The sequence below is a fragment of the Varroa jacobsoni genome, unplaced genomic scaffold (assembly GCF_002532875.2).
Source record: "Varroa jacobsoni isolate VJ856 unplaced genomic scaffold, vjacob_1.0 scaffold_118, whole genome shotgun sequence".
Classification (NCBI taxonomy): domain Eukaryota; kingdom Metazoa; phylum Arthropoda; class Arachnida; order Mesostigmata; family Varroidae; genus Varroa; species Varroa jacobsoni.
In genome coordinates this window covers 13,173-84,350 of record NW_019213020.1, presented here as the reverse complement: position 1 = coordinate 84,350, position 71,178 = coordinate 13,173, and the positions used below count along the sequence as shown (strand labels likewise).

General features: G+C 39.0%; 5 protein-coding genes and 2 long non-coding RNA genes across 17 annotated transcripts in view; 4 read left to right on the top strand and 3 right to left on the bottom strand.

The window, feature by feature from the left end:
• Window positions 1-784, top strand: part of LOC111266498 (uncharacterized) — a 14,947-nt gene extending 14,163 nt beyond the window's left edge. Inside the window, exon 12 of the mRNA XM_022844033.2 lies at window positions 1-784. This exon is cut by the window's left edge and continues 1,162 nt beyond it. The gene's annotated coding sequence lies outside the window, so the exon portion shown is untranslated.
• LOC111266588 (uncharacterized) lies at window positions 7-6,062 on the bottom strand. The gene is made up of 3 exons (XR_002684165.2): window positions 5,939-6,062; window positions 4,845-4,938; window positions 7-703 (listed from the first exon to the last, which is right to left on the bottom strand). It is a non-coding gene; the product is annotated as an uncharacterized LOC111266588 (long non-coding RNA).
• LOC111266548 (mitochondrial thiamine pyrophosphate carrier) lies at window positions 1,133-9,851 on the top strand. Of its 2 annotated transcripts, none has more exons than XM_022844122.2 (8): window positions 1,133-1,280; window positions 2,695-2,768; window positions 3,941-4,162; window positions 4,864-4,951; window positions 5,403-5,541; window positions 7,002-7,182; window positions 7,453-7,614; window positions 7,797-9,851. In XM_022844122.2, the coding sequence occupies exons 2-8, from the start codon at window positions 2,745-2,747 to the stop codon at window positions 8,124-8,126; spliced, it is 1,146 nt and encodes a 381-aa protein (XP_022699857.1). In that variant the 5' UTR covers window positions 1,133-1,280; window positions 2,695-2,744; the 3' UTR covers window positions 8,127-9,851. The 2 variants fall into 2 exon arrangements, with proteins under 2 accessions (XP_022699857.1, XP_022699871.1); XM_022844136.2 differs by lacking the exon at window positions 1,133-1,280 and adding an exon at window positions 1,678-1,696.
• Window positions 9,852-16,349: 6,498 nt separating this feature from the next.
• LOC111266578 (uncharacterized) lies at window positions 16,350-27,325 on the bottom strand. The gene is made up of 2 exons (XR_002684164.2): window positions 26,793-27,325; window positions 16,350-16,838 (listed from the first exon to the last, which is right to left on the bottom strand). It is a non-coding gene; the product is annotated as an uncharacterized LOC111266578 (long non-coding RNA).
• On the top strand, window positions 20,850-38,732 carry LOC111266522 (uncharacterized). 7 transcript variants are annotated; one of them, XM_022844060.2, is made up of 7 exons: window positions 20,850-21,691; window positions 31,373-31,651; window positions 32,112-32,270; window positions 32,911-33,006; window positions 36,273-36,577; window positions 36,878-37,049; window positions 37,534-38,732. In XM_022844060.2, exons 2-7 carry the CDS (start codon window positions 31,376-31,378, stop codon window positions 37,807-37,809), a joined length of 1,284 nt encoding a protein of 427 aa, XP_022699795.1. In that variant the 5' UTR covers window positions 20,850-21,691; window positions 31,373-31,375; the 3' UTR covers window positions 37,810-38,732. The 7 variants fall into 7 exon arrangements, with proteins under 7 accessions (XP_022699795.1, XP_022699819.1, XP_022699839.1 ...); XM_022844084.2 differs by having other exon boundaries at window positions 20,852-21,691; window positions 32,112-32,225; XM_022844074.2 differs by having other exon boundaries at window positions 20,855-21,691; window positions 32,112-32,237.
• A 514-nt stretch (window positions 38,733-39,246) lies between these two features.
• LOC111266566 (annexin A5) lies at window positions 39,247-44,787 on the top strand. 3 transcript variants are annotated; one of them, XM_022844158.2, is made up of 5 exons: window positions 39,247-40,151; window positions 40,443-40,607; window positions 41,227-41,465; window positions 41,636-41,851; window positions 42,170-44,787. In XM_022844158.2, the coding sequence occupies exons 1-4, from the start codon at window positions 39,609-39,611 to the stop codon at window positions 41,811-41,813; spliced, it is 1,125 nt and encodes a 374-aa protein (XP_022699893.1). In that variant the 5' UTR covers window positions 39,247-39,608; the 3' UTR covers window positions 41,814-41,851; window positions 42,170-44,787. The 3 variants fall into 3 exon arrangements, with proteins under 3 accessions (XP_022699893.1, XP_086827069.1, XP_022699884.1); XM_086970943.1 differs by having other exon boundaries at window positions 42,157-44,787; XM_022844149.2 differs by lacking the exon at window positions 42,170-44,787 and having other exon boundaries at window positions 39,249-40,151; window positions 41,636-42,133.
• Window positions 44,788-44,844: 57 nt separating this feature from the next.
• Window positions 44,845-46,452, bottom strand: LOC111266473 (uncharacterized). Of its 2 annotated transcripts, none has more exons than XM_086970931.1 (3): window positions 46,329-46,452; window positions 45,789-45,996; window positions 44,845-45,416 (listed from the first exon to the last, which is right to left on the bottom strand). In XM_086970931.1, the coding sequence occupies exons 2-3, from the start codon at window positions 45,966-45,968 to the stop codon at window positions 45,156-45,158; spliced, it is 441 nt and encodes a 146-aa protein (XP_086827057.1). In that variant the 5' UTR covers window positions 45,969-45,996; window positions 46,329-46,452; the 3' UTR covers window positions 44,845-45,155. The 2 variants fall into 2 exon arrangements, with proteins under 2 accessions (XP_086827057.1, XP_086827058.1); XM_086970932.1 differs by having other exon boundaries at window positions 45,789-46,018; window positions 46,329-46,435.
• Window positions 46,453-71,178: the final 24,726 nt, after the last annotated feature.

Sequence of the window (71,178 nt, the reverse complement as noted above, 5' to 3'; positions counted from 1 at the left end):
CGTAACTCTGTTTTTAACGAAAAGTTTTATTTGTTCAAATACGAAAGTAGAATTTCACAAGCGTAATTTAGTTTGTTTTACACAGATTGTGCTAGTCGTAGTTGTTATAGAGAAAATGTGCTATTTACATGCATATATCAAGCTTTATAAATTGCATATTTTACTCTATTGGTCCATTAAAGTGGACAGTGAATGACTTTTATTGAGAAAATACAAAAATGAGGTTTCTACAACAAGAAATAACCAATAAAAAAGGTGTTGAACAACTACGATGTTATGTAGAGAAGACGATTCGAACTGCAAAAAGGAGACAACTTATTCACTCAGTGAAAAATACAAAGATATTCGATTTAACTGTTATTGATTACAGATGTTGTAGTTGGGTATACCTCCTTTTTTTTAGCACGTAATACATTTTTTATTACGCCTCACTGCCAGCATTCTAAGCTCATAAAATGAGTAGTGCAACAATGTGGTGCACCTGATTTTTTTTAATAAAAGAACTTCCGGATTCATACAAAAACATATTTTTATTCGTCGATGACGTTCGAGGCTCAAATACTGAGAATAATATGCATAGAAGGTGCAGTCGCTCCTTTAATTATCATCTTATGGCGGCTCTGTATTCACATAATCGTCGCTCTTTACGCTCCGACAGAAATCAGTGAAACTCACAATCTTATTCATCCAAAGTCCGTTATCTCTGTAAAATCGTAGAATATACATAATATCTATCTTGTTTCCTCTACGCTAACAAATAAAGAGTTATAAAAGTAAATTTTCATCTTTGAGTACTAAATTCCGTTTAGCATACTTTAACAGAACCGAGCATTTAGATTTACTGGTTCTATGTAGACTATGCGTTTGTTATGGACTAACGGTAATCTAAATTTAATATATTGGTTTAAAAAACATGAATACTCAGAATTCACAATTTTGCAAGTACACTATACAAGAGTATCTTTGTTTTCTTTTATCATCCATCGCCGAAAAAAATTACTCCTTCATAGTTTAGAGCCACATTTAAATGTTCGTAGCGGGTATTTGGTGGGCTAATGCATTGCGGACTATTTTTCATAGGCCTGGAAAGCAGTTTCTGCAGTTCATCCTACTCCATTCTCTACCACCAATACATTCTCTGTAGCAGACGACTTCCGTCACCTACTTGAGAGAGGGAAGTTCATTGCCGAATCATGTGGTGTTTTTCTTTTCTATCGGTGAGTGGGTAACTTTTGCAAAGTGATTCTCTATGCGAAGTCGAAGCCCCGCTCGACTCAGAGGTGAGTACAGAAGTGCTGGGCAATGTTCACTATTGCCATTTCAAACTTTTGCCAGTTTGTGCACATAATCAGACAGCTATTAAGTCGTGTTCAAGGCTAAACTCTAACGATTAACGTCCACCCATGTTGGCGCCCCCTAGAGAGTTCCCACGCGGACTCTTTTTCGTTTATTATTTTCTCATTTGAACATTCCATTTTTCCTATCGGTGTAGCATTGACAATTTTATAGCAAGCTTGCTTGCGTGCTTAAGTAGGAAAATTGTCTGAGAAAAAACTGTAATTATTTGTCGTGACGAAAATTGAGTGAGATCGTCGGGGTCTGTATCATGTGTGCGCGTTTAACGCAAGTACAAAGCAAGTATTACACAGTAAAAGTTCGCCTTCTTAGGAAATCTGAATTTGATTAACAGTCACAAGTATGTGGTTCAAACGCTATTTTCGTTTAGCCCATATATCTACCGGTAGCAAATTAGCACAGCTCACTGCTGGATATGAATAGTAAATTTCTGAATAACTACCGTTATATATGGTTATCATTTTCTTCAATTCTTCAAAGGCTTTTTTTGTGACCGATGCAACACAAACAAGCTACAAAACGCTTTAGGTAAACAAATAAACGAGGGTGTATACTTTCTATGCGGCTTCACGCATATAATTCTATAGAATTGTTAGTGCATGGCAGATCCGGGAAATGCGGGTAACACGTTGTTATGCAGTTTAAGGGTAGAGTAAGTTGAGAATGGCGTTAACGTTATTGAGACAAAAAATATAGTGGACCTAGGTTTGTAACAATAAAATAATAGTTACACTTTGTGAAAAAGGTTTGATGCGATTAAAAGTACGACTTTTAAACCTCAGGCTCAAAGGAGACCATCAAAACGTATAAAATGGTTTCATGAGACCTTGTCCGTTTGTGCTTCACTGTTAACAAATAGCTAATAATTTATTTACTCGACGAGGCTGGTTATAGGTTTATTTCGCTTAGACGGTGCGCCTCTTTCTTTCTCCTTAGGCAGATTTCGATGAAGGTTTATAACTCACGTGTTATTTGCATAAAGTAATAATATTGTGGAGTTATATATAACTCCACAATATATATATATATATATATATATAGAGATATATATATCTCAGAGGGTGTGAGCATTACCCTATACTTAACAATGGAGAACGAGCGTGTTTTGTATTTTATTCAATTCCTGGAGCCGATTGGCCTTAAAATTATTTTTCAATGGCAGATATATTCACAGAATATAAATGAACTGAAATTAAAATCAACCTTGCTTTCTCAGTAAGCCAGCACGTTACATATTTGTTATGATAGTTGTTTTGGTGACTCTCCAATGTAAATACAAATCGAACGCAATAACCTCGTGCACATAACTGTCTGGTTATCGATTTCATAACTTTTCAGAGAGTAGCAGTAATGAGTGAAGTGTGGAATCGAATGAAATTCAGCTTGAGATGAGTTCTTCAACTGCCCAAGAGGTATCTTTTAAAGATACATAAATATGAAAATATCAAACTATAATGCACGATGCCCCTTTGTAGTTGTCAGAAAGTTCGTTCAAAGAATTGCTTATTAAAAGGTTTTTACGATCATTATTGTAGTTATACTTTATCCATTTAGGTTTACGCTTTGTAAAACCTTAAAAAGAATCCAAAAGTCTTTATGATTCGATGAAGCCAATGATTTCACATGTTCAAACATCTATTTGTCCAAGTACAGTGTACTTTTACGCTGAAGGCACTTTCAGTTAAAATGACTGGAAGCCGTATTCGATGAATCTAGTTAATCTATCTATATTATATATAATTTAGTAGAAGTTCAGTTAAGTCCAATGATTTTGTATATCTGTGTGCAAACGTTAATATTTTAGTACTGATTTGTTAAACAGTTGAAACAGATAGAACAGAAACTGCTTGCTGTTTTGTTTGTGTTAAAAACTTCCTCGTAAACCTGACAGTCGTGCAACTCTATAAGAGTGCCAACGTACCATTTGTAGAATACGTTTTATAACAATGCAATAGATTAGCTAATTTGAAAATGCTAACAATTGCTCGCGACCTTTATAGTTAATATGGTATGTAATATTAATGTTTTGAAACAACTCCATCAAGGTTAACTCAAAAAATCTTCCTTAAGTCATATAAACTACATCAGAGGGCTGGCTAATCTAACACAAGCGTTGCGTCTAGTCCCGGTTTCTAGCACACACCTAGAAAGCGCTCTGCCTTAGGTTCGTAAGCAGACACGTACCGTCATGGAGACCTCTTTTTTATGGCAAGATCAAAAGGCGCTTCATCATCGTCGCCAGTCTGTATTTGTTTCTTTCGATTCAGAAGGGAAAGTTCTCCTAATAACCTAATAGCAAAGCGCTGGCGTAGCAGGTGACGTGAGGCGCATATAAAATTGAAATCTGTCGCTGGATTTGTACGGGACTTGTTTTTCACATATCTGCCGCAACTGTGGCTCTCTTCTCGTTATACATATAGTATCGTCTATATTAATATCGGTGGTACTAGTTACATTATTTTGGTGTTGCTTATATCACCAGTTGGGAAACGATTTAATCTTAACATGATACACCTGCAATTTCGACGTTTACTCACAATCTGAGCTGATTTATTGAAGCTGATATCGTGTTCAATTTCAACAGTACCCTCAGGAAGTCCATCCGAATCTATTAGCATCGTCCCCCAATTGCTCTAACTACGAAGACATGTCTAGCCATCTAAAGGTAGGTGGAACGTCGGCCACAAAATCGGGGCCCACCAAAGAGAAAGACACCTTAGCACTGCATTTCGTGGCTGGTTCCATATCGGGATTTCTTACTCGATGTGTTTGTCAACCGTTCGACGTTCTCAAAATTCGCTTTCAGGTTAGATTCGAAAGCAGCCATTTAAATTATTCCGTTACGCATAATATGAGGATGTTTGTCGAATTCAATGAGCATATAACATAAAAACATTAAAAATTATCGTTTTATTTTATGTGAACGGAAGCCGGATGTTAATATCGTTTTACTGTTTTGATGTTTACGTGAAGCGAGAATACCGAGTTGTTGAGAATCTGAGAATATTGAGAATACGCATCAAATCGGTTATTTTGTGTCAGGACGAACGCATTGCGTCATGTTTCAAGTTATTAGTTACCTTTGCCTTTAGCTGATTATCAGAGAGTTAAAACAAGCTTCTATGTTTGATCGTTCTTGGAGAAGTGTTATTCAAGTTATATTCAAGCCACAAGGTATATCAAAACCACTATATCATAGTACACGCTTAGTTGAATAGCAAGCACCGCAATGTATAAGAGTTTTCAAGGAAGTTAGAAATGAATCACTCTTTCACTATAGAGGCTTGACTACATAATTGTCTCCAAAAATATATATATGAGGTTTAAATGTTTTTTAATCGGGAACATGTTACGAACAGTATACAGTCGAGAAGGTGCACTCAGTTTAAGAAAAAAGTAATTCCAAAAAAAGAGCGTTATTGCCTTAAGTCAGCAACGCTCATCTGTATGAGAATATAAAAATTAGTTGCTTACTTAATTCTACTTACGTATTTTTCTAAATTCCAGCTACAACTAGATCCCATTACGAAGAACTGCGACTCGGCAAAGTACTCAGGGATAAAGCAGGCTTGTCGCCTTATCCTGAAAGAAGAAGGTAAAAAAAATTATGATTATTTGATTCAAATCAGTTATTCGATAGTGTTGACGAAACGCTATTTATTTCCGAAGTAATATCTAATAGCTTAAGCACCAGATGAAAACGACGGAAAATCGTTTTTTAGTTTTTTTTTTTTTGAAAAAATTATCCAGATCAGTTAGCTAGATAGTTTTTTTTGTATATCTTTATTTTTCTTAATTAGGGATTGACTCAGATAGATTCATCCCAATAATTTACAAATTTGAATCATACAATGTTTGCTGGATTGCGGTTTGGGGTGCGAAACCTTATCAATACTAACTGTATTGCAGTTACGCTGCCGCCAAACAGAAGCTGGCGCTATAAGAAATGGCACTTCCACGTTACATCCTAATGACGTATGTACATTGTGTAGGTAGAGCAGTTAACGGGTTTAACTTATATTATCTTTCTTTATGTGCCGCTTCAGGTATCACAGCCTTCTGGAAGGGTAACATACCAGCGCAGACGTTAAGTATCGTCTATGGAGGCATCCAGTTTTACGGGTTCGAGTACACGAAGAACACACTTTACCCCAACAGAAACGATCTCATGTCTAATTTTATTTGGTAAGCTACATATTTGTTTGGTTTTTAATTAATTTCTGCAGCAAACTTAATGAAAATCACAAAATGTAGCCTGCATCAGCTGTGCCTACCACATTGTTAACTCATTACACTGTGCGAAATAAATGGAAAATAAGCTATTCAAATAGTGTTAGGTTCGTATCATACACCTAAATGTAACGCCAAAGACACTGTGCTGTTAACTATGCGAATAAGGTAAATTTCCAAGGCAATTTGTTATCTTTTTTGTTGGAACTTTCCCCACTTCGCCCGATGGCGTTAGGGACCCATAGCGATTAACTAAAAGGTAGATGAATAAAAGTATTAAACCCACAGCGTAGACATGGCAAACAGAAATGTTCAATGCATCATAAACGTATCAAACTAAACAAAAGAGTACCTTGATGTTACTGCAATCCGGGAAGCGCTTACGTCATCGGGGCCGGTGGCCAAGGGACGAGGTCGTCAATATCAAACCCATCCTCCACGGAGGTCTGTCGGCTTTGAGGCACGAGATCAGCCATTCTAACAATGATGAACCGGCTCACAGTCTTACTGTTGGCAAAGCCTGAACACAAAGGTGCGCGTGTTTTGCTTTGAGGTTTTTATACCGACCGTTTTGCTAGTCGCTGTACAATCTCATCCTTCAATTTTAATGGTACAACGACACTGACAGCGGTTTGTATTGTTTAAACTTTGTAGATCTGTGGCGACCATATTGATAGGATGATCGTCGTAATAGCGAGGTTACGATACATTTCGGTGCAGAGTAGCGTGCCAAACCACCTCGTTTCAAACCTGTGAGCTTTTTACTGCTCTACGGAAACCATGTACTCGTAGATTTAGTTGTTTCCTAACTACTCAGTGCACGCATATTGTGTAAAGTCTTACCGCATTTTTGGGAAAGACATTATTTGCGAAGGTTCTCGATACGCGAACGCGTTTTCATCGTCTATTTGGACGCTAAACCTTGTTAAGCCTTTGTTGTAGGAAGCTGCATGGTAGCCAACAAAAGTGCTTTTGGTCTGAGAACTATTAAGCCGTTAAGGCGACTGGAGTCATTCAGCTCTGTTCCATGTTTAACCTATAAGGAGTGAGGAACCCAAGAATCCTTGATTCACGCGATTTTCTAAATAATTACGGAATTAATTAAAAAGAGGTATGGACCCAAGGATGGTTTTATTCGTCCTGTGTGCTTGAACTTAACTTTTCTTAGGTAAAAATTGTCGACAAAAAACACTGCAAAATCAAGCCGTAGTTACATCAAAATACGGCAATCGCAGCCAGGATACGCAACAGGTGCCACTTAAAGACGTGACAGGATGTGTCCAATTTTGAAAGTGGTTTTCTAAAGTAAATAGTATGCCTAAAGAGCACCAAATGGGTGCGTCGTACTTTGTGTTACTTTCCTCAAAATAAATGATCGTTTTTTCGTTTCTTCGATTACCATTGTTTGATTTTAGCGGGGCTGTTGGCGGAGGTATGGCCATGACTATAGCTCACCCGTTGGATGTTTTACGCACTAGATTGGTGGCTCAGGGTGAACCAAAGACGTACTCAGGCATGTTCAATGCCATCGTAACGATGCGACGTCGGGAGGGTCCTCTGGCCTTCTACAAGGGGTTTTTCTCCAATATTCTTCAGGTAAATGATTAGATAATGACATGACAAGTTTATAATTTTTTTTCTTTGATAATAAATCATAAGGTTAAAAATATATGTGCAGACTTAAGTTATCCTTATTTTCGTACGTATTTAATCGGATATCGTGTTTTCCCAAAGGAACCTACCGGTTTCAAATTGCTTGGGTGCATTATAAATTTTCAATAAAAATATTTCGTCAAATTATCGATTTCTAACCATTTAGAAGTGTTAATGTAACACCATTGCAATATAAAGATGTGTCTTTTACAGGTTACACCGTACAATGGGGCGTGTTTCAGTTTTTACTATCTTTTCCGTGCGATTTTTGACGATATACCATATGTACCCTCAAATATTGCCTCAGGTGCATTGGCTGGTTTTGCAGGGAAGACACTTGTTTATCCTTTTGATCTTATCAAAAAGCGCTTACAGGTATGTTCAAATAGTAAATAGCAATTCAAATCAGTTCTTTATTCAGCTGATAAGCAACACAATGGTAGATTGTAGAATCTCTTAATCGTAAAGTTTAGTATCTAGACAGAATATAATAAAAAAATTTTAATCTGGTGTATATCCAATGTGTTTCATCAGGCTATCACCGTTCCCTTTTGCAGGTGCAAGGATTTCAAGACCACACGCACAAATTTGGGAATTACGAAGGGCTAGTAAGCTGCGCACGTTCTGTCTTTGAAACGGAAGGTCCGTTAGGCTTCTTTAAGGGCTATGTACCATCCTGTATGAAGGCAATGGCCATGTCCGCATGTCAGTTCACGTTTTATGAAACAGCAATGTTCGTGCTAGTTTTAGCCCGTCAGAAAAGGGAAAGCTCGAAACAAAAAGAGCTCACCACGAAACTGAACCTAGCAGGACCTACGGCTAGTTCGACGACCCCAATCACTAGTGATAGGTCCACCGCTGAAAAACTAGACGAAAAACAGAAATGATTCACCAAGTTCAAGCATAACTTCTATGAGCTTATCTTGGTTCAAGGGATAGAAGATACACGTGTTGTATAAAATATATGATTGACGACAATGTTAACAATGAATTTCATAATCATGGCGGACGGAAAGGTTGTTATTAGATCGTTGTATTTTATATATAGAAAAGTTAGCAACAGAGTTACTACAAAGAATAGACGAGCACTGCTACTGATTAGCTATTCATAGTCTGATTGTTGTTAAAGCCGTTTGTAGATTGTAAGAGCTCGTTACAGCCATTGCCTGCGAATGTATAGTGATAGGTGTGATACTTCATAGGAAAAGTGGCGGTAGACGTTCGATCTTAGCCTTCACTGTTTATGCTGAATGCTGACTAAATGTATTGGTAATTTCAACATACGTGGCGCAATGAAATAATGAGTATATTCTCATCTCGTCTGATATTAGTTTAATGTCACGATTTAAACAGGCTAACAATAAATGCCGAAGCGAGCTTTGCCTTTTTATGACGATAAGAGGTGCCACATAAGCCAACCACATAATTAGATAAGTGAGATATTGAAATCGTTGACATTATTATGAATTGTCTATAGATGTAATGAGTAGAGCACTGCAAAGTATACGTTAATCTCGCGATACGTGTGCGGTGGGCATAAGTTTGATAGTGATACCCTAAGTTGTCAAAGTCATATAAAAACGAATTTCGTATTATCGTTGTTTTGTTGGTAATTGTTTTGTTATATGTCCATAAACTGTCATTATGGTTATTAGCTTTAAGCGCGCAGCCAGCCAATAGCTGTATGAAAAAATGAAAATAGAAAATGGATTGAGGTGGAAAAAAAAACGAAAAAGCAGCGTTGGTGCTTATTATTGCATTGATTGCTAAAACGAGCAGTAACAAGCACGACTACTGAATTTGCTACAGGAAAGAATCGCTTTATACTTCCTAATAAGAGGCGTACCTGGATATACGTGGAGATAATTTTATGTTCGTGAACGTGCCTGTGACCCTTATACGTCAGTATTAGCCACAATATGAGAAATAGAAAAGCTATTAATATGACCGGTCTACAAGACACTGCTTATGATGAAATATACATGTCCTTTTGAAGTCAGCCTGCAGGAAACGTAAATTTATGCTGTATTAAGGACTTCCTTAATACCCTTGCGTCGGTGAAATCATATTTCCAGAGCTAATAGTTGCTCATCGTCTAGATTGAATCGCGAGACAGCAGGGCAAAATTTCGGCAATACGTTTTTAAAGAGATAATACGTTTAGACGTATGTGTGTGTACAGATATGTGTGTGTGTAGCTATAGGGTAATGTTTTGCGCAGTAAATAAACAACAACTTTGATTAAAAGAAACAAAAGAACAAAAAGGATTATATTTGAATGTGACACGGAAAGGTCTACATAAAGAATGAAAGCCACGACTTGGCGGTGCATGGAAAGCACGACGAGAAAAGCAATATTTTCACAAACAGATGACTGAATTATACTCGTTTAGATGATACACTTATTTAATTATTGTGTTTATTTTACAAAGTAAATTATATTTAGTGAGACAAAAGAAAACAGGGGAATATATATATATATATATATATATACTGTTAATATTATAACATGAATGAAAACAGTACATGTGTTAATATTGAAATGATTTGTTTTTGTTTATAACAGGTGCATTAATTTGTGAATGAAAATAAACTATTTTTCATATATTACTATTACGAATGTTCGTTTCTGATGTCAGATATGGGCTCAGTAAGACAGAACTTTATCCTTCGGATGAATATATCATTACTAGCTTCTCCAATAAACAGATTCTCAGCCAAAAGCAATGTTTTTTGATATATATCTATGGCTTTAATACCAATGGTTTAGCCTTACGGCATATATAACTTGCAATCAAGGTGCATAGGAATCCAATTTATAATAATCAATAAAAGATATAGACTTCTTATTTTAAAATAATTAGCTTCGAAAATGCATAGCTCTATTTCAAGAACTATGCGTTTACGCCGCTACTTTCAGTGGGTAGTCTCCTATCTCTAAAAAAAATAACTAAATTGGAGTGCAAGGCGGCAGGCTTTACTCCTATGTTTGATTACTTAATGTACGTGGTTACCATAAGGAAAGGATTCGAAAGTGATAAAAATACAGCTTTCTTTAACATAGCAACACGAATTGGCAGCAAGCGGAGAAAATTCCATGAACATGATTTTACCACATTTTACCTTTGATGACCGTTTTACGTCGATTTATCATGTCGATTACGTCAGTACGCGTATAAATCAGCAAATATGGAGTATTCTATTCTGAACTTTTTAAAAAATTCTGGCTTCTACAATGTTGTTAAAAAAAACATAGTTTTCTCCATATGCAATTAATAAACGTATATCATTTCATAAGTGCATATTTCCACAAGTGTTTTTGATCTTAGATATGCTTCGACTCTTCTCAGAAGCCTAAAAATTTTATGTTTAATTGAATCGTTGTATCTACGTCCTTAATAGGGTTACAGGACTAAATAAGTTTTCTTTGCCTATTTAAGTATTACTTAACAAGCTATCGGTGTCAACGCTAAATACCGCAAAAAAATTAGTATTCGTGTCTTTAAATTCGTCAAGAAAGGTTTAAACCTCTTTTGCTTAAAGTAAAACACCTTTTGCTAAGGCAAAAAAAGATCCCTCAAAGCTGTAAATGTTTTAAACTTACACTGCCCAATCTTAGGTTGAACGTCCATGTATAGTTTTTCTTGGTTCCCTATTAGCCAATAACATAGAAGTCTTAATGTTTTTTTTTATGAGAGAAAATAAATGTACTCTCTATTCAGGATTTCGTGAAAGTTTTCATACCCAGATGATGAATCCAAAATACTGAATTCAGTGGCGAAGTAGAATAATGCAATATTATTGTCATCAATAAAAATGTTCCGTGATAAAACACCGATCCCTATTTTGGCAAGTTTTCAGTACCAAAAAGATGCCGTTTTTAGGTATGAAGTGCACCATATATGGGCAAAAATGTTTTCGCACTAAAACAAATAGATGTCCATTGGAGCCGAATGCGTACAATACAGAAGCAATAGTCCTGTTTACATAAAACGGAGTGTTTTACAAAAATTTGATTACTAAATAGAACGATTCAGACTCATTTCGCGTATCCAACATACAGGCTCATAGAGTACACATGCAAAATAAAGCCTATGCAAGAGATTCACTTCAATTCTGTTCTGATACACGGTATCGTCCGCATGGGACCTCTTGTATAACAGGATAAAAGGCAAAGCCATTTGCTCAAAGTGTTCTACAAGATGCTTCGAGAAAAATTATTGATGTAAATCAGGATACCATTCGTACCATGTCCGAGTTCAATGTGATGATTCTCAAAACTGGAAAGTCTATTAATAGTTTATTATATCATATTTCAGGAATTCTTATTTCCAGAGGATCGATCAAAATTATGTGGTAGCACAGGAGGGTGTTACTAAAGGCTAAAGATATAATCGGCAAACATACGTTTATAGTGAATGCTGAACCTATATAACAGAGAGAAGCTTAATAGGACATCGCGTTTTCCTCGTAGACATAGAATTTTAATTTTACATTTAAATACTGTTGAATATCGGCAATTTTTAAAAGGCACGTCGGTTCGAAATTTAGTGCAATTTGCGCTACTGAACTCGTTGACCAGATTTCAAAATGTGGAAGCGTATATTGTCGAACTTATCTTGAACATTAAGGAAACGAAATGCCCAGCCTATTTTTCTATCAAGGTATATCCAAAGTTTTATTTTTAAAGGCAAATGTTATAAATCGTTGCATAGAATTATATTGTATAAACTTCATATTGACAGACGAATCTTTGATCTGTCTAAATTGGAAATTAATGAATACAAAGTATCGTCTTTTCTAGCCAGCATCATAATCCTTTTATAGAGAAAAAAAATTCCACCTTTAACCTTGTTAGCTAATTTCATTGTACGAAATCATTAGCAGTTTTTTGTAGTCCTACCCCTCATCACCCTATTTAATGAAGACCATACTGAATATTTTTTCAAAAAAAAACTAGTGAGCTTATGCAAACTATATATGAAAATTTTATTTTAAAACGAAATATTAATGAAAATATTCTTTACTATCTTATTAAATTTACGTAATTTACAGACATCTTAATCTATTACAAGACTTCTGTGGATTGGTCCGTATTTCTCTCGATAATTGTGAATATATCGCAGCGTTTAGTGTGACGGGCAACGTTACAGTCAGTTGAAAGGACATATTTACTCGAAGGCGCTTCCTAAACAGTTTGCTCTTAAAATAGTCATGTGCATTTATTTTTATTTAATGTATAGGAATGGCCAAGAAGGGCGTTAAGTTAATGCGAAAAAAAAAATCAAGAATATCAAAAAACAAAAAAATATCGTCAGGCAATTAGTCAGACGCAAGCTTTTCTTTCTTTCAATGAGATTATTTGCACGGTCCAGGATAGGCTGCTGCAGCGCACGTGACAGGAATGTTGTCTCTTGAGATAGGTTACCAGCTTTGCGTACAGGCCTATTTTCGTCCTCCCTCCTCTCATTTTATTTCTCTCCAAAAAAAAAAGTGCATTACGCATCGTTACGGCTCCAACCGATGAATCCAAATGCTTACTTTGTCTTGTTGCAACTAGCCCGCTCATAATATATTTGTTTGTGTGTTCAATACAATATAAGATCAATATTATCAATATTAAACAAGTGTTAGGATCAAAGTAGCTTTCACAGACAAGTGAATCACAAGAACAGATCACAATACATACGCGTGGAAAATATGCAGATGACTTTTATTAGAATTTTAGAGGTAATTTTGTTTATCGTGTTAGTTGCAGCTTGAACAGATAATATATATTTGCTATCTAGTTCGCCGTCATACACAGGATGCAGTCCGATCCTATGCAATGTGTACAAAGATGCTGCTTAATTCCTCGCTAACCAATGCATTGTTTGGAAAGATGAAGCAAATTGCTCTGCGTATTCAGCTTCATATAGAAGATCCCATTATAGTCGGTTAACTAAGAAAAAATAGTTGTGCCAAGTTTTTACTGCTTTAACGAACTTGTATTGAATACTCGAAGAAGCAGGAAAGGATTCTTAAGAGGAAAATAGAGCTGTTGTGTAAAAGGAACTATGAATTTAATCAAGTTGACGATTATGAGTTTTAGCCTAAGAATTCACGATGTAGCTCAATTTAATTTATGTACTTCTGTTGTCATAACTTAACCACATAATTACATAATAACCACAAATACGATGGTACGAAAACAAGGTACCGGTGTACGATGAGGAATAGAAAAAAGCTTATATTTGGCAACTAAATAACTTAGAAGTTATTTAGTTGCCAATTATTTATATATAGTTTTTGCCAAATATTTATATATAGTTATATAGTTGCCAATTGCTGGCTAATTGCCACTGCAATTAGCCAGCCTTTTCTAGCTGAATACAGCGAGTAGAAGACGTTAGTTAAAATCCTACATGTGTGATCCAGGCCAAGTAACAGCTTTTCTTATAACGATACTTATTACGCAAAGCTAAGCACACAATAAGACCTAAGAGGGCAGAAGGATTTAATCTTTTGTCGTCCCTTTTAATGTAGCAAAGTTCGCTCTTTTCAATAAAACCGGATGAAGAGAGGCCGTAATAAATGATAATTTTCAACAAAGGTCACCTTTTCTTTGGACGTACAATATGCCCACTGCGTCCGGCGGCACGACGAGCCTAAGTCAAACATAAACAACAAGAATACACAAGCATCTGAAACTTCCCACACCCTGTAAATCAATAATAATAGCATAAAGGAGTACATTTTATCCATTCTAATTACATTCTTATTTGCTAAATACTTTGCAGTAGATCTACGAGTAAACCTTGTTTTGAAACCGCTTCTTCTAGGTGCTGCGTTACTGGCGTGGTTACGTTTGTTTTGAATACGAGTTTATTCCTGCAGCAAAATTATAAGAACGCTTGTCCAATCCACACTTTATGCCTAAATTTAGCTTAAGGTCTGCGCGCTTCAGTGCTTGGCTTAACAGCTAACATCCATTTTTGATAGTTCATTCAGCTTGAGCGATGACCACAGGGTGACCTTCATCAAGGCCATACACTCCATACTGGGAAATGATACCTATACCGTTCTGAAGAAAACGTACCGTCGGTGTCTCGAGATGCCACAAAGATACGAATCGCATCCTTCTTATTGATCTGATGAAGTTCCCCCAAGGTTACCAAAACGTAATAATTTTGTGGCTTTGGTTAATCTGGATTTGACTTAACCATTTTAGAGCTAAATTATTTGCCTAATATACTATACCATAAAATGTTGTTATAAAATATTGACAAGTATTTCCCTGTAAATATATCTATGTGGGTTGGAACTTGTAATACCTTAGCGTAATGAACATTTCATTTGACATACGTAACTAAGTGATACTAAGGACAAAATCAGTGTGTAAGGCTTATCGATATCCAACGCAATCATAAATTTCGCTCTTTGATCTAAAAGTAGGATACCATATATTTTTTAATTATATTTTCTCATTTTAGAATACTGGGCTTTCTTTGAAGGGCCGGTTTGTTCTTATTGCTAACGCTAATGTTGAATAAAATGAATTCTATTGACTTACTAGTTTATATTAATAATTAATATACGAGCCACTTATATAGGGGGACAGTGAGTTTCGATTAGGCATTAGTAGTTTGTTATTGTTACCGCTATTAGCACAGACACTGCACGTGGGACGGCACATATAGAAATACTCGGTACAATTGAATACTTTGTGTGGGAATATATGAGCGCTATTACGATATGATAATGGCTTATATGCAAAATATTCGTATTTCGATTATTGGCATAGTGCCGTATATTACCCCTGACTATTTGAGTCTTGCCAATTATTATGAAACTGCTATTTGAGTATCGGAAAGAAATCCAAACAAGAGCTTGGCTCATTTTTTTCAGAGTTTGAAGTTTTAAAGTCTGCTATTTGAAACCGACAAGTCCTGTATATGCCATACAGCATTTGTTAACGAACTTCCTTACATCGATACGCTCATCGCAGCTGCCTGTTTCTCCAGTTGCTAAGTAAGCATGACATAGTTCCTCAGCAACATAAGTACAGTAGAGAACTGCTTTGGTATCCATAGGGTGCTAGAGCAAATGTAGATATCCGGAAAAGATTATTTGCAATTGCAAGCTGACTTTATAATGAACAATCGTCTTGCGAATTTGATCGATTCGTATAATCGCTTATCGTTGTGCAAGCCGATCATCGATTTACTTTTCATAGTAAGAGCTCACTGCTGAGCCTCGAATATGAAGAGGTCACGATGGTGAGACTCAGCAATGCCGTTCTTTCACTCGATGTAGCCGCGGCAAGAAAAACAGCTGAGTAGAATTCTCGTGATGTCGCACGTGTTACACAATCTGATCACTCGGTGACGTGGTGATCGTCGACGTTGGACGATGCACAAGTGCTCGCATCTAGTAGATAGCAAAGTGGGCTTTGTTACAGCGCGCGTAAATAGCCCACCCCGATATCTGAATTAGTCTGAAGTGGTTCCAGACACTTGCAGAAGTAATCATCGTAAAGCCGGAAGGGTAAACCTCTGACAAAGCCGCACATTCTCTAAGAAACTTCACATAACTAGATACATCAAGCTTCGAGTGCACTGTCTGTAATTAACGCTTTTTCATGAGTCGGTCATTAGCTAGCATGCTAATACTAATATTTGATGATATGCTGAACAATGAACAGAGCTCTGCACACAATTTACCGTGAGTGAAATTTATTGTTTACGATATAAGTTACTTGACAGTAGGTGCAGGTTCGTAGAGCCTTATAACATAAGACAAATAGGAGTGGTATAACAAAAACAACTATTATATGTAGCTTATTCGCTAGCCAGCTAGCTATTGTCAGCCGAATAATCGTAAGCAAAAAAAAATTGTCGTTCGCGATTTGGAATAATTTCATAAAAGTCATGGCTATTATATGATCCCGTGATGTATCTAAGTGATAATGCCACTACCGATCGTGACTGTTTATCTAGTAACCAAGAGCGGTAAGATAAGAAGCGTTGGATAATAAATATGCCGTGTTTGCTTTATTTAGATCAGATAACGTACACGGCATCCGTTTTAGCAGAAAGTCGAATCGACCTATTGATAGAAACCCCGTTGTCAATAAGGTTCAACATAAAATACGTATTTTATTAGTCGAATTGAGGTTACATACGTAAATATGAGTACACCTTTGAAATGTAGTTGCTTAAATAATTGATTAGATGAAATGTAAATTGTTTTGTTGTAGGCAACACCCGTTATAGAGGCACTGGAGTTTTATCGGCTGTGTTTAGGTGGTTTCAGCTTTGGGTCTCACTTCATTACTTGAATGAAATGCTTGTTTAAGCTTTCACCCATAAACAGGATATACCTTAGGTCCTTAATAAAAGGAAGTTTCGTACTGTTTGTGTAGCAGTTCATCATGGTAGCAAGGTAGTCAGTGAGTAAAGAGCCAGGGACTGAGAGTACCGTTTGGCCTTTGTGATGCTTCATCGTAGGGTAGACTCCATTGATTATTTTTATAAGGTCAATCGCATGCTGGTAGAAGGTTTCTCGCGTGACGTTCTTGTATAGTATGTTTCGTTCGTCGCCCAATATTCCGAAAATTATCTGAGAAAAAAAAAGACAGAAGACAGCGATATTTTGTAGGTTGCATTCCTGCACGCCGCTGAGCTGTGATTTAGAAAAGCAGAACGATGGATTGGGAACTGAACTGTTAATAACATGCAGTAAAAGAAGCGGTCTTCGTCAAATAAATGCTAAATTTATTACCGCAGATGCGGCGCTTATCTGTTTGGTATCTGAGTCTGAAGATTTTCAGTAAACTGAAGCCTCTCGCCGACATTTTATAGTATAATAACAACGGAATATAGCGGGGAGGAGCAGGGGCTAAGTAGTATAGCAAAGCAAATTATCTCATCTAATGAAATAGTCAACATTCATAATCGTTTCGAGGACTCGTTACGATTTACAGAGATGATTAATTATCTTATCGCAATATTGTCAACTATTTGAGAGTTCGCTTTGTGAAGAGTAGTATTATTAGTTATTTTGTGATCGCTTCGGCATAACGTATGAATGGCGCTTATGCCGGATTCGAATCTGTAGTATGTTTTACCTGTTGTCCGAAGCAAAACAGTTTCGTAATTAACGGCGCGACGTCAATATATGTAAGACCGCAATCTTCGAAGGACGTACCTAGAAACTGCAGGACATAGGGAGCGCACTTTGTTGCTATTTTAAGCGTGTTCATTGTAGCTTTCTGACGCTCGCGAAGGTTTAAATCGCTCATGCCTTTGCATGGTTGAAATTTCTTCGAAGAAAACTCTTCGGCAAAGGCCGGCAAAGCTACTGAGCCTACAAATATCACCTCGACGATTCGTAGAGCTGAACGGAAAAACATCGCTGCGTTGAGAATATTGATTGTAGTTCTTTCGTCTAGTTGAAGGCTGATATAAGAGATTAGTTGATGGCTATTGACTTTAGATTAGAATGATCATTAACAAAACAGCTCCAGTAAACTTTGGGCGAAATTGAGAAAGAACAAAAATAATAGGTAGAGTTAATCATTGAGTACAACTTTGCAGATTTGTTGTCGTCTGATGTCACATATACACGGCACATATCAGTTCTAGTGCGGATGAGTTATGACTGCTCTGTTAGAATAGTCCGCTTAGTTCTACGGCTTGAGCGGTTAGAAAGGAAAGAAAAAAGTTTGTTAAGAAGTAAGCAGTGAAATTAGCTAAGGAGATGGGCCAGGCGCTCCTAAAAGCTGTGCTTCCATAGGACTAGGCCTTAGTATCGACACACCTGGCTGCTAGGCAATAACAAATATTGCACAGTTAGTGAAGCTGACCATACGGGTGTCCACGTGATAGTTATAAAGTTAGTCACCGCTTGCACTAATTGCCTAGCTCCAACTGTCGGTAAAAACTTAAGGCATATATCCAATTAGGAGTTATAGGCCATCCAATTTGAGTTAAATGTGACTGGGTCTTAATCATCAATTTTATCGGAAGTCGATTTTTTTTACATAGCTTACGCAAAACAATCTATCTGTTGCTTCGTGCGCCAGTGTATCATCATTACTGCAGACGAAGCTTTTCCTTTGCTATTATTAATCGGTAAGCTAACTAAAAGCCACGCATCCAATCCCTAGTAGGTGCTCACATAATTTCTCTGCGTCAGGTAACTTATATAACCAAATATCATCAGCTGTAATACAACAGCGACAGTAAACATAGTTTGCCAGAGTACTAATTAGAATAAACCTTTTGCCTTCAGGTTATCTAGGATGTCTAGTCAATCGATGCAAGCAGCTCACCGGTTATTTATTGCCTTATACAACTGCGTATGTCTAAGCGGTAGATCTGCGATAGAAGTCAGCCAGGGAGCAGACATGGGACAACGAACAATGTCAATTAAACTCAATAAAATAAAACACTCAATAAATGATAAACCACGGCGGAAGCAAACACTTAGCAACGCGCGTACAACATAATTTTTTCTGTTTCGGTAAAGCATGCAGACGCTTGAGTACATGTGTACATTGGTGCAGTCAACGAAAACGCTGATCAGAACAAACATACAATTTTATTCATGTCGTGAGATTTAATTTATCCAAGTTTTGACACTAAAATCAGATATCTATTGAGTCGCTATGTGTGATAAAGAGCAGCGTGATTGGCTAGAAAGTACAAGGGTTCAATTGCGCGCATACATGGTCTCTACATGATTTAAGTTTTTTCAGTTAAATAGTGAAGTCTGCAGCTATATGTGTCAATACATACATGAAAAAAATACGTTACGATAAATTCACATAGGAAGCCGAATACCTCCTTCTGTCTAAATGTATCTATCGACAGATATATGCGCATCCAGTTAAAAAGCATAGATAAATATACGCCTGGATAGACGCGACGAAAGGGTACGTCGAACACGAAATGTTACAAAATGAGTTATTAGGTTGTTAGTGGACGCTAGGTTTAACGTGGAGACGCAGTGGCCCATGGCGGCAGTTCGCCTCGTGCCATCTGTACCACTGAAGTCAGAAGTTTCTTCAGCCGGCTTCTTTGCACAGCCAGTTTCAATAACAATCAGCCAAGTCTGAAACAGCCCGAAACGCTAGAACACTTGGCGAAACTGAATCGGTAAGAGTTTTGTTTCGGGAATGGCTTGTTGCGTTATTATATATCACAAGAAAATTAGAGAAAGCATGTTGTCATCCAATACCAAAAGTTTCACCGTGCCTTCGAACATGCGTGTTGCCTTAGGCGACATGTCGATGCGGACCGCGCTAGCGGATTCGTCTGAACGTCACTACAGTTATTCAGATGAATTTGTTTTTGCGTACCACGAATAAGTTATACCACTTTTAAATGCAGGTTAGGCTTATAATCTTCGAGCGTACCTTCGAAAGAGAAGTAACTTCTTGTATTTAATCAAAATCTGCCTAAACGAGCGTCATACTCGTAGCTGGCCTGAGTTCAATGAGCTTTTCTATCCAAAAAGAACATGCGCAGACAAAGGTTCACCTTGAGCTTTAGTGCGTATAGGTTCTACCCAGCTAACTATAATATGGGCAATTCAATGCCGTGCTGTACTTTTCTAGCATTTACTTTAGTTAATATGGCAAAGATAAATCCAATGCAAAACAAAATCGTCTCTGAGCTGGGTGACAAATATATTTTTCACTCTAACCTTTGGAAGCGATCTTTTCTTGCGTTGCCGAAAGAAAAGGACGAGAATAAGCAGTCAGTACATTAGGTCACTAAAGAGGAATAGTTTCGCTTTTAAAAAAGGTTTACTCGAAGGCTTGGGATTATAAGAAGCCAAGAGGCGAGGATGAACCATTATAGTCCCGCAAGGTTGATGAGACGATTTATTTTCCGGATTTCGCTAGATACTACTATTCTATTCCTGTCGCAGTGGTACATGTGTGCCCTATTTATCTCGATTCTAATTTTGGAAGTGGAAAGTTGTATGTTGCTGCTTCGGTTAAACACTGCCCGGCTAGATAGAATAACGCTATTTTGCCGTTTCGTAAGCTGCCGTGCCAAAGCCGACTGATTTTCAGACTACGATAAACGTTCACCGTTGCTATTGAGCGAACCTCTCTGAATCGGCCTCACGATGTATTGTAGCGTAGCGTATAAACGCGGAATCAACTTTGCCAGGGTGGAGAGGGCCTCCCACAGTGTCAATCATTCGCTGCGTCGTCCACGCGTTCGTCGTCACCAGTTTCGTTTGTCTCTTCCGCAGCCGCTGTTGTTGTAATATCGTATCTCCTTGTCCTTTCATTGATTTTTGCGCTCGTTCTTTTCATCAGACAGCAACTGAAGCAGCGGCGGCGGCGGCGGCGGCGGCGACGGCGGCGTTGTCACTAACGTTAAGCCGGTGCCACAAACAACTACTACAGTACATACAACTATTAATCATATCTTTATTGTAGAGTTGGTGTTACTAAATAAAAGTTTTGTGTTTAGTACGGGCGTTGCTTCAGACCGCTCTGTCGACAGAAGAATTGCTAGCACTAGCATCAGCAGTAGCGTCCTACAACTGTAAACCTCTTTATCGACTTTGTTTCATTGTACGCCAGTTGGGATGTAATCGATAACAACATACGACGGAGATACTTGCGCGCGCAGCCGGCAAGTCACCAGACGCTTTTGGTGGTGTTATCGGGTTTGTGTACATCAAGCTGAAACAACGCCGGGCCCGATCGCAACCACGGTCGAGCGTTCGCTGTATCTGTTCAAGATTGTACAGCTGTAAATAGCCAACTTACGGGGTCGTTCTTATAATGCAGTTTCGTTCTTCGCTCATTTGGTCCGGATTGTTTATATTATTGTTATCGTTATTGACGCTGTGGCGTCGCCGCGCCGAGTTCATCCCTCTGCACCGTGTGTAGTTGTGCATTTCGTCGCACCAGCTACCGAGCGTGAGGCGCAGCAGCAGCCGCAGCAGCAGCAGAGGAAAAGGACGGTGCGAAAAGAGAGAGAGAGAGAGAGGTTATCATGTTTTCTGTTTTTCGCTCCAACTGCTCGCCAACTTTCTCGCTCTCCCTCCCTCTTCCTCTCTCTCTCTCGCTTGCTCTCCTTGCTCTTTCCAAGGCGAAGACACACGAGCCCACTAAATCGACGGCTGCTATAGTAGCTGTGGGGAACCATTTTTGGGAGTATACAACGACCAGCAGCGGGTGATCGTCCAGCTGTCGGACAGTGTATTTCGACGTTCTTCAACCCGTGTCGCTTATGGGTAGCCTACTTCTTAATGGTAGTTCATCGAAGGACACTGTTTCGAGCGCTCGTACAAGCTGGGCAAGCAAAGTAAGCTTGAAGTTTTGTTCTTATGCTGGAAACGGTCGATTTAATACCCTTCGCTTGTGCGCGTTTTGTAACCGAGTGAGCCGGTTAGTAATCCGCCTAAGATAACTGCAAGAGAGCGTTTTATCTTCGAAAAACGTGAGTTAAACAAATTTTTATCTATAAAACAATTATTGTCAACTGGTCTACCGAGTATCAAAGTGTTCCGTCACTAAACTTAAAGTAAGTTTGATCTAGCTACGAATTCTGTTGATTCCAGTTTTCGTTGGTATTTGAGGACATCGTTGTGCTGAAGTACCAACCGAAGACCACAGCACCTAGAGCAAGACAACCGATACCATAGTAGCGTGTGCAACACGTATCTTAGTAAACAGATGTGTCGGGAGCTTGGAGACTCAGAACGGTACTTAGCCTTCATGTGTTGAGGTCACACGAAATTCGCCCCTAGACTAGAAATTGTTATTTTGTGTACAAAATTACGTCAAGACAGACATGTACGTATTGCGATTATAATCTAAATGACCAACATTGCTCTGTTCGAGTAATTCGAAAAGTGCTCAGCGATAATTTATAGTTGACAGCGATACTTCGGGTCAGATTTAAGCAATGGTAAAGTCTTTCGAGTTATCAGTGAAGAAAACACTTGTTGCTCGTTTGTCTTCACACGTTTATTGTAGCTCTATAATGTCAGAAACTAACCATTTAGCCTATATAAACACGGCTTTTCCCTATATATTCTTAGGTAACAACAGCTGGTATCACAAACCGGAAGATTCGATGTTCAAAACGCGGAACTATTGAATAAAGTCATTTACACAACAATCGTAATTTTGTCACTACAATTCACTGCTACTGCTGTGCCCCTTGTTAACTAATTCCAGACACATGGGGCGTATTATATTGGTCGTACAGGTGATAACAATCAGTAGATATCAACATTACAAAAGAAGCGTAATTTCCATAACAACATTAGCGGATCATCAACAAATACGTAGCACATTTTCACATATCAATATCGATTTATCTCAATATATTGTTTAAGGCGTGTCGAATCGCGCAGTTGAAGTACCTGCAGCAGCAGCAGCCGTAGCGATTGTCCGGCTTGTCAACCTGCGTTATTTTCATTCTTCGATTTCATCCGCATCTGTTACGGCGGCAGATTTCTCTGTTAGCAGTTCAGCCTCTTGCCATCATCGTCCAGTCTATCAGTATAACAGTTTTAGCTCTTCGAGTGTTCTTTGTCAAATGAATTGTTTGGCGTGGGTGGCCTTCACGACTGAGGTGTTTTCCTCAACGATTATCCGCGTGACCTATAGCGCCTTCAAACGCACGATGGTAGCCGCAATTGTTTTCTGCCAGTTATAATGGATTCTGCTCTTCGCACAGAAATCTTATATGTCATTTAAAGTTCGGAAAAGTATTATCTACATCAAAAAGATGTATTTTTAAAAAATTTGTATCCGTAATGAATCTGCTTTTACCAGACGGCCTGTAAATGTTTGCAATTTGCTACATTTTCTGTTGCTCATGAGCAGCCGACGCACTGGGCCCCAAATTAAACTCCATATAAGCAAGATAATTACGAAGTCTTCCGTATTATTAGATTGAAAAGCTGTACCATTAGCTAGAGGTGACCTAGTTTTGAAGTATCGCCTTATGTAGTTCTCATTCATTGAATTCAGTAGATAATTTGAATCTGGTGAATACCATACATTTGTTTTTCATACCATGTACATTGGATAACTAACTGGTTTTACAAAACTTGATAAAAACAGTCCAGCTCAGATGAAGCATTCAAGGTAGCGAATTCCGCTAAACGACAAATTTTTATATCTTCAATGAGCTCATTTTAACCTTCTCAGCCACCGAGGGGTTTTAAATATTTATCTGGTTCTATTTATTGACGCACTTGCAGGTTAAACGTACCAAATCTAACGTCAGTTTTTTAGTTCGTGGTTAAATTATATCCTATTAATAATATTATTCATTCCTATTATCTCTAGTTATAATACCCTATTAATAATAAAAAAAGAAAAAGTAATATTACCTGTGACTCTCAAATTGCATCAGTGAGTAGCAGATTTAATCAAAATCGATTATAGAGCACAATTATCTTGGGTATTTACTTAGCTATAATATGACTTCGCATTTTGTGTATACAATCCTCTAGTATGGCTCATGTGTAGTTGGGTATATAATACGGTTGTTCAATAGCTCCATTCAAAAACGATTATGTTATCCTAATAGTTGAAAAAAGACACCCAAGGCTCCTAATCGGATGAGGAATGGTTCGGCCGTTTGATACGAACGAGTTTTCAAGCATATTTTGATTAACAGAACGCAAATTTGGTGTCCCATGTGAATCGAGCATCATAGAGGCACCACCTCGTTATTCGCTAAATACATAGGCGTATCTAGATACGTTGCTCGCGTATCTATTAAATGCGTCCCTTTTTTGTGGAACTGCTATTTTTACACGTTTTTAAGTTCGCCTTCTTACCGATTTATTATTGCTGTCGGATGCCAAACGGAAACAATGTGAACACGGTCACGAACGATTTGTACTTTAAAATCTGTTTATATATAGAACTGTGTCAGCACCGATTCTTCGTTAGTACTTTCTTCATTGTGTGTTAACCAGTGGTAAAATGACCTTGGATAGAAGTCGTATTCTATCAATCACAACGATGAGTAATCGCGTCGCGTTAGCTTTGCGTCTACAGGCATCGGGCTCTGCTTTGCACGCAGTTGCCTAATGCAAGGCACTGAAAAGATATTGACCGTACATCAGACTAACAATAGGGCGTGAGCTCGAGGGTTAGTGGTTACACGTACGCCTCATCCTAGGCTAAAATTTGAATTTGGATTCGACACTTTCTCCACCTACGGGTTCCCTTCATGCTGAGCGCCAGTAACTAGTCGGAGTTGGAGGCTTCTGACGTTTAACGATAAGAATGCGCATATAGTGCTTACATAAACGCAGATGTTATGTTCTTCACGCAGAACACGTTACTTAAACAGGACATTGTCAGCTAAAAGCAAGTAGGTGTGGTACCAGCTAGATAGAAGAACAAGAAATCGACAACGTGGTACATCAGACAAGAACACTTTTCGAAATTAGCGAGCACCTACATGTGCCAGGAACGTTCCTGATGTAGGCAGTTCCGTACGGCACTCTTGTTTGTTGTTTATTAGCGATGACGCTGCCAAATCGGTCGATGATAATGATCAGCGAAAATGCAGAAGAACATTTAATATTGTCAATGGCATCGAAAATAGGAAATATGTACTCTAGAAGTACATATAACATTCGGTCTACGGTAAAAACCGCGTACGCAGTTGTGGTCAGACGACCTGGCGCCAACCGTTGCATCTGTTCGAACAATCAGATATGGTTCAGTAACGGGTTTTCAGAGCGGGAGTCTGAAGGGTCAATGTTTACAAAGTACTCAGACAGCCACTCTGGGCGATTATTCGAGTGAACAGCGACTATGTATATTCTCTCATCCATATATCTGTTCCATATTCTTGTAGGCGGCAGCTGCCCGCAAAACCCGACCGACTACTTCATGGAATCAGTAATGCATACAGATTGTTCATTTATCAAAAGTAGGACTATAAAATTAAAGCTATACAAACTAGAACCTATTCGATGTGGCGCCGCTACATACGTAGCGGTGACACCTTTATCACGTGTCAACACAGAGATATATATGAAAAGCTAATATGAGTCTGTACGGTTTGATTTTAACTCGTTTTTGCCTTTCGTATAGGCTAGGCGAGACGAATTTCCTTATACGTATCAGTTTAGCGTTCTAACATTCAATAACACCATTGATAATAACAATCATTCAGTAGTAGTGGTAAAGTGACTCTGTGCCATAAGAAACATGATGCACTAGAACGATTTGAGGAGACATCACTCGTATACATTTTTAAAGGGCTCATATTGGTTTAGGAAAAAAGCAGACTGATCATATTGACTGACACGGTCTCTTCCTGGAAAGGCGGCTAGCTTTAAGAAAGGGAGAAAGGTTTCGTGTACGTGTACGTACGTCTAGCTATCTAAGCAGATGCAATTGACGGTATTGTTGTATCATCTAAAAACATTAAATTTGGACTTACTAAGAGCAAGCTCAAACCGTATTGACCGTATCAAAAGGTATCAATGTTCTACAGGTTAGACGACTGTATTAAGCTCGATTAAGACAACAACTTGCGCATTAAGTAACGTTTTAGTGCACACAAATACAAGCTTCACATACGTGCAGTCCAAGTTTTTATAGGTTTATACCAGGCATACAAAGAAATTAATTGTGATCCAAGATATTTTTTGAACATACGATGGTTATCGTTTGTATCATCGGACTAAAAATGATATGCCAAAGTAATCTATAAGAGCGCATTGATTGTAAGTGAGGTTCTCGAGCTGATGTGCCATATTATTATTTCCATAGATGATTTCCGTTCTACTAACGTAAACATGTTGAACTGGACTTCATTCATCATGAACTTCACGCATGTACACAGACATTGTAAAGACTAATCCGTTCGAGCGAGTGAAAGATGGTTTGTCTCTTTTTCTTTGCATCGTGGAACATTGTTACACGACTATTGCAAAACATATTTACGTCACACTACTCTGATAGAATGGATGTACACGAAACGAAAAGCAATTCAGCCTTATTTAGCATTGTTTTTCCTCATTTCATTGCTCTCTCTTGCTTTGCTTTTGTTTCTGGATTCCGTTTTTAATCGAAGCGTCTTAGAAAAAAAATTTTTCATTATGTAGTAAGTAGTCATTTGACTATGTTCAGGAAGTCCCATCGCGACCTATAGGTGGCCGCCATTGCAATCAGTAACGTCTAGAGCATAAGATAACGGTCTGCCGTTGGATGTGTGCACACTGTTCTAGGATAGCAGGACAAGAGCGGTCCAATTCATTTCGAAACGATATACCGTACGGTCGTTCGTTCGTTGAATTCTCCTGTCACTTGGCTTTGTTATAATTCGTGAATCGATTGTCGTCTAAAGCAAGAGCCGATTAATCGACTGCAGAAGTCTGGAGCAGTGCATCTTGGCTCCCTATTATTATTTCCTACACACTAGAGAAATTTGGTGGGTACACGATTAGAGTACATTGCTATAACAAACACAGATCTCACGTCATCGTAGGGCATATCGCAGATCTGGCCTGTTAATAACAGAATCAGATACACTATAGCCTGTTATATGTTACCTTTAAATGTGGAAATGAAGGGCAGATGTCGAAAAACCGTGGTGCCGCTATATCCTACATGCGATGTTTTGCCTATTCGGCCTAACTCAAAGGAAACCGTTGACTTTTGGGCGTCCAAGACACATCACCAACTGAATATCATAGTAAGCTAATTAATGTTCGCTATGCTTAGCGAACACAATGATGCAACTAAATCTAAATACGTAAACACCTCGTTGATGCGGGATGTAGAACCAGCCATTTTGCTGCCATAACGTGATGCAATGGTGATCAGCCGTCGCTAACGGCTTGTGTGGCTGAAAGTGTTTGAAGTAGCCGCCAAAACAATCGTTTGATTGCTGGTATGCTCCGAGCATTACGCTATGCTAGCCAGGTCTAGCGACCTTATATCGTAGAATGCGAGAAACGCCAGGAAGGACGGGATTCTGCCGGAGTGACACTACATTTAGTATTATAGTACCATTAGTACAATAATAGTGCTGCGGCCGAATCGACGCTGTACGATCGTAAAGAAGGTCAGCGGAAATGACTAAGGAGTGGGGCAAATGTTTTTTTCTCGCTTGCTAGGGGGATAGTTAGATTGCCATAAATGCTAACTTCGATACAACTAGAAAAGTCGCGACAGGTACGCTGCTGCGATTAAGCGCAATGGCGCCTGCACTTATACTACCGCAAACGAAGCTGATTCGGGCCGTAAAGCAGGGGCAATGTGGGGAATGAATAATTGCGAAATGCAATAGTTTGACGGCACAAACGACACTATATAGTTATAAAGGACCGCACAGACGCTTGCTTTGTGGTCATTAGCTAGTCAACAATAGGAAGACTGGCAGGGAACGTGATCAGACCGGACGTAAACGAAAAGATAAACAGCGAGCCATCGGCAGGGGAGAGGCCGCAAGCAGTCGAAAAATTTGAAGTAACCAATACCACAGCTGTTGCTAGTTGACCACAACGTTAGCTACGAGCCAACACCTCTTTACGACAATTCCTCTCCAATGGATAAAATATCGCTTATATCGATCGGACACGAGCAATGGACTAACTGGCCCATAGGGTGCAAAATCCCTTCCTTTTTACGAGAGCAGGACGTAGAGCAGATCGGCTAATTTGCTTTGCCTGGTTTGTCTACCGGAAATACTGGAGATGAAAAAGAATATTGTCATATATCTCTGTGGCCAGCAGCCAATTGGCTGCCGGCCATTATGGAGTATTGCCGAATCACCTATCGATTCAAGCTTGGGTGAAGATTTACAAAATACTTGTTAACAGCTTCCAACAAGCAGAGCAAGTAGTGGATGTAAGTCACTTAGTAAACCATAGGACAGGAAAATAGTCTATCTGTATCTCTAAGCACATGTGCAGGACCAGGTTAGGTTTGTGTCAAACGTAAATTTGACAGCTTTCAATCATGTAGCACTTACTTAAGGGATCTGGTGAAACTGAGCGAGCTGGTTTCAAGTTCTGCCAAGTGCGACCGCTGGCGGTAAATTAGTCGAGTGTCTAAAGGCCTATAAATACAAATAGCCTGTTTCTAACAATAGGCGATAGACATACACCAGACTCGCGCCTTCTTTAAGATCTATATTCTCTTAGCAACACAATTACCAGTTTGACTTTTTATGGCTCTGTATCTACACGTAATGCAATATATAATCCATAGCGCGTAGCTCACGCTAGTAGCAATAAAATTATGAGTCTTAAAAGCGTATTTGGACATGTTGGAGGGCTATCTGCTGATCTATGTGGGCTAGCTTGTTATGTAGCAACACAATTTAATTAAAGAAGACATCGTCGTATAGAATGCCCTATTATTTAACGTAGCAGTAAACTCGGTTCTAGCAAAAGTCGATTTCTCTCAATAGCTATTGTGTAATGGAACCTGTGTGATCTGTGTAAACGGTGATGTGGTACAAGCCATATAACGAGTGACCTTATATAAATACATCAGAAGCTCTAGTATGCGTGATTTATTTCTGCAACACACGCAACGCACATGTGCGATGAAAGGCGTTGTTATATATGAAAAAGCCGAGGAGCTTTGGTGCACTTTTGAAACCTGTACAATATTGGCAGGCATTCTGAAACGACACAGCAGAACTATGCCCCTTTTCAAATGATCGAGGTTTTGTCGACCAAAATTACTGAAATCAACGGCGGCCGACGTCAGTGTACGCGTTGAACGTGGAGCTAGCTGTTGCTTAACGGGTCAATGGTTACTATGAATGTAGCATTAGACGAAATGAACGTGAACTTATGTTAGAACAGTCATGATAACTTTAAATACAAAGGCGTCGGATTGAATTAAGTTTTTATAAATGAGGCAGCTTCACGACAGTGATTCGAAGTAATTTGGAAAAATTCTACATACGAATGCTGTACTCAGTTAGATTCATTATTCTCTTGGGTTGTCTGGCCCACATTGAGTTTGTTGGCAAAACCGTCGAGTGTCGATTCGTGCTATCATTCTAGGCTACCGTGCCTGGATTATATGCATACCCATAAAGGGCAAAAATGATTGCAACGCAGCTTCTTATGTTGAAAGGAAGCTTGAGACATCGGCATTAAGGTATATCGACCGCGGCTAGTACTGTTGCTTTGGCAATTACTGAGGAACATTTTTCTCGCATGGAGGACGAAAATTATTCACTACGTATCTTGGCGTCTATTCGTCGTACAAGCAAATCAATACGCCAATATCACTGGAACTAGGGCGACTTTGCCCACGCTATGTTACGACATGCATTACTTGACTACGGTCATTTTATTATTATTATTATTTTACCACGCATGATTATTTTAAGAATTTCGAGTCAACGCGTTTACTCATGTCAAGTATGCTAATTTGGCATGTACAAACAGAACCGGGTTATTGGCCGTACCGAAAAGGTTCGTTATTTTAAACGATAGTTCGCGTCCGTTAGCCTTATGACCATGATAACAGTGGTCCGGGAACCGCAGACTCGCCGGCCTTAAAAACTCTGATAATGAGAGCTGCAGAGAGGACAGTTAGGCAGTCCTGTTCGCTCTGGTGGGCCAGTTACAAGGAGGCCGTTTGGTCCCATATGATCACGATTCCAGCTAGTTGGTTCTGCTCAGCTACTCAACGAGTCGACGACAAAAATCTCAGTCATATCTCTCATATGCAAACGTCTTTCTATTAAGTGCTCTATCATACTGGCTTGTTTCCATTAATCCTTACGCCGACCGGCATTTACGCTAGAATTACATGCAGCAGTGTTTCAGATATAGAAAAAGATATAGATATATCTTCTAGGATATATATATATATATATATCCTAGAAGAAGACTTATTTAGGCAAAATACGGCGAATTTTCTTGGCAGACTTAAAACACACTTCATTAAATATTGATAGAGGTTTTTCCGGCAGTAGCTTACGTCGTAACGTTCTACGGGTAATTTATCTTAATTTTTATCTCTGGACGAGTATACGTAACAGCCCGTCGACACCTGATTTTTATATGGATGTCTGTATAGAATTCATGATTCGGGAATTGTAAAGTTTTTTAGCCTTACTTTTCCTCTTTTTTTGCTTCCTGAACGAAAGGGCTACTGTTTACTTTCACAAACTCAATTTACTAACGCTACTAGCGCCTGTGTTAATGCGATTTATTGGGAAGATTGTCCTCATTACTTATTAGGAATCTGTGTGATGAAGTCGCAGAAGCTAGATTGAGCTATTTGTTAGTGGGTTTAGTTGTCCTAACCGAATGATATTCTTTTTTTCACGCGAAGGTGTATGTAGGACGGTCCTGATACCATTGAAGCGTTGAGCTGAATCGATATGCTCTACGTGTGCCTGTATGTAAATTTGATGCTTAGAAATGGGGCCGAAAGCGATGGCTGTAACGCTTCCTTGGCATTGATGATAGAGTTTAAAAACACCGTTATTAAACAGCATTATAACGACAGCCACGAGTGTTGTCGCATCTAAGTCAAAAAATTTTACAATTTACTGCTGATATTTTCCTCACTAATCAGCGTACAGCAATAATCAAACGGTGCCCCGGGTAACACCCATCAAGTATGTACCTAACATCTGCAAGTGTAACTATAGTATCATTGTAAGACAGGCGGTGCGCGTTACCGCACGTTATTAATAGACTTTTCAAATTGTAGGTGATTAAATGGACTAGTTTTTTGGAAAAACTATTGATATTCATGAGTATAGCTGTCGTTGAAGCTATATAAATGGCTCGAATTTTTAAGCAATCACGCGGCACATTTTACTTAGCTGGCCGAGATCATTTAACTTACGATATTTAGTCAATAAACAACTGAAAGGCTTTGTAATATTCTGCTAATGAGCGGCCAGCGGTTGGTCCTTGATTGGCCTAAAACTGGAGATTTATTTTCATCAGACCCGGTTCTCGTATAAGTGGTGAGAAGTCGCATTGCGTCCTATCGTAGTTTAGTCGCCTGCCAGTTATATGAAACTGCTATCTACATACTGTATGCAGGTTCCAGTATAAACAAAACCTTCGTCCGTGACTGGCAGTCTTTAGGCTTTGTTATAGAAATGCTTTATATACGCGAAATATACGAATACCATTTTCAGGCTATGAGTCGCCGTGCTGGAGGCATAATTCCTCGCCCGTCGGCAACGCTTACAGCGACCAAGGGATCCTCGTCGCCCTGTCCTCCACGCCCGGCACCTTCCACTCGAGCCACAACGACTACAGGAATTGTCATCACTCGCACGGAATACAGTACTAGATCTGAAGAGACACTTCCTCAAGTGCGATCATCAACGACAACTAAACCGTTGTCCAGTAAATCCACTTTAAATAATGTAGCTAGCTCACACAGCACAAGGCCATCGAAGGATGCTGCGGCAGTAAGTATAACATTATCTACCTATCGTTTCGCATGATTCTAATCTCATTAGCTTATAGAGATCTTTTTTTTTTTTTGTTAACTGTTGCTGTTCCTGCATTCAGTCGGTAGTGGCAGTATGTCTAACAAGCTTCTAATTATCATCGTCTAAAGAAATATTAAATATCGTAGTTCCTGCATGCTTTGTTAAAACGGCGTCAGCATAGGCCTGCTTATATACATAATCGTGTCAAAGCCAGTTACACCCGTCCTATACACGTAAACGATGGCGTCAATACAATCTATTTAACAGTGAATTGACTTAGTCATAGTAAAATTAGATATTACACAAGATTTAAGCAGGAATTTATCTAAAGACAAATTTACTTATTGGAAACTTTTGCCTTCGTACATTTTTCCTTCGGATGCGGTTGTGGATGATATATTTATACGCTGACTAATGCACGCGCTGTTGACGATAGAAAAACGGTGGAAAGCCAATATTTTCGTCGACACGCACCTCCACGCTTCCCGGAACGAATGGGAACACTTCGATTTCTAAAACGTCCGCTTCTCGGCCGACGCCTACGCGAACTGTTCGTACAACGGTAACGACTCTTATGACTAAACCTCGAACTAAGGTACACAAGCCCGATAGCAGAGTTACCCAGCTCGATAGCGTCAACTAAATTAAGTCTATATATATGAGTATAGCAAATATGAACGAAAAAGCAGTCGACGATTTGGTGAGGGAGCAGGTCATATGTTGTATGGCAACGTGATGAATGGTCAAAAAAAGAGAGATTAATTAAGCGGGATGTGCGTAAACGGGGTTAGTTTTGCTAAATGCAAAGATGTAGCTAAATGGGAAAAATACTTTATTATATAGAGATTTCTCCCAGCACTACTTGTCAGTCATATAAGAAAATATAAAGATGTAACTGTCAACAATTTAACTCTTCCATTCCAACTAAGAGAATCTTCGTGGTGACGTACAATGAAATCCTCACTTTTTTTTTATTTTTATTATTATTTACCTGTATTATCGCACCGATACAAGGTACCTTACAATTGATCACAGCTGGCTAAATGTTTATCTAATGTAAAACATGTAGAATCGCAAAATAGAAATGTCGAACTATTTTATTAGTGTGCAACTCATATTCTAGGTTAAACGATAATTCTAATGTCTTACGTATTATATATTACTGCTGAAGCATTTTTTTTCTCTAGTACTATAGTAAGCGGATATCTAATAAATAACCCATCCCTGTTGGGCAGGCTCAAAAAAAAACTCCGCCGCTCTTTAACGTCATCAATCTCACCCCACCGTCAAATACTCAAAAATCCGGCTACCGAACCGTCGCCACGCCCAAGGTACTACCAACCATTTGCACTAGGCACCTACGCTTAGTTACGTATTCCGTCAGATGATCTGAGGCGCGCTCCGTGATGCCCAAATTGCAGCTTTTCTTAGATTTACCCATAGCAGACCTTGCTCTGAGAAATCAGCGGATGTTCCGACCAGATGCGATTTCGAAGTAAGAGTGTCTATAATTATCGTTAACTTCTAACGATAATTTCCTAAACTTGATAATAACGTTAAGGCATGCGGACGCATGCATGTGAAAACAAAGAAACAAATAGGCGGGGGTCACGTGGCAGTTTAACACATTAAAGACAGAATTAACGTGTGCTTTCTCCAAGATGAAACTTCAAACACGAGTGCCCCCGCGTTTGTGAGGTATTCGATTTTCATATTCGTCAACTGCTTAGTTCTATGAGTAATGTTTTTTTTTTTTTTTTTATGCTGATCTTGAACTGGCACAACTTTTAAAAGAATAAGCATGTTTTAATAAAGAGTGGCACTCGTGTTGATCAGTTTCACTTCGCGTTCGTGTAACATACGAATCCTAATAATAGTATCCTTCATTTTTAGAGATGACCTAATCGTCAACCGGTTCTCCTGATTCCTGCTTTCGTTTTGTATCGCCTTTTTGCCAAAATATGCTTCATGAACTAAAACGATTCGTAATTCGAAAAGCCGATGTTTGGCGAGTGAGTCGGGTGTTGGGAAACTTTCCTTTAGGCTCCAAGTTACCTTTGCCGCGTAAAATCATCAACTATTATGTTGCAATATCGCTTTATGTCGCCGGATTTCTCTACTTGGATTGATGAGTTGAGGCAAGCAGGAAGTTCCATTGAAAGTCTGGCCGGCTTTGAGCAGTTTATAGTAAGGGACCCACATCAAATTCTGGCAATGCATAGCACTACTTTCTTTCCCCATGAATGCTCTTCCTTAGCAGACAGCTAAACGTCAACGTTATAAGGAGTTTTTTTTTGCGTTCGAAATTATCGTGCAATATCTGTTCTTTTAGCGCCGATGATAATTTTTTATCGAAGTGTCTTCCTGTCCTGTCGAGTAGGCTGCAGCAAACAACAGACAGGTAATCGGTTCCCAATGATACTTTTACTGAGTTTATACGGAAGGCACATTCCTTGTTTCTGTATCTTTTTTTTTTCTAACTCTTGGATGGCTAGCTCTCGTTTGTGCATCGAACTTTCTGAGTTAGCTGATAACATTCTCGCTCCAGAAAACGGGCAATTTGTCATTCTTGCCGCCTATTCTGAGTTTCTTAGTAATTAGACGTAAATATGTGCTTCTAATCTTCTCAAATCCCTCGAAATTCGGATTCCCCTCCAACTTTCTGCATAATCCCTGTCAATTGAGTTGCAGTTATTTGACGGCAGCAACAGCGAAGGTGACAGAGTCTTGTATGCGCCTCTTTGATCTCAACCCCGCAAAAAAGCAGCGTTAACGCCTAAGTCGCATGTAAAGAGTACAGTCGACACAGCCTGCCCACTATGCAATCTTTGCTGGAACTTAAACATTTTTAAAAATGAATGATGTTGCTAATGAATCAGCTTAAGAAGCCAACAGCCGAAAGTCGTTTGGTGCGTTCGTATTTAAACGCTAACTGTGATCTTAATAATTCTGAATTGATGTTACTTTAAAGCTGGAGGTTCAACCTTGAAATAAAACCAGTAGTTAAGGGTTAAAAATTTATTGACTTTATTTTTAGGAACGGAAAGAAACTTTCAAATTAGCTGATCGACCCTGTTTTCTAATAACGTATATCTATACATGACGTTATTACTTGAGTCCTACAAGATGTTAGTATTTGTTCGTACCACAAACGGTACTTTGAACCAAGTCAGTCTATATACATTAGTGAGACGTAAATATAACGAAGTTTGTCGAGACCATTCTTTTTTTTTGTTTTCGAATTACATCTAGGTTTGACCATTTCCAGCACATTTACATTTGTATAGGTGTTTGTCCTGCTTTAGATCTGCTTTCCCGGATTGTTTGATCTCGGAAGTGGACAGCGGTCACCCGAACGAAGCCAGGGTGTGGCCGTTACAGATAAAGGCAAATCTAAGACGAACGTTTTTTCTTGTTATTGTCAAATCTGCATGGGTTCTTTGATCTGCATTAACAGCATTTTATGGGATTATGTTAATTACTCTTAATTATCTTGAAATACATTCAGTTGAAAGGGCGCAAGCCATAGCTATGACTCGGGTACTTGTTTCTAGTAGTTTTTCCAACGGAGTCGGGTAAACAATGATCTGCACATCAATTCTACTTAGCTCTATTAGCGCTTCTTTGAAGGTTTTTGCGCGAGAAATAGCCGGAGATTAAAGTAAATAAAGGTAATCGAACATCTTGAGAATACAAGTAGCATAGTACATTAGTTATTATGATCGTGTGGGGCGTTTTGGTGTCTATTACGGATATACTTCTTGTATGAATATTTCGCCAAACAGTATAATTTCATCAGTGTAGTAGATGTCTATGTACGGTCGTCGCTATGCTCTAGCTACTATACTTCCTTTGGGCTTTCCATGTCGAATGTCCAGCCTTTACAAGTCACCGATATAGAGGACCAATATCCTCTATCTGACAACGATATTCAGCTGCATTTGCAAGTCCTATCATCTTTTGAATCTTACAATAGTCATGAATCTGTCATAACTACAACAATAATAAGTCAAACGCTATTCAAAGGGCTATTTACCGCACTTTTTTTGCTGGGGCGGCGTGTACTCCCGAAGGTCTCAATCGTGATTGCTTTCAGAGCACTTTTGCCAATAAACATCCCGATCGCAGCTTTTCCCTCCCGGAACTTGACCCCTCTCTTTTGAAGTAGTTTGTCGGGAAAGCTATTGCTTAGTTATGTACTTTCGTGTACACATCGGACATGAGATAACACCTAAACAGCTTTCACAGGCGCATGCTCCCCCGTCCCCCACGTATTTTTGCGCGGAATAACATTCGCTAGTAAAAAAGATATGCTGTCTATTACAACGCAAGATAGCATCCCTTTGTGGAAACCAATCGATGGAAATAAGATGAGGTCGATTGTACACTTTGTTGACTCTAGTTTGCATTATTCTAATACAATCCTTTAAAGAAATTCTATCGATAGAACTCGCAATTAAGAATATAAAAACAAGTTTAATTAGAATATCTCTTATACATCTCCTCTCACATTCTTGCCATTCGAATCACACGGAAAGTTGAGTGATTTACCACCACCACCGCTATGCTTTCATCTTCATGATCCATTTGCTTCCAGGCCAACGGACCCTCAGTGCCTATACGTCCTTCACGTGCAATGGACTCGTCAACAACATTTTCCGTACAACCGTCTAGAGATTCACCAAGCAGAACCCCAGTCCGAGGAGGCACAGCGATATCCTCCTCTTCCTCGTATCACAACGGGCCAGCATTGAGAACTAAGGCTTCCAAATCTAATAGCGGTTCGGCAACGTCGAAGTCTCGAGCAACTTTGCCCAATCCGCTTTCAAAAAAATCGAACAATATGCCTTTAAATGAGGTACTACCCCCTGAAGAAAGACCTATACCCCCGGAATGCGTTCGGTACATATTAGTTTTCATTTCACCTTTGAAAAGCGTTCAGCGTGTGTTAAGTAGGCAAATTTTCTTAAATGTTTTATGAAAACATCCATACCAAACTAAGAAAAAATATATTAAGGTGATGCATTATTATTATTATTACTGATTTTTGCCTCGTACTCTAAATTATAAGAACGCTGTAATATTTTAGGGCCTATACCATTAGTTGCACTGAATTTGAGTCTGACTCAAATGATTTATGCACACCGGCATAGAACAATCATCACTTAATTTTTCGTGAGTGACACTTTCTGTTCTATGCAGGTGTGATATTTGTAAGCGAGGCTTTTTACCGGAGCGCCTAGATAAACACCGCGAAGTGTGTAGAAAAATCGAGAACAGGCCTAGAAAGGTGTTCAATGCCATTAAGATGAGGACAGCAGGAACCGAACAGGAGTCGTATATTCGCACAGGAGCTCACAAGAAAGACGTACCGGTTAGTACATGAAAAGACATTTTCATGTTTTCATTTTTAAAGCTTGTCTGGGATGGTTTAAAGGGCGAAACAGAAGCATCGTCGGGATCAATACAGGCTTATTTCGGCACCAGCTATCGAAGGATGCAACTGGCAGATCAACGCTTTAGCACTAGTGCTAGCCTAAGAGCTACTGTTTTCATTGGTAAAGTTTGTTTCGTATATGTGATTCAGACCACAGAAACGCAGCTTTCTCAAGTTTGCAATTTTGCCTTTCAAAAAGCTGTCCGTCCTCGGTTCTTTTTCTATCAATTTTCCTTGCCTCATATCTAACCTTTGGCAGTCATACAGCTTTGTAAATCGTTAGCAGTTGTTTTAGCATTGGCATCATTGAGCTGCAGCTCCGGATTGCCCCCGTAGGCCTTACCAAGATTAGATATTTATTTCATTTCCGATACTATTCCTTTTCTAATCCTTTCATCCGATACGTTCGGCCTGATTCCAGGTGAAAAAGTCAAACTGGCGCGCAAAGCATGAAGAGTTCCTCCGTAATATCCGAGAAGCGAAGAAAATTCAGTATTATTTAGCTAACGGCGGAAAGTTAAGTGATTTACCACCACCACCGCCGTCCGAGAACCCGGACTACGTCCAGTGTCCCCACTGCGGCCGAAAATTCAACGAGGGAGCGGCTGAGCGTCATATTCCGAAGTGTGCGAACATACTCTCGAATAAAAAGAAATCCCCGGTAAATGCGTCCGCGGTCGCTGGAAAAAAACGATAAAAGCCTAGTTAGTCGCTTGATGAGTAATCGCGGCATAGGTCCATATTATATGACGTCTAGGATAGCTATTAGAGTTATGGGAAAAAGAAAAGGGAGAGAACGCGCGGAATTCAGACAGACTACTCTTCACTTTTAGTTAATTCGTATTTTATTAACTCCAGATGTGCCATAGCACTTAAACCACAGTGCAGAATTGTTACAAGCACCAACGGCTGCGGAGTTTTTTAGGGTTGGACTGTCTGCTACCGCTAGAACAACATACAAAAAACTACACATACGGCTTATATGTAGTATTTAGCCGGTTAGTCCTAAAATGGTAACGCATTACATTTCTAGGTCATAGAGTCTTTTATTTGACCAGAAAATGTGTAGTGAAATGTGTCCGCAGCGGTTAATAAAACCTTTTAAGGTTTGTATGGACAAATTATATTGAATCATTTACCAGTACGTATTTTCGCGCCTACTGATGTTTAGAATCAAAATAGCCGGGACCAGCTTTACCCCAATTGACCCACCAGTATGGGTCTGTGAAAGCTTTTGATGGCTCTTCGACATTTTAGTAACTACAGTGTTTCTCGGAAAGAACATGGTATTGAGATGATTGAGGTGTCGCTTTTTTGCCCTAACTGAAGATAGCTTTCTTTCATAATATGCCATTAAAATAACATATGAACATCATAAAAAGTTTGAACAGGTGTACTTCCGTTGTAAAATGGTGCAGTAGTTAATTGCATTATTCTACAATTGCAGCATTTCTAGATTATTTGATGATTATTAGGAACTTTGTCCTGCAATGTACTAGGCAAGCTTTTCTATTAGTCGCGAATCAATCACTATTATATGCGATACAAATCTCTGCGTTTATATTACGTTGGAAATAAAAGAAAAAAGACTGATACGAAAAAAAAGTCGCTGAGATAGCACATGCTTGTTCTACGTTTCCTAGTTATTTTCAGCGTTCTCCAAATTGATATAGTGTGAGTAAAGGTCGTAATCAAGCAACCGATAATCAAGGGACAACACATAAAGTACTCATTTAGAAAGATTTCTAGGCGCTGATTTATGAATCTCCACGGTGGATAAGGAGTGCTACTGTAATGGTAAATTACAGGCGTCTAGAGCATCGGCATAAATGTCACTATGCAAAATCTTAAACGATCATTGAACATATACCAGGTGATATGAAGATTCATAGGTTATTGGGTAAAAGATATCTAAATAAAGAAAGACCAATACTGTTGCATTTCAACAATCATACGATTATATAGTAAAAGCTTCCCTTAACGCTTTCAATCAAATTAGGCATGCGTTCCGCACGTATCTATAATACCAAGAAAATGCATTTAGTTGGTCTATCGATAGGGATCAGGTCTTACTTGTCGTTTGGTTTATAAACCGCAAAATTTCTTATTTTAAAACATAAACTAAGCGAATAATTGAATTAGTTTGCATTTATGATATTCTGCCTACGTAATTAAATGCTTCTTGGAGCTGCTTGGTATAGGGTTGCGATATATATATGGCTTCCATGTGGGTGCCTTGGTAGCTGATTATTTGAAAATTATGGGCATAGTTACGGCCGATTGGAACGAAATTATGTGTGGCTCGATGCAGTTGGGCATACCTAATTTTTCTGGTAAACGAAGTTCACTCTACAGAAGTCTGAAGCGTATTATTTTACGAATATACCAAGGACAGTGCCTGTCTTCGTCGGGAGTTGGGTAGACGTTGAAGTATATGACTATTCTAAGTTCTAATAAGTTTAGGAGAACCTAGATCCTCGTCTACCAGCAAGTAGAATGGCTTCGGGAGACGTTAGCATGCAAAAAGGAAAATCTAAGGACCCTAATAATGAAGAACCATGTCGATCGACAAGGTTTCCAGGGATCTCGCAGTTGCTGCGATCACCCATGGATCACTATTCCGATCATAGCCGAGCATCTGTCGTAGATTTCCCTTCGAAGAAAATCCAGGATGCCAGTCAGGTCCAGCGCCTACTTAGCGTACCTGATACCGATGGGGATGAACTCCTGCAATTGCTGTGCCGCCGCAGCACTGAGCAACGGATGGAAATTAACTGCGAGTTCAAGAAGCTTTTCGAGAGCGATATCTCTGCCGAAATTAAACGTGCTATACCGAAAGACTCGGAGCTTCGACGCCTACTGCTATTCCTCGTTACGCCAAACGACGAGTATCTTGCCCAAGAGCTGTGGGATGCACTCTGCGATGCTAAAAACGTGGATCTGCGTACCATTATTGGAATTATGGGTACCCACAAATGGCAAGATCTACAAAAGATCCGTTGTGCGTACTTCCGACGCTTCCAGCGATCTCTTGAGAAGGTGGGAAATCTAGTAAACGTACAGCAGGAGCGTTCTTATCGAATAAGATGTATTATAAATGGTAGTGTCATTGAAACAGGTCGTTGTGAGCTAAGACCATTGCCATCTTGTGCTCTTGACGAAGCGGTAACTAAGATTAGTAGAGCAAAAGTGATTTTTTTAGTAGTAGTAGTAGTAGTTGTTGTGAATTTACCCAGTTCACGTTAATAGAATCTACATTATACATGTCGAGGCTTCCGCATGCAGTTTTAAATTTATCCCGTCGAATAACTGAGCCATCTTTTTCCTTAGGATCTGGTCCGCGTCAAAAATCCTTTGCGCTGCGGACTTCTTCACATACTAAGAAATGAAGTTGATAATAGGCCTGTGGACATGAATAAGACGAAAAAACACTCAGCTTTTTTGGGCAGAAGCACAATTGAACGAGGTGAAGAAACCACGAAAGTTTTCATGCAGGTATGTCTGCATCAGTTGAAGACGATCCCTTTTTTTAGGGCAGTTAACTTACGCAAGAGAGAAACTGTCGAAGAACCCAGTTACCGGCGTAAGCTGTAGTCATTAATACTGCGAAAGTTTGTATTTGCAGCCATGATATATGCAATACTGAGAGCTTTTTAGCGTTAAAAAATCAGTAACGTGTTGGTTGGATGTGTAACTGTAATTAATGTAAGTATTGTTATTGATGTACGTAATTATTCTCGATTTTTTCATGTTTTTACCAGTATGCTCACTTATGTTCAAAATGTGAAGACCCGCTTTTTGCTAACACTTAGCAGCTCCTTATTGCTATCGTGACTATCTACTATTACTAAGGTCAACGTACACACAAGAGAAAATGATACGTTTCCCAGCGTAAGGCTAGAAAATCAAGATACCGAATTTACGCCACAATATTACTCGTGTATCCGCTGTTGTAACGGAGATGTGCTACAGAGAGATGCGAAAGTGGTGCCAATTTGTAGAACTTGTCAATAACATATATTTAGTTGTGTTAAGATCATAGCAACATCGTTGGTAAAGGCGTTTTCCTTTGGACATAGCGTTTATCTGCCCTAGACAACTTATCGTTTTCTAGGCTGCATGTAAGTACGGATTCGCCCACATGCGTGTTGTAGACTTAGCGCGGCAAAAGATGAACTTCGAGCCAATAGCGGACGCGGCCCAACGATTGCTAGGGGGTAATGAAGGCGCTTTGGTCGCAACGCGATTCCGGATAGCGTTGGATGAGCCTGCTTATTATGCGGAAACGCTACGGAACTCTTGTCAGGGTATGAGTACAGATCATGCGACGGTTATACGCATCGTAGCCGGGAGGTAAGGGTTTGGATGTATCTCTATTTTATATCAAATTGTCATTATAAGGGCTAGTCGGTGATGTTTGTGTAGTTTGTATCTTGTAATGGCAGCAATGAAAGAATGTTTGTCCCGGTGCACTTCCGTGCAACCATTAACTTGGGTATCATCATATGTATATTGAATTGCAGGTCTTCTATTGACATGCAAGACATCAAAGTAGCGTTTAGGAACAAGTATCACCAAACTCTGGAGCAATGGCTTCGTGGAGGCACTGTAGGATTTTACCAAGACGGCCTTGTTCGGCTCACTCATGGCAATCGAGCTGAAGTAGACAAACTTACGCTTGTGCAAAAGCCAGATTCATAGGTGTAATCCGTAAACCGTTGGATACTTGAATTTGCTGTGTGTGTATTTATCTATACAGGTTTCGGTTTTTGGTTTCTGTTTTCAAATGCTCCATATGCCCGTTTTCCTATTTCTATTGAAGATCATTTGCTCCAGGCACTACAGGAACCGGCAGTGACTATAATGAAAAGCCAGTTAGTGAAATAAAACGAAAAGCAGAATTTGTACCGTAAACATATGTAAAATAGCGTGAACCATTGTTGTGGGCAGAGGAAATATGATAAGTATAGTCGTTCTTCAAATGCGTGTAAATATATATAGTAAAAAATAAGTAATATGCTAACGTTTCCATTATTCCCACAAGGATATCAAAACAGGATCAACCTTCATCATAATTCCTGTTAGGAAAAATTTTCGAACTCACAATGAAAAAATGGCGGGAGTATGAAAAATGGAGGGAGTAAGCACCTCTGTACGATCGAGGCCAGTCTATTGGCCTTAATTTACTCACATGGCAAAGCTGCTGTTGATGTTAGATCACTGATCCAATCCCTGTAGGGGATCATTCGACGAAAATACTGTTCGTACACGACATAAATCGGTGTTTCAATATTTACACCGTTGAGCCATATGGACGACTGGCCACAGCTGCTTTCAGCGCAATGCTCTACGCTTGCTCCGATTTACACCCCAATAACACGGCTCCCGTGGCTCTCGAACTCTTTGGGGGCGCTCCAGACGAAATCGCGTGACATGCGCCGATAACTTCCGCATGCTTGCTCTCCGTCACAGTCAACTATTTACCAGCAGAGACAAGCTGCGAGTTCAATCGACAGCTTGCCCTCGCACTGGGGAATAGTGTTCAGGCAAGCTGCCGCCGCCGCCGCCTCTTCCGTCCCAGCGGTGCCGTAACTATGTCCCGCAGTCGTGTAAATTATATTGTATATGCAAAAATCACTGTGCCACTGATGTAGCCATCGGTTATAGAAACAACTGCGGAAAATCTCTAAATCATACCAGTAGAATAATAAAGCATGGTATCAGCGTCACTGAGTGATTTGGAGACGTAACCATTCGTTAACACAACCATGCACTTAATAATGCGATGTACATCTTTACAGATTTTGGAATCGACTTAGCATGATTTATTAATTTCATGTTACTTCACATTTATGAAGTGCTTGTTTTCTCCTGGTGGATGCCATTCATTTCAGTATATCGATTTGCTTTAGACTTTCTACGCCTCTTGTGAGATTGTTCTGAAAAGAAAGGTAGAAATGGCGAGAACATCTGGAAAAGGGCTACATGACGGGGTCGTTTCCTGCGTCCTTTCTATAGAACTATCTATTTCTAGATTCCGTTCGTCACGCCGAGAATTCTCACCGTTTTCCGTTTAGGTACACCCGTGCTCGTTGCTACTTTAATTCAGCTCCCCGACGAGTCAAATAGTTGACCGAACTGCCTAGTCCTCCGTTGTATGCCCCTTGATGGCATATTTGCCCCCACTCCCGCGTTGTCCATAAGTCATCGGCGTTTAACCATTACGAGCCATCCTACTATTCTATATATATATATTCTATATACAAAGAACAGCGAACCAAACTAGTCTAGTCACACAGAAGCCTCCGAGGTGAGAGTGGCGTGCTCGGGAAAACCCCCCTTCATCATCCTTCTCCAGCCTGATGAAAACCTAAATGAGCTGTCGAATACGGCACATACATCACATTCCTGATACGTAGCATGCCTCACAAGTCTCCTAAATGCAGATGACCCTAACAGACGGCTGGAGCGGTAGTCCTTCAAACAGCTTGTTGTCAAGCTGCTATCCGACAAGCCAATCGCCAACGTGCAGGGCACGGCTCTTAGAATGGAGTCTTCTGATGACGTTGAGATATAAATTGAACACGTAACTTTTAGTTGCTGAGTTGAGTATGTATATGAAGCAGATAAAGCGTGATTAACTTTAGCTCTGTTATTAGGCGTTACCTTTGCTGAACACCCTTGAATCCAGTATACTACCAATCATAAAGCGAGTATAGAACTAATAACCAGGGGTAGTAATTTAAAAAAAAGCTACTCCATTATACCTTATTATATATATAAACTTAGTACCAAAATACGGTGGGCCTCTATGTACACGGTGGGTTAGCTTATTTAAATCTTACTCTATCTATCTTCCTGTCCAAAGAGTTTCCAGGTGCGCGCGAAGGCAGCCAGCATTTCTTTCATTTATTGACTCACACTTTAATTATTATTGGTAACAGGCACACATTAAATCATTATTCGAGAAAATGCACGGTTTCACTCAAGTGTCGAACGATAAGAAAGCTGTATACAAGTGAAAAATAGTAAATTGAAGTTTCCATGAAGTAAAATTTCGGTGTCGGATTCTGATTATTCTTGTCAAATAGTACTCAGATGTTAGGATATTATGACAGCAGTAACGAGAATGGAACTGCGGTTGTAAGAACTTGCATGTCGCCCTTGTATGTGTTAAGGAAGATACACCCTATAATGACTAGCATGTAGCACAGGTTAAACTTCAGGTGAATAAATCAGAAGTTTTCGTCACGTGAGACTTCATGCTGGAATGGAATGCTGCTTAAAATCCGATGTCAAATCTGTATGTAATGGGACCGTTGTTAATTTGTGTTCGAAAGTGACGAATACGAGTGTTCGAAAATAGACATCAACGCTCTATGAGCTTCACCGACAACGTAATGGCAGCTTCTCAGATATTGAACAATCAAAATGCATTAGCACTTATCTACCGGACAACTTCGCCGTTATTTACGGCGTCTGACCCAAGTGTGATCGGGCTTTTGTTCCATTAAATGTTTGATGATCATTGAGTAACGCCGCCCATAGACATCACACACATTATAATGTTTGTTTCCTCTTTGCAGTTCTGGAGCTCACTGAAAGCCCTGTAGCCGAGCGCAAATTGCCTCTGCACATACATTAAAATAAAAAATTCTGCACATACGCATCAACACTGAAGCGAAAATCTGCCTCTTCAGTTAAATCTGCCTCTTCAGTTAAGACCATGAAGTGATTTTTAGTTTTTATAGTAATTTACTTTTTATTTAGGCTTTCGTGTTTTTTGTGCGTTACTTGAACTCATTTTTATTTTTACAATGTTTGCTTACGTTGGTTATGTAGTTTGTTACATTTTGTTGCTTTCCTTAATCCAGAACTCTATTGAAATAGTTTCTGTACGCTAAGTACTGTGGATTCAAAATAGGTATCCACACATGTTTGTTATGTCACCGTCACTCATGCGGCGGTCCAGTGATTAATGTAACGTATTATAATGGTGGTTGCAGGAAGGTCAGCTAGCCAATTCCTCGACTCAGCGCAGGTTTACTCTTTCGTTTTCTTGGTGCCATGCTGCGTTCTTCTATTGCTTGAATGAGTTTTCGTTACCGACGCCTTTGACTTTGGTGTACTCCCCTTATCGACGGTACTGTACACCTTATCTTTCATAGCGACGTACATTTTCTGCGGGCTTAGATTTTCGTTTATCTCCTTAATTTTTTCACAGGCCTGTACTCGGCTGACGACTCCAAGCATGAGGAATGGGTGTAGAAAGTAGAAGATAACATTCAGCAAGAACATAGCCAGCTTGATGGCACGACGAGTTGGGCCAGTTTCGATGGATCATTTTGCGGCAAGGGAATTTGTAGAACGGAACAAACATGGCTTGTTAGCGATGGGAATGACACTACGCTAAGCTTGTGTAAAATAAATGTACCGTCGTCCATCTCGGAAGAGATCTATCCAGCAATATTTGATACAAACGTATTGAAAAGCTGTTGACTCGGCCTTTCTAGTAGACATTCATTTGGAAACAACTGTTCATACAGGTTCTTACCCGGCGTACCACCCTAGGGCTTTTAACATTAGCATAAACTGTTTTCAATGGCTAATATGGGACACCAAAATGAGACAAAAACGAGCGAAATTCCTCTGCACCGACAATTGGCTATCATTTACCTTTTCCGAAAATCCACCACTAGGATGAATGGGCTCTACTTCGCAGAAACCTTCGAATGCAATTCGGTCGTCTTTTAGCCCAACAATCGCCTTAATAAGTCCAGAGATTAGAAGTGGCAGTAACGGCGCCAGCCAGTAGAATGGTGCTACGCAAGAGCATGTTGGGGCGCACTCCGTCATCGTTTGGGCTTCTTTATTTTCTATGTTCCTATACAACAGCAAAAGTAACCCTTAAATAATAAAGCGCATTTGCGGGGCGAAAACATCACCTTAATATCCAGCCGATTATATTCGTGAACGTTTAGAGAGACTGACCGTTTTTGCTTGCACATATGTTCGGAAAGGGTAAACGGCATTGACCACCGTTGAAGAATTGATAACGAGTGAGGAGATTTCGTCAAGTTCCTATTGGGAAATAGATATTGATGATAGATCTTTTTGACAAAGACAAATTTTTGCTAAAGCAACTTTCCGGCTCTGAATTGTTGACGTGCAAATGAGCGTCACCTTCGTTGAGACAATGAGATAAACAATGCATACCTTTTCTTTCCTGTTTATGTTTCTTAGTCAATTGGAAAATGTATCTGATAGCTTCGTTGTTGCATCTAACTAACTAGTATAGCCATGAAAGTGGTGCTGCCACAGGCGAAAAAAATTACTATCCAGTTTTATTTTGCAAGTGACGTTACATTTTTGTTTAAAATTTTATTAAAATTAAAAAAATTGTTTGGCCTAAATCGGTTGGCGCTTGGCAAGGTTACCACATGACAATGATTTTGGTTGTACTTAACGCATTAATGTCAGTACCTGTATTAATAAAGAAGCAGATGAATGTCATTAGCTGCTAGAGGGGATCAACATAAATATGTCGTTCGAAAATGGCCAATGCATGTACTCGTCGTGAGAGGTATAGGGAAATTTCGACGAGAAAATAGACGCGTGGCATTGTGGTTCTATTTTAGGGGCAATATCCTCGTTAAACTATGCAGTTCAAACACACTTCTGATGACTGTCTTATTTTTATTTTAGTGTACATTTAGCACTTGTCCTATTCGTTTTCAATAGGACGAGTTGTGAACGCCAACGTACTGCCTATACCGCTATAGCAGATACGGTACTTTGACTGCGGCTGTTTCCCTAAGGAATACTTAAATAAACATCGATACTTAAACGAAAGTTCTTATTCCTGATGGCTCAGCTTTATCCAAACTATTCTTCACAACGATTACGGCGGGGCTAAATAATTCGGGATCTAAACGCGCCGTCAGAACTGTGCGTGCTGGTGTGTTGACCGTTAGGGAACGTACATGCCCTGCATGCAGGATGCCCGTGATCGCGAGCTGCGCGGTTTGTTCACGTGTCTCGGATGCGGATCACCCCTGGTGACCTCGCAAAAGGAGCCCCTTGAGTCCGGTTCTGACGTCACTGTACCTGAAGATACGGACATGGATAACGAGTAAATTTGGTAGAATATTCGGAAAAGTTCATATGTGACAAGCAATTATAGCTAGTTGTCCTGTTTTACCGTTCGACTATCAGGTGTCATCGATTCCGTTTGGTCAGAGGCAATCACTATGTCTGAATATGCCCAGTTAAAAGTAATAGTATTGCGGATACAACAATGGCTGTTATTCTGTTTTGTGGAACAAAAGTGGCACGAATACAGATGTTATTATCCAACTATTCGCGCGGAATAGTGCGCGACAGTTGGCCAAGAAAGATTAGCTGAATGGCATGCCGAGAAATCTCTGCTTAGAGCACGCGTTGCTCATATATGAGACGCGGACTTCAAAACACCTCAACCATTACTTGGCTCAACATGGCATCTAAAGTAGCGTAAATTCATTTGAAATAAAAATGAGCACGACTTCACCGACAGGTTCTGGGCGTTACCAATAACGAATGTTTAGAAGGATGTCATAATGCCCAATATCTGAATATAACAGCGTTTTACTGAATCATTAGTTGCCTAAATGCTAGATATATCCTCAAATGCGAAGTTTAAATTTTATATAAAGTTTTAAAATACGTTTCTTAGATGAGTAGTCGCTCATAACGCGCATATCTACAAATCAGCCAACATGTAATTCAGAAACACTCTAACAGTTAATAGGGCTACCTGTTGAATTCGCTTATCTAGAGACAACTTACCCTGTACAAGCTGGTGTCCCGTGGACTCACTGCAGAGTTTTACCACGACCCGTTAGTCACTTTCGAAATATTTTTTAGTCGCTAACTTGCGGTTAATTTTTTCGTAGTAACTGTGTGTCAAACAGTATAGGTAGGTGTAAACTCGTCATATATGCGAAATACAAAAAATCAAAATTTTAATTATTAATTAAATTAAAATTTAAGATGATAACAGGTCATAGTACCAAAAACGCAAGAGCTCAAAAAGCCCAAATAATGCAAAAAAGCCTAAGAAGCTTTAAAAAAAACCATACTTTAGAGCTCATCTGGGCGACTGAATTGACAGTGGACATTTTCCTCCCTAAGATAACTGTTAACTTCTGTATCTGAAATCCAAGTGTATCACGAATGGCCTTTCCAGCCACTTTGATGACTTTTCAAGCCTCTTCGATCTGAAACCCATTAAGGATCTCACGGTTTGTCTCACGGAAATCTCTTTTAAATTTTTGGAAGCTGCGTGGAAATTAGCAATGACGTAGGCCATCGATCCAGACACAGAAGAGGATTTTTGATCCTGATTAAGGGTTCATCCAGCGCGAAGAAATAACTACGGCGTTTTAATAATATTTTAATATTATGGACTTACATTATGTTATCCTCGCATTGTAGCAATATATCTTTCACTAACCAAACTTCCTTTTGTACGCTCAGTTGAAACGGTTTTTATTCTTTGAACAACAGAGCTAAAGGAGTTAATCTAAGACTGATGAAAAACTTATAATATAAGGAAAAACGACTTCTTCACTATATCTACAAAAACCACTATCGTATTAGAGACTATTTTGACAACGTTTCATATTATTTCCACTGATTCGCGGCCTAAGAGAAATACGTGGTCTAAATTACCTAGTTAAACGTCCAGGTGGAACTTGGTTTTATTTGATTCAGTTATTCCATGGAATATCACCTTTTAGTAATCTGTCGTAAAACTAATTTAGCTTGTAATTTTCACTTACATCCCTGTGTTTAATTCAGCTGCTGTCAGTTTCCAGAATTCCGTATTATTACATAAGAACATGATGGGACAAATACGCGAGCTTAGTAGAACAGCCCTGATTCTCCTGTACGTGCAGATAACTAATAAAATTAATAAAAAAAAAAAAGTCGAAGTTCATATTATTCAATGCAAATCTCAATCGTCATGAAAATGTGCACGTACGGTTGATCCGAAAATAAAATTCATCGTGCTGCGGGCATGAAACATAAAAACAATAGACATGTTAGAATTCAAACGTTTTTGTGAGTGGCACAATATGGATGCATTAGAAATCAATGGAGTACCTCATTAAATCGTCCTCTGAAATGTATAGCCGTAACGTACTTCGGTATTAAGCTTAAAGACACGCACGTCTTTGATCGACACCTAACGTAGACACACTTTATTTCGTACTGGGAGCTATCCGCTAAACGGTGCTTAACGAAAATACAAGACGACAAAATGTGAAGATTCAATTGATCAAAACTCCGTGCGCTTATGCATATGCTTTGCTAATGTTAATAACTTACGAGGTAGTTCGTTTCTAGTTTACGTTCGTTCCGCCCGAAGACGTACAAGTTCCAGTGGTGACCACACTACGATTATTAGACGCTTGAGGGAACCTGTCTATTCTGTCAGAAGTCCGTTAAGGACTTTTGAGAAAGCGGACGACATTTAGAATATTCTAAACGTCCTACGGTTAAAAACTTTAGAACATCTAAAGTGACACTGTGTTTTTCATTAGCTCAAAAGAGTACTATCGAAGACCATAGGTACCATAAAGGAGACTAAAATGTAACGACTTCAAAGCATACAACAAACGGCGAGGTCGCTCCACTTAACGTATCGCGTAATCGAGAAGGAGAACTGAAGCTTTGTAAGATCGTACCATGCATTTTAATGTAATCAATGCATTTCCATTAAACATGATGCCGAGTACTCGGAATACCGTTGTTAAAGAAAAATGGAATACTGACAAAGCTCCGGGAACTCCGCAATCAGAACCTTTGATAGCGGCATTTTACGTGAAGGGAATGTCGCATAAGTTAAAACATCAGACGATATTGAATGCGTGGCTTTTACTCAGTCCTATTTCGGCAGATCAATTCCTGGAATTTTTTTATGCCTTGTCCTTTTTCTTAACCATCCAGAGCTATAGGAATACGGTACGCACTGCGTGCATCGTAACAACAATGTGACAATTATGTTTAACTCGTATAAAAGCAGTTAGCCAAGTGTCAAGAAAACATGGTAATAACTTAGCAAAATTACGGAACTATGAACACAAAATGGAAGCAGACAATGAAATACTTTGTCACGATAGAGTATTTTTGTAGTAAGGAAGAAATCAGAAGAGGCTTAGAAGATACATATGGAGGTTGTGTGGCTCCGAGACAGAGTGTGCACAACGGGCCACCGCCAGAGTAATACCTATAGAAACTCCAGGATCTAAAGTTGTAACAACCCAGAAAAAAATCCGAACTACGTTGAAAATAAGTTCATTTCGACGCAACTGGTGATTATTGTATATTCCGAATTTGGACTTCGTGCTGTATGTTTACAAATTCATGGTTTCCATGGCAACTTGACGGAACAAATGTTCCAAAATACTCTACGCTTATCTGTAAATTTCCGCACAATTTTTGTAACGCACCAGGTGCCATGGCGAAAAGCACTCCGATTATCGTTACGGTGTACAGCCGGAATATTGTTGTGGGATTTGATTCAATCCCAATAAGTCGAATACACTGATGTATCATTTCGTAACTGAGTCTAATAACAGCGAACCTAAAAAGGCTTCCGTGCCTTACGTGATATTATTTTGAATATTTTATAATGCATTAAATTAATCTAAGGCTTTACCTCTCGACCAATTTGTAAAGGTGGCAGAATTTGTCAAGGTGTAAAATTGTTTAGCGATGCCGAAATTATGCAGGTAGATATTCTTCATACGAATAAGCCCACAGGCGTTTGCGGCACAATGTTTTATACGCAGATGCCCGAAGACAAGCAATCTCCGACAGAAATTCGCGATACTGGTTAGTCATTAGCCAATATGATACAGGATATCTTGAAATCTGACTTATTTAGCTAGCTTAAATGTCCTGGCCCACTCGAGGGCTGCAGTATTATTTCAGCTTAAGTTTGCCCAAGCGCTTAAGGGACTCCTTGGGACTAGCTGCTGCCTTTAAAAATTGGTACTCATGCAAAAACTGTCATTGTACAACCGGATATGACGGAGTCGGCGCCTTAAACTTTGATCAGCGGCAGCCGAATGGAGATCATGATTGCATCTTGTAATGTCTGCTATTTGGTACCCACAAAGCGACAGATCAGAAGGCGTATTAACGAATGTAGATGGGTATATTTTTTTCGATTCTTCTCATCCTTACGCTATTAATATATTAGTTTGGATAATAATTTAACTATGGATGAAACCACGAGCGGAGTGTAGAGGAAACGATGTTCTTATGGGTTTCCTATCGACATTATTCGAGCTAAGGAAGGGTGCGCTCAGTCAGCTGATGACTTTCGATTTCGGGTTTCTAAACGGCATCCGCTCGAACCGGGTAGAACGAGTTGAGGGAGGCGAGATAAAAATAAACTCTAATAATAGAAAGTAATAAGCTTTTTGTTAATGTCTAGTTTGTTTTTTTTGATGCTGAACTGCGTTATGCAAGTTGTATTAATCTTATCAGATAATTGAAGTTTTGAATGCATATTGCTTGATTTACGTCTGTATCATCTATGCTTTATTTACCACTTGCTATATTTTTGAAGAGAATCGGATGGGGGTTCAGTCGGTGTCAATGGCTCTTTACTAGACCGGAGTCATTGACTCCTGCCGTGTTACACCTAAAATCTTTCCCGAATCGTGCAGTAAGACATCGAAGAAGAAGCTGCGCCGTCTTTTTTGTTCCGCATCACATTTCTTTGTTTCTGCATGTACGTTGTTAAAGTTCGGGTTATTGCTGCACGTCGAGTTTTCACGAAAGGCAAGTTTGCCTTTGAACGAGCTTGTTCATTTTGAGCCCCAAAATGCCGATTGTTGCTTTCGCCCAGAGGAGTGATTCGGAGTATTGTTTATTGAGTTGTTCGGCAAAAATATTTCCTGCTATTTATGCATACGTGCTGGTCCCACGTAGCAGCACGTATAAATAGGTTTTGAAAGCTGGAAAGCTCTACGGTCTTAATAAATGGCTGAAAAAATACGTAGAGAGTTGGGGATTGATGAAATTAGAAACCTTTCGCTTATAAATTTTAGAACCTGGCAATCGGCGGGGTTGTTTTTACGTCTATGTTTCAGTAAGCCTAGCATAATAATAGGAGTTATATTAGTAGAACATAACACCCGTATTGAACATGAAGTACCAATGTTTTTCGGTTAAAATCACTATTTTCATAATTGGCGATGAAAAGGAGTAAATTAGGTTAGGTTCAGGTAACAGCAGTATCCGCCAAAGATCTTAGTATGCCAGTCAATGCACTTTCAAATTTTCAAGCATTCTGTTATTACGCACATAGCTTAATGTTCCCTTTATAGTCTTTGGAAGTTGTATTGTTCTGATACTCTTTGAGATAATTACGGTGAGATAATAATATCTTAAAGAAGGTAATACTTTCCTGTATAATAAGATACTATTATTTTTAAGGAAAATATGTGGGGGATTTTGTGATTGGAAGTGAAAAACCACCGAGCCGACAACATTTTGTATAAGTTTTCTATAGCAAATAAAAAGATGTTTATGCAGAAATTTCAAAAGTAGTAGGACATAGAAGATATCTGGTAAAGGTACAGAAATCGATGAGCCTAGAGGGTACTGCCGCATTACTGTGTTAGGCGTTGGTGCATTGTTCGATTTCTTTGCCGCTCTCGCAAAGCTAGCTCGTGAGGTCTAGTGATGAAACGACGAAAATCAAAGACGTTTCTACGAGATGGAACAAAGCACTTCCCCGTATTCTGATTTTTTTAGGGGCCATTATCGTTCTCACACGCGGAGAGTCGACAGGGCATATCGGCCTTCGAAAAATATGCTAGTGGACGTTCAGGCGTTTCCTTATTGGACCGCAGTGTACCCATCGGTAAAGAAAGTAGTGGCCAAATGTAATGGCGTCTGGCTCTTAACACGACGAATCAAAGAAGGGCAGGCACGGACGGCAACGATCCACGGTCTATGGCAGCAAAAAAAAAAATAGAGATTCGCCTAATCGTACAGATACGAGAAGTGTACAATGCCGTGCGTTACTACTGGTGGTAACCGGTCAAACCCATTAGTCAAGACTGTGGTATTACCGAAGCCTAAACTAACAAGCCCACAAAAGCTGAAAAGAGAAAACCGTACGCTGAAATTCATAAGAACGCGTAGTGGACGCGCACGCGCTGGCCTACAGTGGTAGATATTGCTGCCTTATAACGGCCGCTTTACCAATAGAACAATTCGAGGTGCTATTTAACATGCAGCCGTTACTGTATATATTTCTCAACAAGTACTATATATATATATATAAATATAATATAGCTTTGTGTTTCAATTTTTAGTGTGATTTTATAATAAGCAAGTAGGTCGAACTTATGCATGAAATAACATATTATAACAGCGTTGCACACCATTTGGGCGTCCGAATAATAGATTCTATGAAGAACGTACGTTTCGTGTAATAATGCCGTTGTTTCATCTTGTCTATGGCAAGTAGAGCTGTCCTATTAGAATCACATGTCCTCGAGATGCATACTATCACATTAAAATGTAAAAAAACGGTTTAGTTACCGTTTGCCACTGACTATTTGTGCATGTCCAGCAGCGTGAAGATAGTGGAAACATGCTTCCAACCCAAAATCCATGGCCGGACAGTGATGCGTTTGGACCTTGTTATCTTCCCATGTATTCCAAGTGCGATAACGTTTTGTCGACGAAGCCCCCCAATATGATTATGGACCCCGTTATTAAATTACTGCTCTTTATGTTGTTGGTTGTTGTTGTTCAATTAGTTAACCGATGAATTCTCTCCCCTGCGTTTGTTCTGTAAACTTGAGTTTTTAAGCCAGCTGAACTTTATAAAAAAACAATTACTATAGTGCCTTCTAAAATGTTGCATTTTTCAATATAATAGCGATGATTTGAGATCAATAATCAACCCAGTCTTTACGAATTTATCAGTCATTCCCTTTAAAATTAATGCATTTCGAACTTTTTGTTTATTTTTTGTTTGTTTTGAAATTTTTAATTATGTTTAACAATAACTGTGTTATGATGAATAGCGATCCATTTTTAATAATGCTAGACTATTTCTCATCTAACCATTATACTGCTTCACCCATGAAAGCATTATAGAAGAAATGACGTCAGAATGGAGTCTTCACCTTCTCACCTGACTGTCTGTTTGTCGATGTTATCCAAAATAGATGTCCTTGGCCTACCCTAAATGCCGATGCGCATAGGTTACCTTATAGTATCGGCTGTTGAAATAAAAAAAAAAAGTTTAATCAGTACCCTCATCCTTAGCCGCTAAATGTGTATCATTGACAATACCATGATTTTTGTCGTCATTTTTAGATGTGTCACTGCATTTGGATATCAGTATGTAGATTTCTATAAAGACGCAGTATGACTTCAATAAATCGTTGTTTTTTACGCTTTCGAATATCATTTTCAGAGGATCGTAAGTCATAGACCAGTAGACTCTTCGTATTTCGAATAATAAAGTACCATTTCTATACTTGCATTTACGCGAAACGTGTCATCTTGTGAAGACCGGCTTGCGACTGTCCATCGAATACGACCTTTTTTGTTAAACCTATGCGATGCCTATAGGCGGATTCAGCCTGTTGTTTATAAACAAATCGATTGTGCCACAGATGTCCGTATAAAACGCTTGACAAAACAGTTGCTTTATGCCATCACAGTACGACCGTCAGGTAGTGGTCGCCTAACGGTGACAGAGTTTCAGTAAAATCAGCATTTGCGCAGATAGTGGCTATATTTCCGGCAGGTAATGCTTATACTTTGCTTTAATACCGAAAAAGCTGACGGGAGGACTGACTAGATGACATTAGAAGACTCAATTTTTTTGCACGATACTTCGTGCAACGATACTGTGCAGAGCAAGCTTGCACAGAATGATTCGAACCGCTTAGAAGTTTCTGTTTCGGCTGAGCAGCTACACATAACAAAATAACCTCACTCTGATATTCATGTTGAAGTAATATTCCAACCTAAATCATGACCTTGAGATAAAAAAGCGGCCCTTTCTAAATTGGAGACGTCAGCGCCCCGTGATTATAATTCGGCCTAGTCACAAAAATAGAATGCCAACGAATATGGTTAAAGAAGTAAAAATCAAATCTCTACATCAATTCTACCTATTTAACTGTATTATTTGAAAGTTTAACATTATGCCTATGGTAAGATCCGAAACAGTTCGTAGTCTATTGGTCAACATCTACACGGAACGGGATAAAGCAGTTGTTATATTTCTCGCTCGCATTTATTTATCTAGGAATGACAGTGAAACTATAGGCGTGAAACACATACATTGGCATTAATGATATTCAATGGTCCTTATTAAAAACTCGGATTAGTGGCCTATTGAATTCTCTTTTATTAATAGGCCACGCGTAATCCTATCGTCGGACACTTAGGGGTCCTTTGTGACACTTCCTAACCTGAGCGCTGAACTCAGATAGAAATGGCAGTCGTTACCTTAAACCAGGTTGATATTTAAAGAAAGGCGACACTTTTGTTACGTTTAAAAAGCGCGCCAGAATATAATGCGGCAAGCATGTCTATGAGCCGTAGCTTATATAACGATCTGTAACACCTAATGATAATCTGAAAGCTAAATGTTAGCGCAACTTAATTCAAACTGAGATATCTGTAGTCTGAACTTCGCCGCAACATTTAAGCAGGATCATTAGCGGATCCTCACATATTTGTAAACTGGTACACAACGGAGTCCATTTACTCTATGGGAGGCCTCAATGCGTTCTAGGAAAGTCAGAGAAGGTCGTAATTGAAAGAGTTCAAAGCTCAGCTATTCAGATATCCAATCTAGCTGACTATTGTTCGAATATTCATTGCCTGAACTAGAAAGGTAACAACACCATTCTGTCGCTGGCAGTGCCGACTGAAACATGTCTTCCGAGAGACGCAACTGTGACGTATCGAAACGTCAAGGTGCCGCGCGGACTAGTTCCATATAACATAAAATCTTATCTAGAGAGACAGCTAATTCTATACTTAATCAGAGAGTCAAAATTCGATGGAATGGTTTCTAACTCGGTGGTGAATGGCTGAACTGTCAATGTTTAAATTTGTCTTCAAGCGAAAGTGTGCTTTCATGATTGCAAACGTTTTTGCCCGATATTTTCTTCTAACAAAAATTCAAAAGCATGTGCTGCTGGTAGACAAATAGTATCGCAATGGTGACAATCTCCTTTGATATTATATGGGCGATATTCATCGACTTCTGTTTATGATAACACCCAACCCCCTGTTGAGTAGTAATAACCGTTACGTAATAAAGTACTGCAATAACATCGTAACGAATCTAACACTCGAACTACATTCCGCCATTCTCTGCGCTACTGCGTAATGTTACTAATAATAACATTTGTATTGACCACTGGCGCTCCGTCAAAAAGCAAACATCTACACACCCCTCGAAAATTTTATGATAGAAAACACATTCTGAAAGTATCGTTTGGAGAGCAATTTGTTTTGAATGTACGCTTTGTTCTCTATCTATGCAATCTAACTAATTTATAATGTCAATCAACGTTTATTTGTTTATTTATCAACATCGTATACCGGTATACTGTGGATAATCTGTGGACAGCGGAAAGATAGATTTGGTAGATCACGTTTGGTGATTTGTAGCGAAGGAAGTTTGATTCGTGGAGAAAGTTCAGCATAAAAAGTGTTATGTTTAGTTTTTAAATAATATGCGTGTGTTAATACACACATCCCTGGTATTATTACTGTTATTAAATGGTTGAACCGTACTGGTCACTTGGGTCTTCTACTGTACATAACTCGAGTATGCAGCTTTAGGAAAAGAGATGTCATTGGTTTGGTTTGTTTTGTTTTGTTTCTACTATTCGAGTGAATTCGCGATTGTATAGTAGTCCAATACGGTATAGTACGTTGTTGAAATCATATAGTTTTCTACACTGTGAACGGCAGGCTTAATTTCTCCAAGTATATGTTTCGGGCTTTACGTCCGGTAGCCTTTGTTCACATGGCTGGTTCTTACTACGAAACAAAGTGTATTTACGCCCAAATACGAACTTAAACTTCTACGATGTTCCTCCGCCTAGTAGACGGAGTACCATTACGAAGAAAAAAACCATTTCGCGCGCCTAACGTTTCCATCTGAAGGCTAAAAGCTGCACAGGCACAATAGTGGAGAGCTACAATGGGAGTTGTCTTTTGAAACAACATAAACAGGTGAGATCTTTGAGTCCGAGTTATATCAATAGCAACTGTGCGGTATTACGAAAATCCTTAATCAAACAGTAACTCTCAGTTAAGTCTGCTACATCTTGAAGGTGAGCGTAAGATTAATTGTGTGAGGCTAATTTGGTGATGAGGCGCAAGCCACCGATTGCCGTGTTCGGTTTTTTAGAGGAACTGTCCGTTCTGGCACCAGTTGGAAGCAAGGCGCGGTTGTCCCTTACTCCATGCTTTTTATTTCATGATTTACTGCTATTTTTTGTAAATCAATTTAGTGTTGCCTGGTTCAGAAGCACTGGCTTGAGGATTCTAGCTTTATTCAACAATTTTTTAATCGTCTCTTCCGTATACTAACAACGACTCCCCTGCAGGTCCAGTCGATGGAAATAACGATTCACCAAGACATTCGCAGCTAGAAGTACGTAAAACAACTGACTGCTGATTGAATCAGACGATGTTTTAAAGTAGCATGTATGGATGACACGGTATGGTGAAATACGAAGCATATTCGGATGAAGATTATTTTGAAACTGTGTTAATTTAAGCTGATATTGTACTTATACTCTCCTTCAGAAGCTTGAAAACTGAAGATAATACTGGCTCTTTTGATTTTGTTAAAGTTTGTCCGTGGAAAAATTGAAATGTACACATAGAAAAACTTAACAGGCGACCCAAGAGAAGAGATATAAAAATATGCGTGAATAAAGAAGTTGTCATAATCCCCTTAATCGTAAAGGTAATTGCTCTTTAAGCTTACAGCTGGCAATTGATCGCAGTCGTATGCTAGAAACTGAATTTTCTACCAGTATTTTAATTACGTTTACTTTGGAATAATTAGTTAACGGTGAGCGGTAGCATTTTTTACGTTAAATGCTCGGCGGATTGAAGCACAGAAAACTATTATAATTAGGATGTGGATAGCATGTATACATTTCTAAACTCGCTGAAGCTGTAGCCTTTTTAAATGAAGCATTTCAGTAAGTTTCGACATAGGACAGAACCATGCGCACTTTAGCGAAAAGTTAAGAATGAACTTTAAATCAAATCCTATTGGGTAGCGACAGAGTAGCTAAAGAATATCTTGTGTATCCCTTTCAGAGCGCAAAATGATTGTGCTCCCGTCAAAGAATTGAGCGCTATTTGGAAACGTAACTTTCATATGCATTTGTCGAAAAGAATAATACCACCGTCAAACGATTGATTGAAAATCCTTATTTAAATTATAGGAAAAACTATGACTTTCAGAGGTAGCGCCGGCTACGGCCATCACAAGCAAGAGCCCCAATAATGACAATAATTTTGACGTTTCCCCATGTGATTCTTTCTAGACAAGTTTAAATAAAATCAGGTGCCCTCAATAGGTTTTGTGAAGCGCGCTAGAACCAAGCGATGTTCTGACCAAATGATTGCTATATGTCTACTAGTCCAAAACACGGGCAATCATTAAGCCGACAGCTAGTACCTCAAGGCCAATCCGTAGGCATGGCTTACTTCAGGCTCATTCCCACTGAATCTCTCTCGTTTTCTTTTTTCTCAGCCCTCTGTGCCTAGTGCGTGTATAGCGTGACTTAATATATTTCGCTGGCTATAGAAATCGTTTACTTCCCCGCTGCTTCTTGATCTTCTTTTTGACTTGGCGGTTCAGTTGGCTATTTGGACAATCATTCGCCCGCTAGCTGACGATTTCGTTATTTACTGGTAGATGACAAGGACTAGCGACAAAAAAACTAACTTCATTTTCGGTTAAAAAAAGACCTATCATTTTTATACCTCTTGACAATAAATCTGCTAGTTAACTGACGTGACACGCAGACGATCTGCGATATTATAAGTTGGTTAGAACACCATTCAATCGAGAATATCAAAGCACACCTTATTGTTTACATCATATTACCCTCCAACTGAGATAAACATTTCTTCTATTTGGGACCAATATGAAAACGTATCACTCACATTTTGTTCCTATCGTTATTTTTGTCAGGATTGCTATAGCCGTGATGGCATGATGTAGTTGGACTAAAATCTAGTAGAACATTTGAACGTACGCCGAACACTGTCTACCCTCAAACAAATCGTACTATCATAGTCAGTATATCCTTAGCCAATCTGACGGCTGTATAGATTTTTTAGATTTAGGCCCGAGCCACTTATGGTTTGGTTCCTGCCAGACCCTATTCGTCTGGCGTAAGAAGCATAATACTAAAAAAAAGATATCCTATGGTGAGAATAGGTTTTGGTCAGGGTCAAATAGATGGCAACACTTTGTAGTGGTAACGAACCTTGATTAGCGACAACAGAATGTTTAAGGATCATAGTAAATGGATGATCCTTTCTACATATTTAGGCCTCTGCGAGTTATCTGAGTAAAGCCAGACATTATTCTGTCATTTATCTGCAACTGGTAATTGAAAAATGGACAATCGTAATCTATAATTGTATGTTCTTCAAACAAAAAATTTGTAAGCAAGCGCCCAAACAAAGCTGGTTAAGTCATAATTGGGCTTATCCTATTTTAGTCCGTAATAATAATGTCTTGGAGGTTGCACGATAAGATCAATCGTTCATTCTATTGAACGACCAATTGAATTCTATTGAAAAAATTTTGCGATGAAAAAACATTGTAGTTTTCTAAAAAAAAATTATCCGCATGTTGTTAAACCTAAAAAAGTTTGCAGCCTAGGAATAGAGTTAGGAGATTATATCTCGATCTATTTTCGTTGGGTACGAGTTAAGCAAGATGGACAATAGTAGATTGTAAAAAAAAGCCTTCATTGTTTATAGGTTGGGTCTGAAGAACAGCTTTTAACACATTATTAAATCAGCTGAAAAATTAATGAAGACTTTGTAACGTGCAGCAAGAGAAATTTGCTTTGAAAGCGTATGGTAGGTAGTATAATTACTATTTGGTGAGAGTTATAAATATCAATGAAGATGAACCTAAACATGCCAAGAAGAGTCCAGATAGAGATGATGACGGAAACGTAGCTGGAATAGGCATCGCGACGCTCAACGATATTGTAGCTCGCGTTTCTGAAAATACTAATAGGACTAGCCCCTTGCCGATTATCTGCAAGCGCCTGGTGAATGAATTTGATAGTTTCAACCCGTGGCGTCCATGCGGAGGTGGTTGCATAGCTACCCTCTTAGTAAGTCACTCCTATAGCCAATAAGATGATGACCTATGACTCTAATTGACGAAACCGTGTGCGGTATGGGCTAAGGCTACGTAGATATAATTTAGGGCTAAAATGTTCAAGTGGTTCCTGCATTGAACGTCTCTTAGTCCGACGGCCTGCCGTGTCCGTGTGAGACGGACGGGAAAGTTTCGCTCCAAGCAAACTTGCCACTATGTTGGGAAGCTTACCTAGGCAACGTCGCGCATATCTAGATAACGCTGTTGAATTTAGAAAGCGCGGAGCAGGCGTTGGTAATCTATAATGATTTGCTTGTACTACGCAAAGCGGTGAAAACAGAAAGCTATAATTGAATTTGGTGGAGAATAAAAAAAAAGAAACGAACAGAAATAAAACAGACAGTTACGAGCGCTTCCGATAGTCTTCGAAATTGAATAGCTTTTGAGGTAATCGGGCTAAATGATCATTTTTTATATGTGCAAAAAGTGTTTTTTTTTTTAAATTTTTTTTTACTCACTTGTCCGGATTCTCTGGCAGTTTCCAGACAGCCATATACCTAGCCTTCGCGTTCTCATATGTAATTTTTATATCTATAACTTATTGGAGTAAATCGATAGTGAGATATGTTTGAGATATCTAGAGTAAGGAAAGCCCCGTAATCACACAGACTTAGATTAACGGGAGAAAAGGCCGACTGAAGCCAATGTTAGATACTTGTTTGGTCAATCCAAGAAGTAAAAAGGTACTGCGATGAAGTCTGGCATTGTAATTAAGTGCTTCCGGTTGTCGTGACGACGGGTCAGAAGTCTCTTGAGGAACTCAAAATAGCGGACTGCATTCGTTGTTTAACTGTAAATAGTACTATCATTTTACGATTGAACCTACTCGGCACTGTCGCGAACCTTGATTTCCCTTGGGGACGACGTTCCTCCCTCGCCCGGTTTCTTTCCGGATGGGGGCGAAATTAAATCATGCCTCATCTATGGTGACCGTATGCCCAAAGCGGCTCCTTTACTGATTGAAATTCCGCTAATTGCACGTGGAATCAATTCACCCTTGGGGGGCCGTTTTAACTCGGTTCCCGTATTTTCGGTGTTTCGGTTATAGTTCTGTAACAAGTTATGTGAAAGGCCAGTTTTGGCCGATAGAGTCCTTAGACTCCAAACAGTGCTTGCGTAAAAAGCGGCCTGTCCCGATATCTGGTTATCTTCTTGCTAGTCTCCAACGTTCAAATATCCGTTCATTTGTACTTCCCTTAAGACATCCTTGTCTAGCGTTTTACCAGTCTGCGATGAATTTCTGCAGCGGCCTTAAGGAACAAAAATTCCATTACTGAGCGTCAAGTTTTCCTCATTGTTCCTGGAGCAAACTCAAATCAGTCTCTAGAATACTTAACTAATGATCGGCCAAATTTTGTTTGCTAGCGGTCCCTAATTCCAGAATTTGCCCGATAGCTATTGTAGCAGTTAGCTAATAGATAGTGACATACACCGAACGATCTTGTAAATATGTTTTATTTTTAACTCGAGTCATTAATTGCAAAACTCGAAAAAGGCCCTAATTATATGACGATAAAGGTTGTCAGAGATGCGAATTGAATACGGGGTAGTTAAATTTAAGCAAAAGCTAGCTAGATTCATTGCGATTACTTGAAATTACTAGCCAATCGAGCACAGTAAGCGTAACGTACGTCGTTTTCTAAGTGAGGTATCTTCTCATTGTCACACCTTCAGGAGCGTTAGCTTGGCCTCCTCGTCTTGGCACAGCGGCGCGTGCTGTTCTAAATGACTAATGCGTTTTTAATTGAAAGATGTTCACAATCCTATACAAACAGAATTGTTAACTTTCGGTTCACCTGGTAGTACCCATTTCTTCACCGACTCATCACTGGATATTGCTATCATTGAAGTTCATTAATTCTTCAAACATACTACACACGCAGTTGCAGCTATTTCCTTTATGTCTTATTACAGAATCATATAATCAGTGATGTCCAGATATTGAACCTAGTATCAACCCGCACAACCATAATATTTAATAATGTTAACGTGCGCGATATAAATTGACCATTTCACACGTCGCCAATCTCTTTTTCGCGGTCAGAGTACGTTTCCTGGTATTCTTATCAACGGCGACCTAGGTCATCTCGGCTAATCGTTGTGTTAGAATCTTGAGCTGACAAGCTTTGCGTTTTTTTTTTTCTTCATGAGCTGTTTGTTCAAAGGGAACCTCGTCGTTGGAAGAATTTATAGATTCATCTTCGGTGTGATATTCACATTCGACTGTATCAGGGTCCTGTTTCAATGGTCCACGTCTGTCTGCTCTGATGTTTCACGCTGTCCTGCGTATTAAATCCTTGTGTCGTCCATAAACTCGCTCAGTGTTGCGCTAACATTGGCGCTGCAATCATATTCGCGTCCCAGTTTGTTGACGACCACAGTGGCCTGTTTGTTGCGTCACCTGCAATAGTCTTCACAGTTAAGGAATCGCTGCATTCCTGTCGGAGACACCTAGAAGTATTTCTAATATTACTTCTTTACGGGCATACTATATACTAGTACTATATATACTAAAGCAGCAGAATGCGGAGGGCTAAACGCTTACTGTCGGCATATCAACGAGGTCACTTGCTTTATCCTACTTCGTACATTTTTTTAGAAGAGGTAACTCGTTCTACCCCCGCGTGTTCAGTACCGCGACACGCAAGTTTCGTATAATCATTGTTACCTCTAGTTAAATATTGCCGTGTCTTCCATAGCATTGTGACTGAACAGATCGTCATCTGACAACGGCGTAATTGTAGTAACAGGGTTCTCTTACTTAGGCAATGAGTCTCAAATTTGGGCGGCCGAATCTATGTGACGAACAAGCTATAAGCAGCGTTGTCCATCGTTTCCCCATCGTGCGTTTCTGCTTAACATTGTTATTGCTAAGTTGAAGAGGGTTAATTTAGAAGCCTGATGTAATATCGAACTCTCAACGAATACGGTAGCTCGCTGCTTCGACTGCCGCCAACGACATATAAATTACTGTTACTAAGCCAAACTCAGCCAGCGAAAGCCAACAAAATGAACGTGCTCATCATATTGCGTAAATATACAAAAAGTTCTAAATAAAACGGCTCAAGCAGTCTTGAATTAAAATCTAGTTACGCAGAGTGGCGTGTTATATGTATTCTAGCGTCGTTGTCATCAAGTCGAACAAAGTCATATATAATATTTTTTCTAATCGTGCACATTGAAATGCGGTATCTCTATCGTTGGGTGAAGCTCGACATAGCCTTATACCTATATCAACTAGAGGCTTGGTCCTTCAAGCCACCCCGTAGGTGGGACACGCATTAGTGCAACTATTATTATAGCATGTTGGTTCAATCAGGAGAACGAACCAGTGTTATTAGTAATTAGGTCAGGTTAAATCAATGAAAAAATGCGATATCCTTAAAGAAGTTCGAGGTGAGCCGGGAGTCGTTCAGTTGTTACGGAGGCTTAAACGTTAAACGAATGGAAGCGACAAGTAACAACTGCAAAAGACCAACTACATTTAGTCGCCTATGATCTATGGTTTGAGGTAGTTGCCCAAGCCATCATCGTCGATCTTGTTTACAGTTAAGAACCGGTCGCCAAAGCAAACGAGCCAGGGGCAGGGCTCCGACGCATGCACTATTGACGGTGCTCTACAGAGCAAATTAATTCAGCAGACAGTGTTCTACATTGATTGAATCAACGAAAAGCTTAAAAACAGCGTTTCGTATTCGATAGGATGGCCTTGTAAGCAACTATAGACGAGGCATGTCGTCAAGGATGTTCGCCAAAGTACACATATAACGCGTAAGGATGGTAACGAAGGAAGGCATTCACAGAGATATTGAAACTAAATCACTTTCACTAATTACCTAGCTAGATACAGTCCCTGAGCTTGATTGATTCAAAAGTTATCATAATAAGTAAATGGCAGCTCTGCTAGTTACAACAATAAACTGGGACGATAATGTTAAACTGAAAATAAGCGAATAAATAAATTTTATTTTTTACACTCTACTACGTACAATTGAAACAGGAAACTCATTACAAATATGTGTCTATTAATGAGTGTAACAAAGAGATAGTCCATAGTAAGGGCCCTGGGGGATTAGTCTCTCTAAGAGACAACTAGTTCACTCGCAGGACGCAGGACAATCTAAAGAAAAACTTGTTCTAAAAATAGGTCTTGCCACACACTTATTCTAGCAGTCAGTTCCTCACAATAAAGTCAGAGAGACTTTATTTTGGCAACGGTTCTATCGAACATCTCATCTATACACATCATTCTATCCAATATTGACGAATGTAAACAAGGAAAGTTCGCGTCCGTGATCTAGACCACGAGATTTTTGTTATTAAAGTATATTACGAACCATATGCTTACGTGTGTGTATACCTTTCATATACTCTACATGACTCAATCGCTTCTAGGGAATAGCTATAAAAGAAGGAGACGTGACTGCTTTCTGCGCAAGTGGTCTTTGTTTGGCTTTAGATAGCACCGGTGCGGATCAGAAACGCAGGTAAATGAGTAAATACAACAATAACAATAATATGGAAAGAGATTATAGATTTGCAAGTTTGCTCTATTAGTTGAATACATTAAACATATTAACATAAAATCATGGCCTGTTTCAAGTCCTTAGAAAAGCTGTTCTATCGATTGGCGATCAAACATCTTGTGAAAAATTTTCCGTCCAAATTTAAACTTACTACGCTGCCCGGGTAGTACTGTTTCCTGCAGCTGCAGGTCAGGCAGCGACTACAGCCCCTAAGATGATAGCAGTCTTCATGATGATCGAAATTTTTCTGTGTTCACGTATCTGTTACTGACAATAAAGATTATAGCGTGCATTGAGGTATACATCTATAAAATGTAAAGCATCAGCGATAATAGTAGCTTCCAAAGAATCTATTCATGTTCATTTACGGTAATTATCTCATCTAATTTCCGCACCAAGTCGAAGTTATGGATTTGGTATTCATAAATTTTGATGCCCTCTCGACAGAAGCTGCTTTCATTATAGCGTAACAATGTAATGTCTTGTCAATTGAAAATGTCTGCCTTTAGCCAGCTCATTTGGTGCGCTCCTACTCTACAACAGGGAATCATTACTGCAAGTTGATACTGACGACACAATGAAAAAGCTTACATAGCTACTTTCCAGATGTTACCTTCAAAGAAAGTGTGCTAGGAGGGCTTATTTGCTAAATACCATTACTGACCATTACCTAAAATCAAAGTAATAATGATTTTTGTTGAAAAAGCTTTCTGAACAAGCAATACCAGCTGCTGTGGCTGTGTCTTGTTGAGAGCGACATTTCAACAATTTTCTTTGAAGACAGACCGAATCTTACGAAGCAAGCGTTATGCTGCATTATCGAGTCAGGAGTTCAACATTATCATGCTAGGTAGAGTCAATTGTCATTTCATTATATATACGCTATAACAGAAGTATCACTGAACAAATATGCAAATGTTACACTTTCATATTAAAAAAATTACTTGCTGTCCTACCTCGGGAAACGCACATATTTAATATTTCTCCTATCTCCGTATGTAGTTGTCTGTACGTATATAAATTTTGCCAAATCTTCTTAGTTGGTATACTTATTGACATGTATTTACTTTGGTAAGCGTTTGACCTTATTACCTCTAATTCCTTACTGTTTGCTCGAAATAGCTACTTCTATCGTGGTACCGTTACCTAATACTAGACCCACTTTTAGCTTTGAGAATAGAGTATCTCATAGGTCTGAAAATCATTCTGTGATAGCTATTCTTAAAAAAATACATCATTTGCCATCAGACAGCGACAAGCCTATAAGTCAGAATTGTAAACCGTGCCCCAAAATGGAAAATATAGCTATTGATATCATTTAACACATTTGTTCACAGTGTAAAATCGCTTGAGTTGATTTGCGAAAAACCCACTCTATGAGCGTACAAGTCCTAAAAGTATGCCATTTTTAGGTACTCGGCATCTAGTGTACCTCAATTCCGCGCGTGCATCCGAGACAGGTGACCTGGGCGTTTTTCTTGAGAGAACAGCATCTCTAGAAAATGCTTCTAACATAGTTGCTTGATGCTGGCACCACCTCACAAATCAGACCTTCGTGATATCTGAGTTCCTTTGATGTTCCAGAGGGATTATACCTAACTTGTTCTCCAGGCTTTATTCTGTATGCAATATTTACACAAGACTTAGACGTGTAGTTTCATCAACTAGGCAAACAAAACGTTTGTCGATGATTTTAGACTATACACGGAGCATCGGAATTCCTCGGAAATTTAGAAAACCACTGATTGCATTTCTCTTTTGAAACGCGTCAAATTAAATGGAGATATCCTGAACAGAAATGAAATATTAAATGGAGATAAATGTATTGTCCTAAACGCTGCTCCTGACGGCGTAGGATAGGGCATATGCTATCTAGATTAACAGACCCTTAAAGAGTAGATACTAAAACCGAAAATTACATTGGAGAAATAGACGAGGTTTCGAAATTGCATTGCGGAGGTGGCCAAGACTGCCTTCTGTGTTAGTAACCAGACTGTTAGGGTACCATCAGCGTCAGACAAGCTTCAATGTCTGTGATTATATAATTCTTTACTCACACTCAAATCGATATATGAATGCTCATTTACGAAATAAATCTAATTTTATTATATCGTATATCGAACAAATTTGTGAAACGTATTTCTCGAGGGTACAAGATGTTCCTTTACCACGTAGCCTTAGTTAAGGTTATTGGCCATATTTAAAAACCATATACACGAAAGAGTTATTCAACCTGTGTGATATTACGTAGATTTTCATATTTTATATATGTCATACTGTTCATTAAAGTTGTAAACTTCGACCGCACTAAGCAACTATGAGTGAAATGTTATTATGTTTAATGTATAAGAACATAAACAAGTGCATATATGATGTATACATTAAAAATGTAAGGACACAATTCACATGTTGAAATTCCTGTATGATTTGAACAAGGATCAAGGATAGGTTTCCCCATAGACAGGTACGCAATGATTCATTCAAAAAGTGACTTGTATGATACAAGCCAGTAAAAAATCGTCGTCATGTAGCTAGCCTAGGTAATTGTAAAGTAAGTCGCATTGAAATCAGGCGTCTGATATGAAGAGAGCTTGCCTCTTATAACTTGAATATAATTCGGCCCCATTTCACTATTTCGAACTGTATTGTGATAATTATAATGTTATACTGATGCGAAGATATCATCATACAACATCTACTCTATGCATAATTCTATACATATATTGTAAATTCAACAATGGGCTCTAACTTACTTTTTTAGATTCCACAATATTTCAACGTGAATGGTGTTATAGCCATGTCTATTGAGCCCAGCGTTTATCGGATATGGTTAAAAACCTTCGAATGTAGCAGGGTTTCACATGGTTTTCATTTGAAAACTAACGCGATTTGGAACGTGTGAATAGGCCTTTGTTACTAGCAGTGCTATTACAATAAAGATAGCCACGGAAATTCCCAGACGGTGCACAACATGCACCCGGTTCGTTAGACGCGTTAGATTCAACCAACGCAGGTATAGAGGGGCGAAGAGCAAGACTGGGGATTCAGGAAGCTGATAGGTCGTTGTTAGGCGTACACTCATTCTTTAAGATACTCTGTAAAAAAAAAATGCGCGCTAAAAAATCTACGTGGCGCCCAGACTCGACCTTAACAATCCCTATTAGGCAAATATTATGTTATTTTCAAATTACTCTACAAGCTTGCACTTTTCGTAGTCACTGATTAGATAGGCCACAACTTCTCACCAACGTTAGTTTAAATAAACATCCAACAATAGCTAGAATATAGCTAAAAAAGAAGAACAAAGCAGCTGGCTACATAGGAAATTTACTTGTATATTGAAATTATTTTAATATAACTGTTACATACAAGGATATATCCTCTGGCCTGCGTATGCAGTAATGATATCGCGTAAAGAACATCTAATACATTCCTATAATTATAAGCATCTATGTATTATCCAATAAATAAATAAAACTAAATTGAAAAAAATTATATGCAGATGGGTTCGTTTCGCTAAAAACCTTCCTCGTTTTGTAAAACGGCTTGCTCTCTCTTACTTGCAAGCAAATCTTAACGATCTTCAAGCAGCCTTAACGAAGTCTGTTACCCCTAACGATTACCCTAATGAATCTATAAATTACTAGTAATTGAACTATTAGTCCATAAAACTGTTAAATAAGCCCGCCACACAAATATATCGATGGTTGAATAAACAGGCTATAACTAAATCGATCGTACTCACTTTAGGACAACACTTACATGCTCAACGACCTTTCTAATTGATTAACATTCTTGCCGTTCATTTTACTCCGTTGTACTGCATTATCTCGCAGGTGACGGTCGTAGCTTATAATATACTTTCGGTGTGTTGAGCAGACGACACAATGCGCAGATGTTGCAAAGTAAACCTTATATGGTCTATAGGGCTATGGTAGCTTCTAATAATAATAACACTAATAATAATAACGTCCGGGAATAACAGGAACCCCGAATATGGGCTCAGTAAGGGGTTCGATAAGTCGATTCGTGTTTTTGAGAAGTGAACAAGGTTTAAAACACGAGACAGGATATAGGGACGCAATTTGTTTATCGAAAACGGCATCCTTCACGCATGTTAAACACTCGTATGACGGAAGGTGTATTTTGCAGCTAAAAACATTTCTCCAAAACACAATATACCTTTTGTTTCAAATCTAAAAAGGGTGTGAGTGATATGCTGTTTATCGGCCGTTACTTACTCAATGTGAGACACGTTATCTTCACTTTCGTATACTAGATCCATAAAATCTGTATTACATAACTTAAAAAGAGCTGGATAAAAATAGTATAGGAGGTCATCATTGATACCCATCCTGTACTAGGACATGCCTGAAACGCAATATTTTCAGGCTATCTTCTGCCGGTAATCATGAATCTAATCACTGATGCTCATCCTGTTTCAAGAGTAACACCCAAACCGCAATTGCGCCTTAGCGCAAATGGTGTCACAAATGCGTAGCTTTGTTAATTGACCGGCTAATTGGAGATAGTAATCTATAAGCTACACTTAGAGGCATCGTGCGTGTGTATGTACGCCAATAGAAATCATGCTAAGAAAGGATAATACAAGTTTATATTATTTGATCTAGAAGTTGACTAAAAACTCGACAATAATCCCACTAAAAGTTTATTAAGCGTGTCGCAGACGCGATTTTTTTTTATTTAAATTAAATAGCGTACGCAGTGGACATGCGCACGGAATTTATGGCTGTCGGATATTTTGTAAAAGTCGTAGTAATGATCAAAGAACATACGATACTTGTTTTTCTGTACTTTTTACATAAAAGACATTTATAATTGGCCGTTGATGCAAACCCATTGTCTGATGGAGTACCGCCAACAACTTTTCACTCTATCCAGATTTGAAAATGTTGTCCTGAAAGAATCGCTTGTGAAATACAAACAATGAACTGAAAGGACTTCGTGGAGTGCTTTTAAGCTGATGGTGGCTGAATAAGTTAAAAATATTCTTAGTTTTTGAATGGTTCTAGGTTGCTACTTGAACCCTTATACGAAGACCGTTCTTCAACTACTCATTGAAGGATCTTTTAGGAATTATTCAACTATGCAATTTTAGACTTTTTTTTATGGACTTCTGCAGGGTCTGGAAGTTATCATATATGAGTATCTTGTATTATATACTGTAAAATTATTTAGCACACTGCAAAGGGTACTGCGGAAAACTTTCAGCCGCCCAAATAAAATAGAAAAAATGCTAGTAAAATTTTCGAAATGACGTTGAATACAAGATAACGAATTAGGCTCTAGGGAAAACAAGCTAGAACGAACCATTGTCCTGCAGTGTCTCGCGCGATTCGTGTATGGGAGCAGTAAAAACGAAATCCCTAAGGAACTTTTAAGTGCGAGGAGATGCATGGCTGACCGAATGGAATTTGCTCACTGCAATAGCCCACATAATTTCTTGTTATTTTTATAGTCTAGCATAGCTTGGTATTTCGTTTGGAACGCAAATATGAGAAAGCTTATATCATACATGTTCTCTAAGTTATGATTCCGTTCGCAGGATGCACACGTTTGAAGTGTGTAGTGTTATTATGATGATATTTGTTAAATCATAGTATTTTCAAGCAAAACCTCTACTTATGACGGGAGTTTAATTGTGGGCACGAAGCAAAAGAAATACTTTGGATTATTTAAACGAGGCGCCAAATTAAATGTGCCGAAAAAGTGCTCTGCAGAGGTGTGACTGAAAAGACATCCAGATTCAGATTGGGAGGGTTTGGCTCTTACATACTATGCACAAGTTAAATTTATCTACGTGAAAAAAAAATCTGTGTTCCGTCAGAATGTATTAAACGAGACATTTTTTTTTTTTTTTAATTTATCTATGTCCACACAATATTTAGGTCTGTGCACTGCGTTAATGGAAGCAGGCGGACAATTAGTTAAGGCTTGGGCCAAGTAATTGACTAATTACAGAAAATTAGAAGACTTGCCGGGCCATTTTATAGCTTAATACTAAGTTATTCTTGGGGGGATAATTACTACA

What these genes read in the sequence shown, in the direction of transcription:
- LOC111266548 (XM_022844122.2), top strand. Translation starts at nt 2,745, where the DNA reads ATGAGTTCTTCAACTGCCCAAGAG. An exon ending in CTCATGTCTAATTTTATTTG is followed by an intron (nt 5,542 to 7,001) that starts GTAAGCTACATA and finishes GTTTGATTTTAG; the next exon opens with CGGGGCTGTTGGCGGAGGTA. An exon ending in TTTTCTCCAATATTCTTCAG is followed by an intron (nt 7,183 to 7,452) that starts GTAAATGATTAG and finishes TGTCTTTTACAG; the next exon opens with GTTACACCGTACAATGGGGC.
- LOC111266473 (XM_086970931.1), bottom strand. Translation starts at nt 45,968, where the DNA reads ATGACGGAGTGCGCCCCAACATGCTCTTGCGTAGCACCATTCTACTGG. An exon ending in GTGGTGGATTTTCGGAAAAG is followed by an intron (nt 45,417 to 45,788) that starts GTAAATGATAGC and finishes CGTGCCATCAAG; the next exon opens with CTGGCTATGTTCTTGCTGAA.
- LOC111266566 (XM_022844158.2), top strand. Translation starts at nt 39,609, where the DNA reads ATGGCTTCGGGAGACGTTAGCATGCAAAAAGGAAAATCTAAGGACCCT. An exon ending in CCACGAAAGTTTTCATGCAG is followed by an intron (nt 40,608 to 41,226) that starts GTATGTCTGCAT and finishes ATCGTTTTCTAG; the next exon opens with GCTGCATGTAAGTACGGATT. An exon ending in ATACGCATCGTAGCCGGGAG is followed by an intron (nt 41,466 to 41,635) that starts GTAAGGGTTTGG and finishes ATTGAATTGCAG; the next exon opens with GTCTTCTATTGACATGCAAG.
- LOC111266522 (XM_022844060.2), top strand. Translation starts at nt 31,376, where the DNA reads ATGAGTCGCCGTGCTGGAGGCATAATTCCTCGCCCGTCGGCAACGCTT. An exon ending in CATCGAAGGATGCTGCGGCA is followed by an intron (nt 31,652 to 32,111) that starts GTAAGTATAACA and finishes TGTTGACGATAG; the next exon opens with AAAAACGGTGGAAAGCCAAT. An exon ending in GAACCGTCGCCACGCCCAAG is followed by an intron (nt 33,007 to 36,272) that starts GTACTACCAACC and finishes ATTTGCTTCCAG; the next exon opens with GCCAACGGACCCTCAGTGCC.